The sequence below is a fragment of the Psittacula echo genome, assembly GCF_963264785.1.
Source record: "Psittacula echo genome assembly, chromosome: Z".
NCBI classification, from domain to species: domain Eukaryota; kingdom Metazoa; phylum Chordata; class Aves; order Psittaciformes; family Psittacidae; genus Psittacula; species Psittacula echo.
The window spans coordinates 90,944,666-91,016,499 of record NC_137742.1 but is presented as its reverse complement, the minus strand read 5'-3'; the positions used below and the strand labels follow the sequence as shown (position 1 = coordinate 91,016,499).

The window sequence follows — 71,834 nt, the reverse complement described above, 5'->3', positions numbered from 1 at the left end:
TGCAGAGCCAGCTCAGAAAGCAAAGCACTGTGCCAGCCCAGTGTGTTCTCAGTTCCAGGCTCTAGGGAGGGACAGAGTGCTCCCATGAATCAAGACATACTTGAGAGCACCAGCAATGCCTGGGCTGGATGTGCCAAACCTCCTGGGCTATGCATCCTGCCTGGCTCTGCCCACAACTTGCTGTTCCCAAATGGTGAGCAACACCCAGCTCAAAGACAGGCACCATCAAGGCCCAAATTAATTAATTCAGGGATTACTTACAAATTAATCACTGAGCAAAGTCCGAGCATTTCATGTCACAGGCTGCACTGGCCGCTTGCACAGGACAGGGTCTCGGTGTGCCCGCTGCCTTTGTTGGGCAAGCGCCGAGGCCAGCTGGAGCTTTGCCTAAGCAAGGTCTGGCTAAAACGGAGCTAAGTACAGACCTCAGGATTTGGTCTGCGGTGAAGCTGCTCTGCAGAGGAAAAACAAACAAACAACAACTCTGCTCTGGAGGCTTCCCCTAATTTTGTAAAATGCTTTGAGGCTTGCGAGCTGCTCTGTGTAATCAATAACACCATTAACAAAAAGGTGGTTGAATGGCACCTACCTCTGATTAAAATAAAGCCCTCGGTATATTGCAGCAAACAGTCATGTAGCCATTTCCCTGATCAGAAGCAGGTCTTTCGTAGTGTCATATAATTCATGTTGAAATCACAGCAATAAGGCAGACTTCCTTGCAGCTGTTCAGAAGTCTTTGGAGGCTGTCTTATACTTCACCTTTTTAATGCTTTATGTATTACAGCTTTATTTTCACCTAAGGCTGTGATCCTAAGCTTCCTCACAGCCTTATCTACAACCCATATTTCAAAGCCTAATTTTCCTGCCTCCAAACGTAGAATAAAATAGCTTGCAAAAAAGGGCTTCAAGGAAGTTGCAAGTTCTGCGGTTTTACAGCCATTCGCCATTGGATCTGTATAGGCACTATTCCTCACGGAGCCAAAAACTTCCTGGAGAAGTACTGTAGCTAGAATATATTTCTTGACCTGGCGTATACTCTGTCCACCCCGGCTGGTGGAGAGATTATGAAATTTTAATTGGGCTGAGAGCAAGATATCACTATAATTGGAGCTCAAGTGCCTGCACGAGCCTGAGAGCTACGGCTTGCTGGAAATCCTTGACAGCCGCCAGCAGCCCCAGTGCCTGAACAGGCCTGTGCCCCTGCATGAGGACAATCCTCATCCTCCTCTACATGTGCTGCAGCCACTGGTCCCCTTCCAGAAATAAAAGGTTATACAAAGGAAGGATGCTCATGCCTGTCAAGGTTTCCATTGCCCTGCAGTGGCACAAGCAGCAGCACAAGGAGCCGTGACAATATCCCATCTCACCCCATTTCCGTTGGTTTGAGAAGCTGGAGGAATGCAAACGGTGGGGTTATTTATTATTCACATAGATGCTCAGCCTGTAGCGTGTCGCCTGGCTCCATGTAATCGCACAAATCACTCAGCTGAGTCAGTGATCTAACTGTAGACCCCACAGCTCAGGGACTCAAATGATCCCAGAAGGACCATGTTCAAACATTCATGCCCAGACGACACTCGCTCCCACGCATACTTTTTAAATCTTTGCCAGACATGATGAGAGATCATTCTGTGTAAGTCACATATAAAATAAGATCTCGGTTTTACCAGGAAGCCCACACTGAAGAATCTTCAGGAAAACAAGGCACCACTACAAAATAAGAGCCTGAATGCTTAGCGGAGATTGTCTTTATCTAAAGGTCAAAGCAAACCTCCCTTGCATAACACAATTTTTTTCCCTAGGTAAGTACAAAACCAAGCTTCAAGGTAGCCAATTGCTCCCCTTCCTAATAGCCATCTGCTAACAGAGCAGCAGCAGTGCTCCCTGCTCTGGCCACCCTCCTGCGAAGGGCTTATCACATTACTGCTCCTCTGGGAAACCCTGACTCCTGACACAAGTGCTATGAAGGCAGCTGTCGATGAAGCACTGTCACTTTACAGTGCAGCTCAGCAACACCATAAAAACTCAATGGGTGAATGGCCCCACGCCAGGGCAAGGAACCGGTTTTGCAAAGTGATTTTGTTGGCAATGATATTTGTTTATGTGAGGGACGTGAGACCAGGACCTCCCCAACTCTCTGCCCCCCTTCACATTGCTGTCTGGTCTGTGCTATTCGTGGGATGGGAGCTGCAATGGAAAGGCTCTGATGTTACTGATGAGCTGTTTGGGTCATTCGCTGTCCTAAGAAAAGCAGTATTTTTGAAAATACAACAATGAACCGAGGAGCAAAAGTGCAATTTAAAGTGGCTGTGTGGGCAGAGGCAGCCTAGGGGACACCTGCGCACACTTTCTGCTGCAAGCTGCTGTTTTGAAACCACTGGGTGAGTTCCTGCCCCCGACTAAAGGCAATGGCACAACTGGCATTTGCTTTGTTCAGGTCTCTGGAACCACTGTCACAGCATGCTCAGGGACTAAGGATTAAATTCAGTTTGGTTTATGTGCCTCATCTCCTTCAGTATCAGGATTGCTAAACAGAAAAAAAATAATATAAAAAATAATAGGCACTTGAAGGATGAACTGTTTGAGATGCAGCGTTCATTGAGGCAGAGCTGGGAACAGCATGAGTGACCCAAGAGAGGTAGTCTCATTAAGTGTTTGCCTCCTCCCCATATTCTCACATCTCCTTGGTCCACATGTCCCATCACATCCCAGCAGAGCTGCAAAGCTGCACCCCCCACTGCATGGCCAGCCCCCAGCCCACCTGCTTGGGAGCCACAAACAGAAAGCAAACCAAATAACCAACAAAAAAAAAAAGAACTTCCCAATTTTGTTGAGGTTTCATCTGAACGAAGCATTTTGCAAACCATTCAATTCAGTTAATGAAGCTTTCTTTTCTTACTTCATTGAGAAACAGAGCCTGCTTTATGATCTCATAATTGAAATCAAGTTGTGAGAGATTGGCTATATTCACCTTTTTCTCTTTTGTGAGAAAATTAATAAAAAATAATATTAAAACCCTCAGTCTGTATTGAGTGGGAAAGGAAGGAAACCTACTTTGTTACACTAAGCTATTTAGGTTTCTGCTTATACATTTTCCAGTCGTGCCACTCAGCAGGCATACTCCATGGATCTGAAGGCAGAATGAGGTGTCTGCCCCAGGAGCACAGTACATCATCTGGGAAGAAAGCTGCCTGAAAGCTGTGATCTTCAGCCAGTGCTCATCCCACAGTGATGAGGTGGACCAGGAATGGACCTGCTGAGGCAACCGGGGACCAAAGTCAAACAGTACCAACTCTCCAGTTAGCATAAATAATTGGTTTTCCAACAAGAATACCCCCATAGTGACTTTCCCATTGAGGAACTGTGTGCTACTAAGAAAATTAAAGGTTGAAGGTTCATTACTGGGACAAGTAGAGCACGAACTTTTGCAAAATGCCTCATTGATTAACATCATCTCTTGATCTAAAAGAGAAACTCTAAGGAGAGCTGCTAGGAAGTTAATTCCTACTGGGGTTAATTGCTATTAAGTATAATTATTATTGATTTTGGCTCATTATTTTCCTTTATTAAAAAAAAAAAAAAAAAAGGAAGGTGGAGGAAGGAAAGAGAAGACCACAGTTCACTGGGCTTTCCATTCATCTGGCCCCAGGTAAGGCTATTCACATTGCAAGGCAAAATAGAGTTGCACATACAGGTGCTATTAATACTTCCTTTCTAATTAAATTCCACAAGAAATTCTGCAGGATATTTCTGTCCCCATACTCATTCTAGTCCCATCATCTTTTGATTAACTATCCTCATGCACTAGGAATTAAGGTGTGACCTCTAACTTTTTTTGAGAGAGATGTGCTGTTTTTAATATAACAGCTCCATCTTTTCATTGTTCTTTGAGCAGGGTTGGGAGGAGAAATATAATTACACACAATGGGGGTATAATTCATACATTAAAAGTGACATTAAAATGATAGGTAGCAAAATATAACAATATAACAGCTTGTCTGTCACTCTTTTACGGATTGCTGGCACCCTCCAAGCCCATTACAAACACATCCCTGGAGGGAGCACAGCAGGAGGATATGAGCAAGATGAATGCAAGCAGAGACCTCATGGTGCTTGGTGCTGTGGGGCTCCCTCACCAGAGACATCCGAGTTAAAGTCCTGTTGACTCCCTGCTTCCTGCAAGCACCATGTCCACGAGCCACTGTCACAGCCCACACCACTGGCATCCGCGGGTCCTGCTCTCCCTGCAAGGAACCGCCCCAGCATTGCGGATTCCTGAAGCAGAGTCCCAGAGCTCCCATTAGGAGATAACATTATGCAGTTTGATGTATCTGGGGCATGGGAGGCCCTCCTACATAGCACACAGGAGATGAGCTCTGCTGCCCGTAACATCACCTCCTGCCCAGAAAAGTGAGCTGTCCCTGGCAGCGAGGAAGCCAGGCGCGCACCAGCAACGAGGCACAGCAAAGGGCTGCTTGCATGGAGCCAGGCTGCAGGTACCAGCCACCCACAAGCAGGGGATGTGCAGGCTCAGCTACGGATCTGCCATGGCCACACGCCTCACCTGGCAAGCCGTTTGGGCTTTGCCTGTTGGCGGAGGCTGCAGCCCAGTTTCACTTACACTGCTAGTACAGAGCTGCAGAGAAACTGATGCAAGCCCCGTACATGCAAATTTGGGGATTTTTTCTGTTTCGCTACAGGGTACTCCCTGACAGCATAACCTAAATGAAAAATGCTCTTTGGAACTGAACTAGGGCATCATCTGCTGAACAATGTCCTTCATCCTTCCCCTCTGCATGGCTGCTGGGCACCCCTCCAGGGTTCCACTCCAGCTCACAAGCAGACGGATTTGTGCATGGCTCCAGCCAGCCACTGCCCTGATGCAACCCATGTGGACTGAGGTGAATTAGAACACACCCACACGGGTGGGAGCTGTCTCCTGGGAAGGGAGGCACAGCCTCCTTGCAAGCCCAGCTGGCTCCAGAGGAAGATGCTGCCCATGGGCAGGCAAACCTGAGCTCAAACAGCTTCAGTATATACCTACCTCAAAGTGCAGACAGCTTTCTTCTGAGAGCAAGCTCTTTGGTCAATGACCACCATGCTTTATCTAGTATGAAAATCAAACCACCTTAAGAGTACACTTATATTTAAGTGTAACTGATGCCTTGGTTAATCCCCACTATCTGTAACCACTCCTTTTTTGATAAGCTTGCAACACTGGGGCCATGCTGCCTCGCTTGCTGGAGCTTCACAAGTTCCCAGTCTTCACATTCCTCAGACACAAACAGTAAACATTGCTTCTGACAGCAATTGGCTAACATTCAATTAATTATTTTTCAGGTTCAGTTTTGAGACCTGGAGGTCCTAATGGATTAAATACAAGTGTAAAAACATCAGTGGAAAATGCCTCGAGGGTTAGGGTTAAGGTTAGAGCTACTGGAAGAGTCCGAAAAGATGAAGCTCCAGGAAGGAAGGAAGGTGGAAACCCAGACAGATCCAGCCTGAAACTTTAACACAGCAGACAATAAATGTCCAGCAGCAGGAACTTCACCAGACTCACAACATTCTAGTTAAAATATGCAGATCATTCCCTTTGCCTGGAAAGTGAAATGTGTATGTTAGGATAGGCCTATTTTGGAAAGCAACAGCCCTTCCTGCTCCCCGCTACTTACACCCACAGGCCTCATTTAGACACCAGTTAAACAGGGAGGCGAGACCATCAAGGCTCCTGCTGCTGTTTCCTTGCCCTGTGTCACTCTGCAAATTTTACTGCAGGATTTTTGCCATGGTCCTATTTGTTTTCAGGAAAATGGACAAAGGGAGACCTCCATGCCTGAGGTGCAATCTTACCCCCTCCAAACCCCTCCCAGCCCCTGCCCCATGCCTTGAGCCCACCAATACAGCCTATTTCTCAGTGCATAGGAGCTGATTTCATCCCAGCTTTTTTCTTCTTCCCCTTTTCCTTCTTTCTTTTATTCCTTTTTCCCTTTTTAAACATATAAGATTTTACTCCACCCGTTAGCACTCCTCACCGCATACATGTAAGGAATTCACTGACACCATGTCGTGGTTTAAGCCCAGGCCATAAATCAGAACCACGAAGTCCACTCCCCCCCCCCACCTTTCTTCCCTCCGCTTCTGGAGGGACGGGGAGGAGAATCAAAAGAATGCAACTCCCACGGGTTGAGATAAGAACAGTTTAATAACTAAGGTATAACACAAATCACTACTGCTACCACTAATAGTAATAATGATAAAGGAAATAACAAGGAAAAGAATACAACCGCTCACCGACCGGTACCTCACCCCCACCCTGCAGCATTCTAGCCCTTCCGGGGACTCTCCGTTCTACCTCCTGGACATGACGTGCTGTGGTATGGAATACCTCTTTGGCTAGTTTGGGTCAGGTGTCCTGTCCCTGCTTCCTCCCGGCTTCTCCTCCTCCCTGGCAGAGCATGAGACTCACAAAGTCCTTGGTCAGTCTAAACATCGCTGTTATCAGCTCTGTTCCCAGGCCGAAAGTCAAAAACACAGTGCTGCAACAGCTACTAAGAAGGAGAAAAAAATGACTGCTGCTGCTGAACCCAGGACACACCAGAAGCAAGGTTTTGCTACGTTAATTACAGCAGCCCCAGTTCTTGTGGAGCTGCGTGGAGCAGCGCGCATGGTAGCAGCCCCTGTGGAAAACACCACCGACACTGCGTTGTGCTTTCTCAGGCTGCGGCACTGAAAGCAACCCGAAGGAGTTAGGTTTTCTTCATGTCTAAAATTAACTGGAAAAAACAGTACTTGCCATGGTGGCTACCTCAAGTAAAAGCACCGGATGCTTTTTGTGGCAGAAGTTTAAGCTGGTTTGATCTGTAATATCCACATTAAGGCAGCTGATTGTCACTCTGGTGCAATAGCCTGACCAAACAGCAGGACGGGAATGACTGCTCCAGCACCCATCCCTCCCTGGGACCCCTGTCCTCCTTTCACTCTTGACCTGCCCCAAAATGGGAACCAAATCTCTGTCCTCAAGTACTCTCAGTATTAAATAAAATCTCTTTTGATGTCACTGTAACTTTCAAGTCAGCTGGTAAATTGTGGTTATACAGTTTAGAGCAGTCACAGACATGCCATTTCAGGCAGCATAGACACAGGCACTAAAATGAATCTTTACCACACCACATTGTGATAAATGGACATCATGTTAATTTCTGGAAACCTTCAGAAGGGTAAATGTGAGTCTGAAAAATAATGCACTCCTGGAAAATGTAGGACAGTTGGGATTGAGGTTAAATTTTGTGATTTATACCCAGCTGTAGTTTTATGCAGTCTTTGAGTTACATTCTGTTTTCTGTGGGATGCTGGTTACTGAGGCCATCTCCCTTGTTGGCCAAAAAGGTAGAAGGAGGGTGGCACTTGTCTTGAACCCTTCTGGGAGTATTTGCTCTCTTTCCCTACACAGTCACACCCACAACTACCATTTCACACTCCTGAATCCTGCACAGCCTGAAGAAAGACCATTTAATGAGTAGTACCCATACTACATATAGACCATCAAAGTGCCATACCACCATCCAGTGCTGGTGCCCTGGAAGACCTATGCGATGGACAGTCTCGTACGATTGCACAGCATGGGAGTAACAAGCTCCTACACCCCAGCTGTAAGAAGCACTTCTACACTGTCACTGTTTCAGCCCAGTCGGTAAATCAGAACCATGCAGCCGCTCACTCACTCCCCACTTTCCTCTCCCTCTCCAGGCTCAATGGGCAGGAGAATCGAAAGCGTGTAAACCCCACGGGTTGAGATAAGAACAGTCCAATTACTAAAGTATAATACAAAACTACTACTAATAATAATGATAAGGGAAATAACAAGGGGAGAGAATACAAAACTAAAAGGGGAAGGAAAAAAAAACAAACACAAGTGATGCACAATACAATTGCTTACCACCTGCCGACTGATACCCAGCCCAACCTGAGCAGTGATCTGCGACTTCTGAGTGATTCCCCCCAGTTTATATACTGGGCATGATGACGTGCTGTGATATGGAATATCCCTTTGGCTAGTTCAGGTCAGGTGTCCTGTCCCTGCTCCTTCCCAGCTTTTTGTGCCACTCCTCATTGGCAGAGCATGAGAATGAAAAGTCTTTGGTCAGAGTAAGTATTATCGAGCAACAACTAAAAGATGGATGTTATCAGCATTGTTCTCAGGCTATAGTGAAGAACACAGCCCTGCACCAGCTACGAAGGAGAAAAATAACTGTTGCGCTGAACCCATACATTAAAGGCTAAATCTGTCTGTCTACCTAGTAATGATGCCAAGATTATCGTGACAGCACTCAGAAAAACAGGCAGCTGGGGAGTCCTTGGTAAACTAATTATATATAAAAACCAACCCTTTTATTAAACAAAATACTTATGCATTTAAGATATTTTTGAGCCTCATGCTTCCATTCTCCATGAAGTCTCTACCTGCATATGCACATTTTCACATTTTATTGTTAACATAAGATTTAAGGGCATATGTAACAGTTTAGGCAGTGTAACTGGAAAGCTCTCTATGGACCATGAGTTGTTAGCTGGAGCTTACAGCAGCTGAGCGCTGAGCCTTTGGAGTGAAAACCAGGGATTGGGTTTATCTGGGGTGGCTCGCAAGTGTTGGAGGGGAGCAGTGCTGCGAGAGCATCAGCCTCAAGGGGTCTGTGGTGATGAGGTGTCCTGAGCACCTAGAGTTGCTGGAGCATCACCATGATGGCTTGTCACCCCATAACTTTATTAAATAGCATCTTCACATTTGTTATTTTTGCACATCCTGACATCCTCAAATGGGTTGAGAGCCTGTTCAATGTATGTGGCAGAAAATAAAAGCTAGAAAAGAAGATATAATGCTCTCTTTTTCCAAGACAGCCCTGGATCAACCTCTACATTTATTCTTTCAGAGATTTTTAATACACCTTCCACTTGCAGTCACCAGCCAGCTCTCTGGCATGGTCAATCCATGCACTTCTGAGAGCAATTTCACTGCACAGATTTAAAGATTGCTTTTGCAAACAGGTCCAACAAGACCAATGTCTGATCTCCTCAGTAAGGCCAGGCAAAGCTCTTGCAAGCTATTGACAAGCACAAACATTGGGCTAAATACCTTACAAATGCAATTTAAATACATCAGGGTGTCTGTGCAAGAGGACAATGCTAGAGCACACAGAGTGCAAGAGATGGAGTTGGATGCAGCCCATAGGCTTTGTACTTACATGAAGCCGGGCTCCCTGCAGAGGGGACAGGATTCGTTTCACCTCTGTGCAGCTCTGAGAAGCTGGCTCTGATGGTGTTTGATGGTATTAACACCACCTGCAGACAAGGCTGGGTCCCCTCACTCCCCAGCAGTGGGGGCAATGACCAGCCTGTGAACAGGGAGCGGGTCCAGCCCCAGCCACACTCTCAGTTCAACTGCTGTCATTCCCTTCGGCAGGAGTGAGGTGAGACCTTTGAGAAGTATCTTGAAGAAGGTGAGGAGGGCCTCAGACATGGCCCCATCCCTGATGAGCAATGTGAGTGGGGACATCAGCAGCATGGTACAGTTGCTGAAAAGTCCAGAGGAGAACAGCAAAAACCATGAGCAGCTTAAAAACATGACCTGTAATGGTGTGACTATTTGTCTACAGGAGACAAGGCTTACGGAGGATACACTTACAATCTTCCCACACATAAAGAGGTTTGCAAAGGGGAGCGAACCAGTCCTGCTCCAGGTGCAGGACAAGGATGATGCACTCTTATAGCAGCAGGGGAGACTCAAGCCTGGCATTCAGGAAGAACTTTTCCATTAGAGGCACAGGAACAAGCCACCTCCAGAGATGCCCCAGCCCTTTTCTCTTTGTTTTTCCCTACCAGGTGAGGTAAGAAGCTAGCAACAGTCTAGATACACCTGGTCCTGTGTCACAGCAGGGAGACTGACTTAGCTGTTCCTGACATCTGCTCCAAACCCGAACTCCTGCGGTTATCTAGTCCTAAAGCTTCCCAAATCCTCTAATGTCAAATGTTATCAACAAAACTGTTTGAGTTTTAAGTGGATAATCCGCTCAGCCCTGTCAAGCAAAGTAGTGCATTTCAGAGAGTTACGGGCTGCTTGTTCAGGTGTTTATAAGACTGGCAGGTTCATGTGCTTTCTGAGTAAGCACGGTGATGGAGATAGCAGGGCAATGTGAGGGCATCGCCAGCAGCAAGCTCCTCAGCTCACCTCACATGGTTTACATTTCCCTGCAAAATTCGGGTGCTGTCCCAGGTAGCCAGAGCACCCCACTACCGCTGCCTGCCAGGGCCCAAGGCATCACAAAAGGAAGGGATCCTGAGGTGGCTGGGAGGTCACACGTGCTCACAGGTAACAGGCAAACATAACAAATATGGAACAGAGCTGATAAATCCTCTGTACAGACAGCACAGGTTTCCATTTTGCCTTTTCAAGCTCCAGTAGACTGCCTCTTACAGACAGTATAAATGAGTCTGAGTTTGGGGGAAGATCTCTGCAAATGAGCTCTGGGGAGACCTCATAGTCGCCTTCCAATACCTAAAGGGGGCCTACAAGAAATATGGAAAGGGACTTTTTGCAAGGGCATGTAGTGACAGGACATGGGGGAATGGCCTTAAGATCAAAGAGGGTAGATTTAGATTAGACATCAGGAAGAAGTTCCTCCCTGTGAGGGGGCTGAGGCGCTGGCACATGTTGCCCAGAGAAGCTATGGCTGCCCCATCCCTGGCAGTGTTCAAGGCCAGCTTGGATAGGGTGCTGGCAGTCCTGCTGCAGCAGAGGAGCACATGCTGCCCACCTGACCCAGTATTTCTTAATGGCACAGCATGTTGCTGCTGTTAGCAACCCAGCCCCTGGGCCAGCACAGCCATAGACCTATTGGGCACATCCTTCATCTTCTTCTAGCCACGACAGATCTGTTCTAAAAACACACTTCTTTACAGGTCTGTTTAGTGGTTCTGAGTAATTATTCCCTGTGATACTATTTTCCATAGTTTTAAGAGCCAGTTATTTATTTTACTGCCGTCCATCTACTAGATTTTCGTCTCCTCAGGAACACAAGTGCTAAGAAAGGAGATGGTGAGACACTCTGTGATTGTACATGAAGCACCGGCAATAAAAACTTGCAGCAAGTTTTCATTTTCTGCTTTCTTGAGCTAAGTTTCTGGAGAACTGACATCCATTTGTCAAAAGGCATTATTACGAAGCAATACATATGAGCACTGATATTGACTTACTGTCTCTGTGAAATTTCTTCTCATCTCTTTCCAACACAGACGAACACAAAGCTGGCACCATCTCCAGGGAGCAATTCAAATAAACTTTTAAGGTAGTACTGATGCCCAAAGCACCTCCTTCCAGGACTGGCAAGACTTCAATAAACTCTCTGGGAAGAGCTGTGCAAGTGCCACTGTGGAGAGCTGTGAGATGCGCTCCCCTCTGCTTTGGAGGGAATGATGCTCCAGGGGCCATCACATGATGTCTGGGCTGTGGTCACCCAGGGAATGAGTTGTTGCTTTCACCCAAATGCAGATCTCACAGAAAACAGCAAAACACCTATAGCAGCACAAAAGCATCCTCTAAATTAAAAAATTGAGCTGCAAAAGGGACATAGCATTTCCAGGGCCTGCAGCCAAAGGAGGTGATTATGCATCAGAGGCAGGGCCGTCTTGCAGCACACAGGTGGGCATTTCTCCCCTTTTTCTATCCAGCAAAACAACTCAGTGCTTTGGAACAGAAAGCCAAGAGTGGGGCAAAACTAAGCTTGCCATCTGCTCCAGGCAGGATAGGCTAATTCGGGTGTGTAATGCCCTGCGCCTCTGCAGTGCCCTTCGTGCTGGCAGTGGCAAGGAGCCAGCGCATCATGAGCCTGTGTTACGGAAATGGCAGCCTGTGAATGTAGGCAGTCTCCTGCCCCAGGGCAGGAAAAGTTTTGGCTGTCTTTTGCCCTTGTCATCTCTGCCTGTCATTATCACTCCTTGTGCTGGAATAAGGAGGTCAGCCAGACCCACACAATTAGATGAAATTGTATAAGGTTGACCTTGTACCCTGCCAGATTCTTTCAAGCACGGTCAGTCTTTATCAGTAGTAGCATAGAAAACACAGAAGAGATCTGCTTATAGCTGGGAGAATGAGACTGTTAAGACATTTTTCCCCTCACTCTCCACAAACTAAGATAGTTCCTCTGCCACTTGGGTGAACTTAGGTTATTCCCACTCATATCTGACAGCCCATGGTTTCCTCCTTCATCTTGACTTCTGCTATTTTCATTCTGTGATGTCTGTACTTTTGCACTATTGGGAGTGGATTGTGTGTGGATCACTAACTTTTGGACAGGTCAGCTATCTCAGCCTGCGCACCACTAGATGGATACTAATAAGAGGAAACGAATACATCAAAGAAAATTCTCTCTTTTTCTCCTCATATCCTTCTCCCTGGCACACTGCTTTCTTCTGCTCTTGTTGTTGCTGCCCTTTCTAGCTCTGCGTTTATGCTCTGATTTCTGCAGATGGTGCTGTACCAAGAAGAGGTGAAGATTCACTTTTTAGGTCTGTTGTAACTAAGCGAATGAGCCCACATGGAGCCTCCCCTTCAAAAAGGGAAGATCCAAAAGAAATAATGGATGCTGCAAACCACACACAAAATTCAAACAATTAGAGCTGTGGCTGTTCGGAGACAAGTGACAGTGCTGTGGGGAATGCATACACGTGGTGTGGAAGTGGATGTTTAAAGGAGGCCCCTAAATGCTGGAGCACATAGGGGCCTCCAGTCCAATTAAGCCATTTGAGAGCTGAACATGGCTGTAGCTAATATTTGGCCCAGATGGATCTAGGTAAGTATACAGTGTTTTTCTCTTCCTTGGTAGAAGATGGTGTGCAGGAGCCCTGTAAGAGCTGAGCAAACACCCTTCATTTTGAACAGTTTTAGGAGACCCCAGAGTGGAAGCCTGTCACTGTGGCTGCTTTACTAGTTTTTCTGAGGACATTGACCAAATATAAGGTTGATTCCTCTACAAAGCTGAAACTTCCCCACATGGCAAAGGTCTGCCAGGCCATTGAATATTTGGTGTGGCCCAGGGAACAGGGTGGCAAACCTGCTATTTTCCAGCGATGGAGTCAGTTTGTGCGATAGTTAAGGACACACAGAACACTGTCCTAATCCCTTTCTGCACTCCTGGCCTTTGCTTTTGAGGTTTTTGAGGGGTTGGTTGTTTTGTTGTTTTTTTTTTTTTTTCCCCCAGTTTAAGCATCAGCCATAAGAATAGTGGCACGGTACATGAAGTCCACCCAGTCCAACCCAAAGTGCTCATCCTGCCTTGGCTACATTATTAAGGCCTGGGCACAACAAGCAGTTGCTGGTGATACTGTGATCTGCAAAGGAGCCCTGAGATACAGCCCACATCAGAGACATCTTCCTAAGCTTGTGATTAGACACAGGGGAGAGAAGCAACCAGAAGTGCATGACAAATTAATGGCTTTGCAATTTGTCACTATAGCAATGGTGAGAGTTTGGGTATGCAGACCAGTCTGCTTGGTACAAGGTTCAAGGCACTCTGGGCAGCTGATGCATGCAACACGTTCTTGAAAGACACATACTTTGAGAAATAGCTTTCCATTCTGTTTTTAAAAATCATAAGCCATTATTAAACTAATTATTGTAATTAATTAAGCACAGTTTTTATTATCTTAGTAACATGTAAGGATAATTTGTAATATCCTAGCAACTTAACAGAGTGCAGAAACATCAAGTTTCACTGACCAGTTGCTTCCTAGACTCCTTTATCCACCAGATACTTGTTTAAAGCTGTTTTAATGGCCATACCTGCCTCTGCTAAGTAAATCAGAATGATCCTTCCATTAGTGCAACTTGGAGATAGCATCTCACTTGTAGTTTTCTTTTTTCAGATACATTAATAACTATAGCCAACATTAAATCCCAGCATCAAGGACTTGCCTCAGGTGTGGTTATTAACAAGCCAGCAGGAAGATCTGCCAGCTCCTGCAAGGATATCAGTGGGAGATGCACGTAGGGCTAGTCCTTATAGCCCTGTGGCCCTGGGGCAGCCATCACACACTGCAGCACAACCGCCCAGCAGCCCCAGGCTTTGCTGCATGCTCTCAGCTCATGTTTGGGTTTCCAAATGCACATTTTATCCAGTATTTCAAAGACTAAACATCAGTCACCTCTGACTTCGCTTGTTTTTAAAACCTTGTTCGATACTTGTGTGTGAGGCTGTATTTTCCCTGGTGGCTTGTACTGAGAAATTATGGTAGATTTAAATTTTTCCAGCACAATTGTTTTCCTGGATGTTGTCTGCTAGCTGAAAAGTAGTACATGGGGAAAAAGGCAACAACAAAAGCCCAGATCCTAAAGACACCAGGTCAGTAAACACCTTCCCACATGGCATGGTGGTCCCACCCGGCGTCCAGAAGCACACACCCGTCCACCCACAGCACATGCCTCAGCCCAGCCATCTTCTTCCAGTCATGATCTAACACTGCTGTTCACCTTGTGAAATTAGGATACCACAGTTTGCTAAAGTGATGCCCAGCTTTGTCATCAGCACTGGTGCAAAAGTGCACAGAAAAATTTTGGAGGTGGAAACATCAATCCCTCCTGCCTAAAGCAGAGAGGTCAATGGTGGTTTCCAAACACCTCTGGTGAGAGATAAGGCAGGCAGAGATGTGCAACCTGAAATGATTTTTGTGAGTGTGCCAAAGGAGACCTGATGAGGACTGGGCCTCAAATAAAGAACTGCCTCTGATTCTGCAGTATCTGCAGGAAGCACAGCCAGCCGCAGCCGTCACCGTGCCACCAGGACAGGCTGCTGGCCACCAGAGTCCCCCATTGCCCAGTCAGAGAGATGAGCCAAAACTGATGGAAACTCCCGCAGACCCCTCTGCCCCAAAGCAGCATGGAAACACTGATATATTCCTGTATGCCATGGAGGCCCCTCTAGGTGAGGGAAGGAACATTGAGGAGCAGGAATATTATCCCTGCCGCAAGAAGATGATGTCACCTGGAATTTGTCCCCAACCTACTGAACCATAGCTCACCATTGCTAGCAATTGGAGGAATTACATCTTGGGGCTGCCTATGGCATGTCCCCACATCCTGCCGAGTCCCTGTGGCAGCGCAGCCCTCCCGCTGGCCTGTGCTCGGCCACCCCCGCGTCTCTGATCTCTCTCCGTTTGCTAACATCCCCATTAGCTGGTAATGACTAACATTTAGAAAACATATTTCCTCCCACATGGTTCCAGAGGGGTTTGCAAACTGAGCGACAAGAGCTTGGCGCAGGGACTGCTCTGCTCTCTGGGGTGAGTGCTTCAGAAACTCCAGGGTGCACTGCAGCTCAGGAGAGACCCTACGCACGATCACTGCAGTGGGACGGTGGTGATGCCAGCAATGGCGTTGGCACTGGGGACAGATTCCCACATGCGGAACTGCCCCTGCAGGGGAGGTAGCCTCCAGACCAGGCACTGGCGGTCACTGGTGCCCCCTGGCAGCACTGCATCCCAGGGTGGTCGGTACCCAGTGGCTGCAGGCTGCCCAGGGACCACTGGCACCCACTGCCCCACATCTGCTGCAGGGACTGGGAAAGCCAGCGAGACCACAACTGCGACAAAGTTCTGCTACTTACCTAATTTTTCTAAATGTACAGCCATTAAGTGATTATTTCTAATTCCTTGCCACGGAGTCATTACGCATTCAGGTGGAGGGGAAAGTGAGCTCCACAGGAGGCTGACAGTAATTCTGCATTAGTTAAGCATTAGCTGACAGATGTACAAAGCAAAGCCATTACTCCTGTCAGTCGCCCTGCCCTGACTCCGGGCCCTATTGTGGAGCTCCTCCAACCACAGGCCCAGCATGCCACAGCAATGCAGGGACGAAAGCTTGGCAAGAGGGGGGGTCACTTGTAATTAGAGGTGAATTAAAGCCGGGGGGAGGATTTTGGCTAGAACACAGTTTGGCAAAGCGTTCCAATTGCATTTATTTATTTCAACGCTTTCCTGTTGAAAAAATGTAATTGCAGATACAAACCCCTCCGAATGCACAGGGGCCATTTACAGTGAGTATGCCACAAGTAATGCTTACGTAGACTTCCGGTTGCTAAATGTCAAACAAATCTGAATTTGTTTAAAAGTTGACCCTTTGCTAATGATACTGTAAAACCACAAGAACTCCCTAGAAAATTTGGCCTCCAAACAGCTTTAACTAAATCACTTACTACATACTAATCACTAAGTACTATTAATAGAAAAATAAATATATGAAGAGATCACTGGATACAGCCAGGATCCAGGACTGTGTAAAAGATCAATGCTGCTTTTCTGCAGAGTAAACTTTAAAAAACATTAAATATATAGAAAATCAATGCAAATTACAATTCCCTATGTTGTTGGGTGCAAATTCAAAGATACCTGGAGCAAACTACTAATTCTGTACCCCTCTATCATCAGTGTGTCTGAGCCCTGCACAAGCCTGGGCACTGCTCCCATCTCCAGAGGTAGTTAGGAAACACGCTCAGGGCTACCAAGAAGAAATTTCAAGTGCAGTATAAAATCAAACTGGTATCTTAGACAAGTCCTTCCTATTATATTCTATTTAATACAAAATTGTGTCTAGGAACCTAAATAGGCATGTTATAAAGTATTTAAAGGTACAAGATGACAAAAAACCCCACAGCCCTCTATTCTTGCTGTTTACTAGATGATACGCATGTTTTGCACAAGCAAGTGCAAAGATACAGTGGGAACATGACCCGCACTCCCTGAGTGTCAGTCTGCATGAGGTCTCCTGCAAACACAGAAAACAAGGTTTAGGAAGAATTAAAATTTACCACTCTTCCTAATCCTGATGGAGACCCAGCTGGATACTAATTTTCAAACACCTGAACAAGATCTGCTGATGTTTCAGTACAATTAATCCCTCACAGTACCACTTCTAGCTGGTTTTGTCCCCATTACTGACACTGCTGTGCCATTTCAGTACTTCACCTCTCTGTGGGTGGACAGTGTCAGCAGTGAAGATGTTTCTTCCACAGATGGCCATATGACACAGGGAAGTGAGGATGGCTGGTGCAGCACCATGAAAGGGTGGTACCCTGATGCCTGTGTGCACCCAACCTCCCAATCTCCACCAGGCTGCCTGTAGGGCTGCTTTGGGGATGCTCTGCCCAGAATCCAGCAGCTCAAGCTAAAACAAACCCTTTCTGTGAACTAAATTAATAGCAGAGAAGAATACAACAGTGAATTTTCAGAATTAGAAACCTCCTATTGTATCTCTTCAGTTTTAAGTTTAAATCTAATTAACAGATGGAAGACCCATAAACCCATCATTCCCTTTAGAATCTGCATGGAAGGGCGCTGAACAAAGCTCACACCTGCTGGACTTTCTAACAGTCCTGCCATGCTTCTTGACCAACACACAAAGCCTGTCTTACTGTCTCTCTCTCACACCTTTAACTACTTGGGCATCACCCACCTTTTAATAGCTGGCTTCAATATTTTATTGCCCTGTATTGCTTTCTGTTAAACCATCCTTTATCATTTCCCTCCTGCCTGCTAGATGCTCCCCCTTACTAAATTATTAAAGCATGTATTTAGATCACAGAAGCAAAGAAATTAGATTACATTGATCTACAGCAATTTGCTCCTACACCATTTCTTCACGAAACAACATCCCTGCCATGCTTCATTCACATCAGATCTCAGCACTGAACTCTCACCTCTGACACTTCTATCAGCTCAGAGCGTGGCTAGCCCGGGAGCCAGGGCGGGCACAGGGCAGGGCACCCTGTGTGGTGGGGATGCCCAAGGGATATCAAACTTGAGAAGAGATAATCCCCTTTCGTGCATTCTTTTTGTCTATGGCAGTGTTTTTCTTAAAGAAGAAACCAGACAGATTTTTAACTATTTTCCAGACTTTCCTGAAATCCCACAGTCTCCATCTAGCCTGGTGCGCTGCCACAGATGGCTGCAGTACCCTTCCAGGGTGTTGCCACAGGCCTGTGATGGTGGCAGCATAACAATGTCCCATGGCACTGCAGTGGGGACAGGCAGCTGTGAAAGGTGCTCTCGAATGCAAATGCGTCTGGAAGAGATTGTAAGGGAACTTCTATCTGGTTTTATCAATGGACAAAATATTCTTAACCCTGCCCTCCCACACCTGGCCCTTCTCCAATACCCTCCAGTTATCCCATCCTGCTGCGTCACTGTTTTGACACAATCATATAATTTCAAGCAGAAACCAGTAAAACAGCCAGAGAAGTGTCACCTGCAAGGTATCACAGATAAACACTCCCAGTACCAAAACCAGCCTGTGCCTCCAGGGACCTTGTGCCATCAGGAGTAGTTGAGGTGCTCTATCCCGTGAGGAAAGGCTGTGACTGGCAAGTACGCTGGGCCTCCCCTCTCTTTCCGCATTGGACAAGGGCCCTAATAGGCATTGAGGAGCCCAGTCCAGCCCAGCGCTGGCTCCCCAGTGGGGCATTGCTCTGCTGACTAGTTGCAGATGAGACACAACACAGGCAAAACCCACTTAGCTTGAAAAACTTGCCTCTGTGGGGAAATTCATATGGATCCAGCTCAGTGTATTCAAAGCAGAATAGCTATTTCTGACCATCTGAATCCATTATCAACCTTATTCCAAGCTCTAAAATTAGCTCAGGCTGAAAGCACAGATGAAGACTAACATTAGTCAGGTAACTTGGTTTGTGCCCAGGCACAGAGGAGGTGACTGCATGCCAGTGGGACAGAGGATTGTTTCTCACAGCGTAAAACTATTGAGTTTCCCAAGGCAGACACACCTAGTCTGCTAGCATGCGTTGCCCTGCTCTGCCTCAGCCAGCCTGCAGTACACCAGGAGCATAGGAAGGGCCTGCCTTTCAGGACCATGGTGCCAGGTCTTGGCTCTTTGCAAGGGGGATGCTGGATGAGTCAGTGTTCCAGCAGCCTCCATCACCCCTGGCTAGGCAACCTCCCCAGCCAGAGCCACACTCCCCGTGTGGAGAAAGGAGCAGGTATTTTTCTCCTAAGACTGCTCAGGTCCCCAGTCAGATATTAAAAGGGACCAATTTCATTATCAAAATTTGCAAGAATAATTGCACAGCTGTACAATCCCCTTGTTTGCAAAGAGCCCAGCACCATGTGGCTGTCCGCCCTGACTGCAGAGCTTGATAATGCTAATTCTGTTAACTTCTATACCGAAAGATGAAATGAAACTCTTCCCTTCAGAGTCTCACTTGAGGCTTGCAGGCAGAGTTTTCAAGTCCACTTTGCCACTTCAAGAAGGCAGGAGAGACCCTGATGTGCAAAAGGGGCTTTCCTAACTTGGGGAAGTTCAGAAAATAACCAGCTGTTTATGTGCTGTTGCAGTTATCTAATCTTTCAGTAGTATATTTGGGAGATTCTTAATAAAATAGCCAGCCTCTATTCACTATGTGTTATCATAATGTCCAGATGGGTGCAGTTCTTTCTGCACAGAAGATGCTGTGCTCCTGGACCCCCCTGCCAATCCCACTGCCCCTGAGCACTGGGATCACCCCTCTGGGGTAGGCTGGGGCTGTGGGCAGAGGGGGTAGTTTCTGATCTTGGGGCGCTTTTGTTTGCTTGTTGTTAAAACTCAGAGGTGGCAAAGAGTATTCCCCTTTCTAATCTGAATCCATTTCAATGTTTGAATGTAAATTTTCACCTTTTTAACCAATTTTTCACTTCACTACTTGTTCTCTTACAAACGCTCAGGTAGGAAGTAGAAAAAAGTAGCAGCAAGGAAATCCAGAAACAACTTTCCGCCCCTCTCCTCCCCAGTTCAGCTACAGAAGCTTTCAGTGACAGAACAGAGACAGCGCACGGATGCAGAGATAAGACCTTTGATTTTCCTCAGATAAAGAAACTTAGAATGACAACTCCAGTTTTAACCAAGTGAGGATTGGTATTGCTGGGCCTTCCTGTGCCTCTCACTGCTGAAGCAGGGGTGCAGGCTTGCCCGGGAGCTCAGCCCCCCGACACCCGAGATGCTCTTCTGTGCCCTCCCTGAAGGGCTGCGGCGCTGGCCAGGTCCAGCTCTCACCTGTCGCAACCCAACCCACCACGGTTGCTCAGATTGCTGCTTTCAAACACAGTGAAAGGGATGTGCGAGGTTCTCCTCTGGCTGGGGAGAGAAGTCCTCTGGTTTTATTTTCTGTTCTTTCCTAATCACCTGCCAGAACAGGCTGTGTGTGAATGGACACAGATGCTGTGGAACAGGGCACCAGCACACATCGGCCTCAGAGAACAGACGAGAATTTCCCGCATACTTTACTGACACAGCCATCCCGGCGCCTTAGTTTAACTTCTCTTCCTGCTCTTCCCTTCCCTCCTTTCCGTTTATGAAGATTTCCAAAAGCAAACGCAGGCCCGGTGCTGCAGGCCCCGTGTGTCTGCGCTTCCGCCCCGTCCCGGCCGGACACCCTCGTGCAGCCCTGCGGTGACCAAGGCAGGGCCTGAATCCTCGGGGCACGCCATGGGCCCCTCGGGAGGCTCCGCCCCCCCGCCGCGCACTCCCTGGTGAGCCGCTGCCCCCTGGCGGCCAGAGGCGGCAGGCGGAGGCCGCGCAGGTGAGGAGGGCTCTGAGGTAGGGGGGTGAACCCCGCAAATAGCGGCACCCTCCGCTCGGTCAGCGCCAGGGCTGGCACAAGCTGCGGGTGCCCCGTTCCGTGCACCCTCCCTCCTCGGGGCTCTGGGAGACAGCACCCACTCCAGGCGACCTGGGGCTCTCTGCAGGTGTCTCCTCCACCAGCCACAGCAGAGCAGCATCCCCGGGCTTGCTCTGGAGTAAAAGCCGAGCCCACGCTGTGCTGCTCCAGCCCGGGAGTGCCTATCGAAAACTTGAAATAACCCTCAAGATCCCCATTGTCCTAGCGAGTTGCATGCATCTCCCATCCATTTTAGAGTCATGGCTTTCCTGACCCTCACCACCCCTTCCCACAAAGCTGGAGAACTGGCACGAAGGTCCCGGCGAGCAGGTCAGTCAGAGGACACATAAACAGTTGCAGAGTACGGTGTAGAAAGGGCTGTTTTCCCATTCCCTCACAGTCCTTTTAGGGCTCAAGGCATGTGGCATCACTATGAAGGAAAGGCCCAGTACGGGAGAAAACAAAGGCACTGGAGGAACCATTCAGCAAGCTCCAGAGAGATGCTACAACTACAGTAGGAAATGCAGGGGCTGCAGATGAGGTGGTAGCTGTGGTTGCTAACCAATGGCAGGAGTAATTAATAATAATCACCACGGCTACTGCCAGGGTGTATGCCCACAGTCATTAGATTACCCACTCTGCCTTTTCATGCAGATGACTTCTCTAAAGCAATTAACTCCTTGCAGCTCTAAACTGTAGCAAAAGCATCAGAGAAACCAAAGTATTAACAGTGGTTTTGGCAAGTCCCTGCACGACAGATAAAAAAAAAAAAAAAAAAAAAAACAGAAAAAGAAAAAAGAAAGAAGCTGATGATTCAATGGGTAATCCCTGGGACCTGGAGCACATGACATCCTTGTCAGCAGGGACAAAAAGCCTCCTAGTTACTAGATGTCTTTCCTCTGCTGAGGTGCCTGGACACTCATATCACATCCAATCATCTTTTTGTGAGAAAAATCAATCTCTTAAAACTTAACAGCATGAGGCTTGTTTTCACAGCCATGGCTCTTTTTGTGGCCTCTAAATAGGCTCCCAAAGCATCTCCAAATCCTCCCTAAAACACGGACTTGAAACAGCCAACTCTAGTATTTTTTTCTCAGAAAAACAGCACCAGTGTGTATGTTCCCCCTTCTTTTAATGGAACCAAAAGAAAAACAAGTTGCACAAGAATTGTATTAACTTCTTTCATTGCCACACAGCACTGTCTTACAGCTGCAGCTCCAAAGCACCATCTCCCATCTGAAACACAACTTCCTTTCTTTGCACCCAGATGTGCAGCAAGAGCCAGCTCTTGCCTGTGGCTGTGTTTACTGATTGAGTCCACTTAGCCAACCCAGCCAGCCAGAAACAAAGTCTTTGTTATTTACTACCTTGCTGCTTCACTGCTTGAAAGTTCTACCAGAAAAACAAAAAAAAAAAAAAAGGTTTCTATCACTTAGAAGTACTCAATCTACAGCACACAGGCTGCGTGTGGCTTCACAAACCAACTCATCCTGCCCACAGCCTGCCTCTGGATCCGACCTTTCCACACAGTTGTCAGCAGCAGAAATTTCAGTGAGATTTAACCCAGGAGCCTAAACGCTTACAGCGAGAGATGAAGCGGATTGAAACCCCACAGCTTCCATGAAACACATTATCTACTGTTGCAATTTCAGTGTAACTCACAAGAGGCAGCAGATACATTTCCAAGAAGAGTTTCTACTTCCATTCACCCCATTTGCGTAATGCGTCTTGCTTCAACACATTTAATCAGTTTACACAAATCACACAATGTAGCACGCTTTCTCCAAAGTCAGAGAGGAGACCCAAGCAGACATTACTAAACTTCTCCACAGCTGTTTTGCACTAAACTGCATAGGAAATTGCTACTAAATAAAGCAGAGCAATATAGTAAAGCATTACTGCTACTAAATACAGCAATACAACGTTTCTGTTTGCTAGAAGCCTCATAAAACTTTATGGAGGTAGAACAAAGTATTCAGGAGCTAGGACATGTCTGAGTTGAAGGTGTGTGGTCCACCACAAGGTCTCTGAAACACCCATGTGCAGTATGGCACACTGACTTAAAAGACTGTGTGTTGAATAAAACCCTGCCACTTCTGTAATTCAGTGACTACTTAATAAGGAGCAATGCATAATTTTATTTTTCCGTCAGGGTTTTACTATAGCATAACTAAAGGACTGCCTTCGGTAACCACCCAGGATGTCGTATATACTGTACACAGCCTTCTGCCTCTGACTTTTCACTGATGTTTGTCCCTAGTCACGGAGGTCAAGAGTCAGAGGATTTGGAGTTCCCATCACCAGCATACCAAACTGGGTACTCGAAGTAAAGAAATCCTTACACAAACAGGACTCAGTCACAGACACTTTTTACATGGTTTGCCTGAAGTTACACGGAAAAGCAGTGACCAGCAAGAAACTCCAGGAAAAGCATGATGGTTTTTGTGATCTCTCAGCTTCCTGGCTTAACACAGCCATAAAAGATTAGAGCCTGTTGCTGACTTTTATCTGTAAGGAGCCTTCCAACTTCCACAACACCCTCTGCCTTTATTACATGAGGCAGCTCTGATTTTAAAACACTCCAGATATTGAAATACATCCTGCACAAATAAGTGAACAATAATCGAACACAACAAAGGACTACGATAACTAAGGAATATGGCATAATCATCATATACATCAGGAATGGGATTGAACAGGAGACTCAGTTCAGCATCTTCTAAATATTTGATATGGCAGCTTTAGTGTTCTTAATGTAGGCCAAATACAGCTCTGAACACAGGTTACATACCTTATGTCAATCAGAACTCAACAGTTCTCAGTTACTGACATCTGGATCTAAGATTTACCCAGGAAATCAGGAATTATAATTGCAGTAGAAGCCAGGACGTTGCAGTAAGCATTTCTGAACTACTAGTTCTCACTGAAGGGATATTAAGAAGCTGCTAAGACATGAAAGTAGCTTAAGTACTGTCAAGCCAACATAATTTCATTCATAACAGAGCTGAGAATGGAAATTTTCTTCCCTCTACGCATTCCACTTACATCCCCAGCAGTGTTACACCCTATTAAACACTATAAAAGGATGATGAGGAAGAAATACCATAGAGGAAAACAGCCAATAAGATATATACTTTCACAAACATTGCCAGCAAGTTCACAACACACAAACGAGCATAACAGAAGGTAAGGTCTTCAGGCTCACACCATTTATTCAGTTCACAGACCAAAGAAAAGTAAGCACCACATAAATAACTCATTATCACAAGAGGAAACATCTTCATGCCTGGTACCCAAATTCATCTTTAGCAAAACTCCTTAAAACAGAAAAAGCAAACTAAAACCATATCAAAGTATTTGTGTATGCCCAACCGTAAGTGACTACAAAAAAAAAAAAAAACAAACCCAAAACCAGTTTGAGAAAGAATACAGAATCAGGAAATGCTTCAAAAACTGTATCTAAAAACATCAAAATACTTAATAAGCTTCCATCACCATGCACTCAGACACTAAAACAACAGCACTCATCACTGAGCAACTAACAAGCCAACCAATATTTGTATTTTTCAACACCTCTGTTGCAAAGACCAAAGTTTACTGCCACCATGCCATGGCAGGGTACATAACCCCCAGCACCCTACCCACTCTGCATTTGGAGAACACTACAAATCACCTTCATAAACCAATAGCTTTTCTTTCTCAGTCCCACAGGTCATGTGAGTGCTTGAGGGAGATGGAGCAGATGGCTTTTCCCACAGCCTGCCCAGGATTCATGCCATGCCTGGGCACCAAAAGGCATGGAAACAGCTAAACCCACTGCATCCAGGTTTCACACACAGCCTTTTAACAATATGCACAAGCAAAATTTAAGACTACTTTTGTAGTTTGTAGGTTACCTCAGATAAATGGACATGAAGCAGCTCTTACCTGCACGGCCCTCCTCCTGACACACACACTTCTTCCCACCCCTGGCACAGGGCTCACCTGCCCATGGATAGCTGGCATCTGGTGAAGCAACAGGATAAAAGAAAACACTGGCAAAGGGAGTGGTGTGCTTTTCTCCCTGGTCTGCTGTGGGTACGGAGCACTTCAGGCTCATTTTGCCCATGGAAATAAAAGGCAAAGTGAGGGCAGTGTTTCCTCCCCCTTGGTTGAGCTGCAGCAGCAGTAGGGCTCTTCGTGGAACTCTGATCTCCTCAGGCAGGAGAGCAGCTTCAGATGCCTCTTTGCCCTTCACAATCTGTGTTCAGCTCTCAGGTTTCCCCTCAGCAGCTCTGCCCAGCAAGCTGAGCACAGCATCCTGCCCCTTTTCCACCTCTGCTGTCTCGGGTACATGGCGCTAGGGAAAGTACCATGCTGAAACACAGCTATGATGTTAGTACACTTTCAAAAGAAGTTGTGTGACCCAGAACACTCATTTTAAATGAGGATGCCATTTCCTCTTGCCTTGGTTACTCAAACTTTGCCAGACCACTGCAGAATGACTACAGCTAAGCAACATTTTCATTTACTTCATATACAGCGTTTAAGTTCAAAGCAGATCAGAATAGCACTGATGTTTGTCTGAAAAACACTTTAAATTCAATTTTTCTGTCAGAAAAGTAAATCCAGCTGAAGACGTAAGAGCCCAAGATGAAAACTACGGAGCCTTTAAAATATACCACCACATGAGCCTTGAGGACGTCTAAATCAACAGCAGTATTGATGGTATGAACATTCAACAATTCAGCTCTCTGGGCCATATGTGAGCCTTAGCTACAGATGAAAGTTATCTTTCCTTTTTCTACTTGATCACCGGAGCAGGATTCTGGTTAAAATCTCATCTGATATGTTTTCTTCTTTGTAAAACACGATGTAGGCCTTGAGTGAGTACTGCACAACTAAGCAGTTTGGAAAATAAACAGCAGATTGATCAAAGAATGCACTGAGAGTGATTTTGTGTCCACAAGATGCCTCCCGCAGACCTCTGATGCTGGCCACACTTCCTATTTATTCCCATCCTCTGGTATAAAATGAAGTTTTCAAGACCAGGAAAGAGACAGCAAAGCCTCAGCCTTACCCTGTTCCATGCAGCCCTGCCCTCCACACACACGTGGTTGCTCTGAGGAGAACACACCTCCAAAAGCTCACAGGTGACTGAAAAATAAGCAGTGAAAGCAGCTAAGTGTGAATTCAATCTCTCTCTTTCACTATTCATAACCCATGGCCCGGCTCCATTTGCACTGGAGCACTCACACTCCCGCCCCTGTGGAGACAACTTCCCTAGGGGCAGGCAGTCCCTGGAACACTGCTTCAGGTCAGTGACAGCCAGACCGACTGCCCTGCATGTGCCTCAACCACAGTGGCACTTCTGCCATGAGGGAATCCATGTTACCTGCTTTAAAATGCAGTAGGGCTTCAGTGTTTACCTGGTCAAAGTTCAGTTTGCCTTTCTTCCCCCTGTATGGTGCCGCACATCACCATGACTCTGTTCTTGTACACTCCCCAGTACTGTGGATGTTTGCTAAGGACCATTGGCCTTCTTAATGAACTTAAAATTGAGCATACCTTACCCAAACACCTCACTGAAGGAGAAATGAGTATTTTTATTTGTCTGTAATCATCTTAAGGCCACTTCCAAGAGTCTGCAAATAGCAGGTCAATGAAAGGAGTATCTAAACTACTCTAAGCTGCTCAGAAGTTTCCTCAGGAAAATAAACCCAGAGCTCATAGTTCAATTAGTTGGCAACATTCTACAGGGCTTGGGTTTGGATTTTTGGGCTTAGGTGTGGGGTTTTTTTCTGTATTTAAATGAAAGAAACTTCGAACATTATTTCCTTTGTGCACATGCATGATGAGTTTAGAACTTTGAGGTTTATTTTTCTCTAATTTCACATCAGTAAGGTTACTAACTTAAACCTAATTCTCTTGAAAAGTAAACATCCACAGAAATGTCCCACTTGCATCCAAACACAGGTGTTGTTTTTCGCCTTGGTTAGCTCCCCTACATTTCCTTTTTACACATGAAATTAGAGGCTCAAGCAGACTCCTAAAATGGCAACTAACATCCCTTTTTCTTCTACATGACTCATTTCTGTTCTTCACAGCACAGGTACATACCTCTTTCACTCTTCATTCCCTTAGGATATTTAGTTTTAGCACCTTTCCCATAACATGCAGGGATTAGGGATTATGTGTACAAGTGCCAGCTCTCCACCCCTGGCTGGAGTCCACTGCGGGACCAACCAGGACCTGACCAATGCCCATGTGTGCCAGAGCAGTGCTGCAGCTTCCCAGTCCCTGCCTTTGAAGAGAGATATTTTATACCATGACAGGTAACTCTTTAGCAAAGTTCATCTCAAAACCTCAACCTCAAGTGTTAAAAAAAGAAAAACCCTTAAATTATACAAGTTATTACATTTAGTCCCTTTGGGGGAAGTGGGGAATGATTTTGTGATTAAGGACCTACAGTGGGGCTCAAGAGAATTAGTTCAATTCCAGGCTCTGAAACGAGCTTCCAGATTCCGCTGGGGAAGCCTAAGCCTATGCAATCTCCTATCTCACATGGACAGCAGCAGGATAATTTATGAGTGCGAGCAGCTCTCAGAGGTTGTAGTATCAACAGCCAAGTAAGTGCAAAGGTAGGCTGCAATCATTTTGAGGACTAGTTAACTATCCAGAGAAGGCACTACCATTAGACTATTACTTACAACAGAAGTCACTTAGAAAACAGGTATTAGAGGGAGTCTTGGAAAACAGCAAATTCTATTACTTATTCTTGGGCTGACAGCTACCTCCTAATGGTTTTACCTAATACATTAATGAAAATTAATGAATGAATGAACGAATAAGCTGCAAGTTAAAAATAAGTTGGCAGGTCTTGCAGAAAGACATTACTTTGTTCTAAAGCACAGCACTATATTCCACATTTTTCACTACAGGGAAAATTTGCTCTATTTAATTCTATAGCTGGTATTGTTTCTTGGCAAAATTGACTTTATGAATTGATTTAATTCATAAAATGAACAAATTAAACAATGAAAACTTATCTGATGAGATGAGTTATGATAAAGTCAAAAAAGCACTGTTAGAAAAACATAATACTGAAGTCACTGTGTAACCCTCTAGACAGCAAAGTGCTTCACTACATAATCCACCATGAAAGCATTAGCTTGTCTTGCAAAAAGAACAAAAAGATTTAATTTCTCTGATATACTGATAAGCACACATTAGAATTTGTTATTCACTACCAACAGAAATTTTCTCCTGCAGTTATGAAAGTAGCTGTCATACACTCCAGAAATATCTGAAATAAAAACTACTTCCCATTTTTAAAGATACCACAACCATTTTAAAATTTTACTCGTTTCTGAAAAAGTACAGTGAGTGTTATGGCTGCAATACCTACGATGTATTTAATGCATCACAGAAGTTACTTTCAGTCATTTAATGTGTGCTTCATATACATCTAAACCACTTTCCATATCAAAGTAATTGCCTTTCAGAATGTGGAAAAATCCAGTTTTTGATCAACATTCATGTTCAATCTATAAACAATAATTTAACCTTCATAGTAAGTATTTTTGCAGAGTGTCTACCATTAATTTTGCATGTATTAAAACCAAGAATAGTTGATATTTCAGTAGAAGGGTTGTTAAGTATATTTTTTAAATCTAATTGATTGGTTTGTATGTAACTACATATTAAAGTGGTTCTTCACATTAATTTGATTGACTGCTTTTCAAACTACAATTATTTCAAGATTTTCCTTAACTTTTCCACTATTATAACTTTAAATTATAATGAAAGTGAAAACAGTTGAAAACATAAACCAATCCCAAGCAAATTCAATATTCAAGAGATCAATATAAAACTGGTTCAAAGGTGTCAGTTATTACGTGAACAAGTAACACCAACACTTCTGGTTGAGGCTAAAGCCAATCTGTTCACTTTTCTGTCTCTAAAGGTGAAAGCAAAAATAACCAATGCCCTTTCATGAATTCAGAGATATCCCATCCCTCCCATTCAACATGCACCAAAAGCCAGGTCTGACCAGACCTGCCCATTCTAACTTGAATAGCCAGATGTAGATTCAACCACAAGTGAAATTGGTGACAACTGCATAAACCAGGTAACTTTATTTTGTGACTGTTTAGCAGCATCTAATTTAAAATTACAAAGGTGCAGCACTGACACACATCAACATTTGTTTTAATAGAAAAGCCTTCTTAAATTTTTCAGAAGTTCTCATAGGACTGAAACAGAAGGTGCAATGCTCGTGTGGTTACAGGACTTTCACTATTGCCAGTGTCAGCAGTGTCTTCTTAGGTTTCCCACTGGTGCTGTACACATGAAAAGCTGCAACAAAATACAACAAACACTACAAGATAGTTGTAATTTCTCTATGTGGTGACCCTCCCCACATCTGCTTGTATCTAAAAATCAATTCACCTCTTCCATCAGTGAAAGGTTAATTGCCATCTCAATACTTCATTTTATGTATAATCAAACTTAATGATTTGCTATAAACTTTTGATTGTTTAATATCCTCAAAGGTAAGCTAACACCTAAGTTCTCACTTCAGTGCCAAAACAAAAAAAAAAAAAAAAAAAAGCAGGCAGCTCTGACAGGCTCTGTAGCTAGATTATCATTAGCATTAGCTGTACGAGGTATCAGTCACTATGGGGCTAATTCTCTTTTAACTTTGTGGAGAAAGTTGTTTCCAGTGTTGCACTTTCCTTTCTCCATGCCTTATGTCTACAAAACCAAAGACAAACCTACAAAAGAGTTGGTTAGCCCTCCTACAGGCCAGAAGGTACAGAAGATATCTCCCTCCCAAGGTCTGCATCTTCTCCAGCTGTCTTAGAAATCTGGCCTTCTTTGTCTCTCCATGTAAAAAAATACTTGAATCTGGAAGTATGCATTATTATTTTTATTTTACATCTACAGCAGTATCTAATATTTTTTCTACCTATTTTAAGTCTTAAATATTCCAATTATAATTTACATTATTGATTTTCTACCCTGAATAACATTTCATTTTGCTTGATAACAACAGTAACAACCACACAGGCATCTATGTGCTAAGTACCCTCCTTATTATGGAAAAGCCAAAGAAACCTACTGGACTTGTACATTTTAGAAACTCATATTTAATTATCCCAATATAGGAAGAGGATCTTCAGGCTGAGTCTGGCTTAAAGACAGCCAGCCATCGTTTTCATTATTTAAATGAAATAAAGTTTCCAGCTAGAATAGATGTATTGTTGTCAGCATCATGAAGGTTTTAACTAGAAATTAGAGTTATTAAAGCAAGCAGCTACAGAGCTTTGTCACTGTCACCTGGCAGTGGTGAAAGGAGAGGTGTCCCTTCAAGCAGTGGCCATTTTGCAGGTTGATATCAAAAACATCCCAGAAGTCCAAATCCTTTAGCAGGTGCTGAAAGAAGAGGTGGAAGATTATCTTTGCATCTGACAGTCCTGTTTGGAAATGGTGTTTGGTTTTTTATTGCAATTGGTTTAAAACAAACAGTGAAATCTGCTTTTGTTTGCACAGGACAGTCTTAACTGTGAGGGTCTGAAAACACCAGGCTTGAAAAATGCCAGTTACCCATCTGAAAGCTGGTACAGAAATGGGAACTGTGGACAAAGTAGTGACACCACCCACCAACAGCTACAAATGCCTTAGTCCTTACCATTCCTAGTGCCCTACTTCAAAAGATGTACAACCACTGAGCTACAAGTATAACCTTCCTGTCCACGTTTAACAACAGAGCATACTGGCCTGCAGTGTCACTAATCTTAGCATGAGCACACTATAAAGTAAAACTTTTCCTGATATTAATGTTAGCTGCACACACAAGTTAAATCACAAACTGACAAATGAATTACAATTTGTATGGAAAGTTAAAGCCAGATTTTGAGCTATTTTTTCATGACAAGCATATTACATGTCATCTGAGTTTGGTTCTAAGCAAGGACTTAATCCATGACCATAATGTAGGTCACTAGTTTTCATACACTTTGTGCCTAGTATTCATTCCAAGAAATCAGACCCAGGACTAACATCAATAGCTGTCAAGAGTGTACATGTGGTTTCTTTTTACACTGTCATTTAATAAAAGAAAATAATCCAATTAAGCAGCGTCACAATATTTTTTGCTGACTTCCCCATTTTAATCATTAAAGCAGTATTTAATTTATACTAAAGCACCATACTCTAATACTATGCATCCAAGAATATTGATGTTTAAAGCCTGAACCGCCCTCGCCGTTTCTGCTGTCCTTTTGGTTTTCAATGAGCTTTAGTAACTCAAAAGAAATGCAACCAACTTGGTAACTAAAAAAGAAAGCTTTGTAGAATGAGGAAAGTTCACAATGGGAGGAAAAAAGCCTTTCTAAAATAGCCAGGTGTTCACCTCAACCCATACCAACTTCAAACAGATGCAAGGACAGTAGCTGAATCTGATTTCAGACTAAGGACATGAAAGATGAGCTTTATATTCTTACACTTTCATAATGTTAGAATGAATTCTTTTTTAGATAAAGAATAGTACACTCCCCTGCTCTCTCATTCTTTCACATAAAGTTTGCTCTGAAAATAGCATGGCTGAGTTAAGTCTTTCAAGTATCATTTGATCACTCCCAAATATTTGCAAGTTTGGATTCTTCCACATCCCAGCCCCTACTTGATCGTAGTTCATGTAGTATCTGCTAGGTTTTGTTCTACTTCTATGAGTAAATGTAGTGTGAGAAGTGATCAAGTCAATCATGGAAACACAATTAATTACTTTGAAATACAAAACTGAAGTAGTATTGTAAGAAGAGTTCCTGACGGTCTACCACCCAAATGAAGGTTTAACCTGAGGAAGGGATGACTGGCTTAAGAAAGCAATCCTGCTTGGCAGCAGCAGAGGTGGAGGTTTACTTAAAGTATGGGTGGCAACACTTATGCATGAGCTTGCATCCTCACATTGACTTCAACTTCAGTTGAAGGATCAGTTTGTTCAACAAGACTTAGTCTAAATGAACAAAAGCAGTAAGCCATTCTTCAAAAGATAAAGAGCATAAGTAGAAGCCTGCAAGAATTTCACTATCCCCTTATCACAAGCGGATCCAAGAATTTTCCATAGAGTAGCTCAAAATGGCACAGATATTCTAAGTCTGTAAGTTATATATGTGGCTGGGTTTGTTGTTGGGTTTTTGTGTGCATGTGTGTGTTGTGTGTTTATGGGCTGTTTTTTGGTTGTTTTTTTTTTTTCTTTTCTTTTTAGAAATGTTCTGGATTTTATAATTTAGATAAAATAAGTTTATACGCCATTATATTAAACCAGGAGTTGCATCCCACTTAATGGACTGATGGATATCACTAACTTAAATTCATTTACGTGTGCAGTATTACTAAAACTTAAATACTCAAAGGCATTAACAGATGATGAAATACTCATTTTGCAACCACAACTTGTGAGAGAGCAATTGCCTGTTAGAGGACTTGTGTATACATCCTTGTAACAGATCTAGTTCTGTGAGGAACATAAGCATCCTACTTCATGATGCACATGACTATTAATACACACACTGGCATTTTATACATGAACTTTTCATCTCTATTGCCTATTTACAGATTATTTATGTGGAATGTATCAAGCTTATTTTTATCAGATTCAAAAGATGCTTGAAGTTGTATTTCAGTTGGAAAAAATATTAATACTTCAATATTGTCTTTTCTGCTGTTCGCATTGTCACTTACTGAGCTCAACTCCACCCAATCCAAGTATTTCCTCACAAGTAACAGAAACATCTAATGCCCAGAGACACACTGTAATCTCTCAGCTGCCATGCTAGGCAGTCATCTACCAGATCATCTGCATTGTGTGAAACCCAAGTACACTCCTGTTGCTCATGCTCAGCAAATGTATTCCCAAAAGCTTTAACTAGAAGAGCCAGAGCATCCTCCACAGGCATGCTATGAGGCACCACAAAGATGAAATAGCTGGCTTTAACAAGCTTGTATTTTCATCTACTTCACACATTCACAAAAAGGTAGAAAAATATAGCTGTTAAGTCCATGCAATATAACTGAGGGAAATTTTTAAAGCCTTCAGTTCAATATTTATATAGCCCTCCTGTAGATGCAGAGGTTAATTTTGATTTAGCACCAGTACATAAACTTCATTTGAAATATAAATGAAAAGCTGTAATTTCTCCTTCCCACTGTAAAAACTTTACTGGCCATTCATAACCTAAAGCTATAACTGAAAAAGACTCCCAATTCTATACAAAGACTTTCACAAACATCTACAGCTGAAATAAAATTATTAGAACAGATATTCCCCCCCCCCTTAATTTCAGCATATATTTTACCTAACTAGAGAATAGGGCAGATACTTTCCCTCCAGGAGAAGCTGCCTTTTTACTATTGTGCTCTTGATACAAGATGCAAAATTCATGAATTTACAATAAAAAGTTCTGAAACAAATGCAGATAAAAACTTTAAGAATAATTGTGATCCATTTACATAGAATCAACTCAAGACATGGAAATTTTAATTAAGCAATTTCTATATAACTATCATTAATTATTGTATATGGCAATTTGTTCCATGCATTTTATGTCATTTAAGCAGCAATCCAGGACAAATATTTAATCACTCCATATAATTATAATTATTACAAATTCAGTGAACTATTTCAAAGTTGTCTCATTTTAACTAGGTCAAATCTTTTACCCAGAAGTACAATGAATCAGCATTTAAAATTTTAGTGGGTTAAAAGAAATTTAAACTGCAATTCTGAATGGGGACTGTTTTAGATGACATCTGTCAAACAAGCACAACTTTCTTTTGATAGCAGAGTGAAACATGATTACAGTGCACAATGGAAATGCTAAATTAGGCTGTTCTAGAATACAAAACCATTATTAGCTTCTTGGAGTGCATGTGTGAGATCTAACTTATGTAGGGTATATTATTTCCACTACGACACCAGGTTCTTGTAACCAGTTGCCTATAAATCTAGCATATTGCCCTGGAGAAAAAGAGAAGTTGGCTATATGCAAATAAAAATCTGTCATTGTTTCCTACTGCTGTGCTCTTGCCATCTTGTATATGCCAAAAGAAAAGGAGCAAGTCCAGTGTTATGAGGTGTAAAAAAACCCACAAAACAGTGTGCTCATTGATCAGATACACTTTCTACATCAGGAAGTAACTGTGATCTCTGTTTAAACCACACGGAGAAAAAAGCAGTTAGCAATTCTTGCCTCATCACATTTTAGTGCCAGATTTGAGTGACATACTCTAATTATTGAAATCATTTCTATTTAGCATTTGATTCTCCATCAACATCCTCATATGCTGGGAAATACTTGACTGAAAACAATATGAACTATTACACTGACATTAGTGCAGTTTTGTTAGTAGCCTGTTTCTTGAAAAAACACTGAAGATAGAGGGCACAAAAGTTAACAGTAGTGATCCATATGTTCTCAGGGTAAATGCTACACATTATCCTTTAAGGATTTTACAGATATCTTGATTTTAGTCTTTTAGACTTGTAAGATCACATTTCTTACTGATAGCAACATGAAGAGGTGAAAGTCACAAACTCCATTTGCTTCACCAACAAGAAAGCTTGCTAACACTGATCCTGAAACTACAAACAGGAAAGTAGACAGTCAAGGAAGAACTGTTTTTTTCATATCCTGTATTACACATACTTATATTTTAAACAGTTCTAACAGTGTTTCATTTACATATTAAAGCAACACACTTGGGCTGGAACAAGTGAAAACAAATTGTTTTGTCAGCTTCGATTATTTTTAATTGCTTAAAAAAAAATAGAAGTCAATTTACAACTTCCTCTGATAATCCCACATGATATTTGCATTTCAGGCATATTAATCAACACAGCTGCAGCAGCTCTAGCTCCTCCTATTTTGCTTCTGAGTCTCTCTACTACTGACCAAACATTTAAATAGATCACTAAACTATGATAGTGTCAGAGAATTTCCAACTGATAATTCCAACTGTACTGCTATATTTCTGCAACACTCCATGACCTGAAACAGAAAAATCTCTGTGGTAGTCCCAATCATATTTGAGTATCAGAAGGGGGTATGTCAAATACAGAGGTCAGTGAGGAGGAAGGGAATTAAACATTGCATTTAATACAAAGAAAGGCAACTGTCTCAGCTTAAAATAATTCCGTTGATTCTGTTGTTAGAAGGTGTGTGAAGGCAGAACAGATCATCTACATTTCCTATAAGTTTCAAATGAATTAAATACATAGGGAATCGATATCAGTAACAAATTTGGTACAACACACTTTGCTTCGGGGAGGAGGAAAGAAACAAAAGTTGAAATATCAAAGCAGCAATAAGGAAGTCAAAGGAGCTATAGTTTAGATTTCCAGTTTTCTAGATAGTCCTTTAACAAGAAAAAAAAATTCTGTGTATTTGGGTGGTTAAGACCTGCGTATTCAAGTTGATCCAGCTCGCCTCCAGAGGATAAGCAGCAATATAATGGAAACTAGCTCTTCCAGGATTAAACACTTGTGACAGACATTTGTCTTCTGTTTAACAGAATGTTACTTTAATAATTCATTTTTCCTAAGTGTTCTCCTAGTACTAAGAACTAAAGAATAGACCAAAAGTTCTGTGCATTTTACAGTCCTTTTTATATAGCCAACTTCAATTTTTCCTTCTGTTGGCAACTGTGAATCTTTCACATTAGAAAGATATTTGACATGCATCAAAACCCGCAGAGATTACTCAGGCAACAATAGTATCTGAAACTACTTTTAGTATGCCTATATTAAGAGACCATAAAATATAACCAAATGCTGCAAGATGGTCTTTAAAGCAGAAAAGAATTAAGATCAGACTTGAGTCATTCTTCTTTTTAAAGAACTTAGACAGTCCCTTGTGGCTGTCATACTCCAAAGACTGAGAGATATATAAGAAATTTTAGGACTAACTGTAAGTACGAAGGAGATCCAGAAACATTAAATAGGCACGATCTTCAGATATTATCTACATACTTGTCGGTCACATTTCTGAACTGGGTTACACTTACCCATGTAATTATCATTTCTGTAATAGAATTAGCTGAAAAAATCTCAATAGAAACCTACTTCTGCTCCTTGCTGATGGCAACAATGACAGTCAGAAGGTCTCATTCTTTCTGCATCTGTTGGTAAAACTGCAAGTAGAGCTTCTCTCTACAATCATCCCTAGAGCAGTCACCTGCAACCAAGTGAAAAATCAATTAAGCAACAGCACAGACTGCAAAACTATATTAGAACATCACCAAGTCTTCACTACTTTACCATGTAACAATACTGTCAAAAATGATAAAAATAGTTCTTTGAAGCTAGGTTGTTTTTTTCCCCCCTCCCTTTTCTTTTTCCCTGAGGAAATCTGTTACAGACAAACAAGACATAAGAAACATAATTAAACTCAGCTTCAGACTTCTCAGAATTAATCTGAGAACAGTCAATTCATCTATTTCAACCTACAGAGAATTATTTTTGTCCTATTCTCTCCTGAATTTTCTTCTCCTTTGATGCTGGAACTCAAATCTCACTCCAACGAAAGACAGTGAGAGACTAGCAAAAGTCACCAGACTGTTTTTGGGGTTTTCTTTTACTAAAGCAGATGCTATTGCTCACTGACTTGCCTGTGCAAAAGACCAGGTAGTTATTCAATCAATATCCCTCTTGTACCTTCTTGGAAGAACTCATGCTGAGCACAGGTAAATTCATAAGTTATCCTGCAATTCAGTTACATTTATTCCTCACACACCATTCCCACATGCTACTACATTTACACCATTCATTAGCTTCTCTAGAAGTAATGGGATAAACAACTTCTTCAGGTAGTAACAGAAAAACTTTCATGAATAATCTTCTCCACCCTGAAGGGAAGTATCTATGTATTTTTTGCCACTGAGTTCTACCAGGGATTAAATTTATAACTCACATTCCTACACTCTTTCCATTACCTATATTCATTATAATTATTTCATATATTCATTATAGTCTTTCATTATATAGTTAGGTAGTATTGTGCTCAACACAGTGATATTCCTGTCAAGCTGTGCATCTCATTTTTAAATTACTCTAGTAGTTCATTAAAAAAGCCTCACTTAACTTCCTACAAGAGCTACTATAATAAAGGTTCTTAAAAGACTACATAGCCTAACCCCATTTCAACATTTTTATAAACTGCATGAATAACAAATTAATAACATGAAATTTACTTAACCATAGCTTGACTGAGTTAGATAATGTTTAAACTCTCAAGAGCTTTTTTTCAAGCTTATTTTTAGAAGTTTAAACTATAAAATCCAAAAGTTAGAAAATAATTTCCAGGTAATCAAGTATGCACTCAGCATCACATACTAATAGCATTTATGCTAGTAGCATCTAGCTAGATTTAGCTTCTAGTGGAAAGTAAGTTTCTCTGACCACTAATAAAAAGAAAGATTATTTAAGGAGAGATGTAACTAGTCACAGAATCCTCAAAAATTTCAGGATGACTCTTCAGGATGACATCCACTCTTTTTGCCACAGACAAACTCTGTAGCCAAGCACCTGTAACAGATAACACTTTGGAATTCAAACTAAAAAAACACAGTCTAGAATTTGGTAGGCTTCAAGGCATGAGATACTTCTTAGATATTCTATTTATTCACGACCAGATTAATATTAAAATGAATGTATATTCCTGCTATAGCATTAAAAATATTTTCCTGTTTAATAGCTAGAATGTTTAAAGCTTTAGAATAATTTCTATTTATGCTTCTGAAAGTTTCTTACCTATTCAGTTGTCAAAATCCTTTGAATAATCATATGAGAAAGAATGACTTTTATAACATGATCCTCAATGATTTATATGGAAGGAGGTAAGAATATAAGGTTTCATATATACAAACGTAAAATTACACACATAAGAATATAAGGTTACATCAGAAAAATCTTTTAAAATCTAGAATAATACAAAGTGTTAAACAATAATGAAATAAGCCCATTCAATAGATGTTCATACTATATTTGTTTTTTTAAAGTGTCATTGTATCAGATAAGAGAGATGTACTATTTCTCCTTCCCCACTCTTTCATTAACAAACTCTGGAGAGATGCTAAAAGGTCATGTTTCCTTGTTCAGGTTTGCCTAATTGAATGAACACCTTATGATTCACCATACAGCAGCTCAGTCAGATCCTCCCAACATTGGTGAAAGGAAGGCAAAAGAAATACTCTGGCATCACAACAGTCATTGCAAAAATATGCAACCACAGGGGGACATCCTTAGACAAGATTTCTGCTTACACAAGATCCTTCTAAAGCTTTTGCTTCATCCATTTTTTCCTTAAGTTTACAGTAGAAAGGGCCTTCATTATGCATCAGCAACTGCCAGTATCTGAAGTGAATTATGTTAATATTTCATTTATTTGCTTCCCATAATAAGATGCATCACTTGTACATCACTTACACACACTAAATTAAGCATGTTCTTCCATTACAGTACTGAAAATAGACTTTACTGAAAAGCTACATCCTGAACTGTCCATATGAACTTGCTTTAAGATGAGCTCATACATCCTTGCTTACTTTGTCCTGTACCAAGAGATGTCTTTCATGAGTACAGCTTTGTCAAAAAAAAACCAAAACCAAAAACCAAAAACAAAAAAACAGGGTGGTTTTTGTTGTTTGTCTGTTTGTTTTCACCCTCTTTTTATACTTCTGTTGCAGTGGTTAAGTATGCTCCAAAACAGAGCTAGGATATGTTGTGCTCTATTTGTACTAATTGGAATTCCTAGAGATCCTATGGCCTAAGACAAGACATACAGAGGAAGATTATCTAATGTATTAATGTAAACAAACATACGATAGCCCTAGGGGCGTATGTTTTGTTTGGTTTCTAAAGGTACATCTAATCTAACTGACCACAAATAATTAAAAACAAAGAATCCATTTAAATTCTGTATTTCGTCCAGGAACATTGTGGTTTTCCTCAAAAGATGATTAGCCAAAAGCCCCAAGAGAAATTATCTCCCACTTCCCTGATGTAACTGCAATACCACAGAGAGTAAGGAGAGTTTACTTAGCAGAGAGATTGTCATGTTATTTCAGAACATGCTCTTTTGGAAGCAGTTATGGGGTGGAGCAATGTGAGAAACAAAAAAAAAAAAGAAAGAAAGAAAGAAAGAATGAAAGTATCAGCAGACTTCTCTGGTTGTGGTTTGTCCATGTAAAGCATGTAAATACTATCTTTGCACCACTGAATGCAAGTTAGGATAATACTCTTCAAATGTGGAAGGTAGTTACTACAATAAACAGATTTATAAAAATATATGGAGTAATAAATGTAAAGACTGAATTTTTAACAGCCTTAAACATTAACACAGTATCTCTGAAGTAGCATGTTTCCTCAAGAGGGAGGAATTGTTTATAGAAAAATAAGCAGGAGAAGGGATTACATAGATGAAAACATTCAAGAGAAGGCTAGAAATGCAGTCAAACTAAGAAACAGGCAACCCATCCTAATTATCCGTTAGCAGATGCTGCTAACAGATGCTCCCACATTATGCTCAAAGTACAGCTGTGAGAACCAGAACCAGATACCAAAGATGCTAAACTCAGAGAGATGCATCCCTTGCACCTCAAAGAGATACTTGAGATATCATTCTAAGCTGACAAAGCATGTTTCTTCCAATCATCTCTGCATTGTGAAGCAAGCCAAATGTATACTAAGCCCTTTTGCTTAAGCTGTTAATTTTAAGGCTTCAGAGGCAGAAAAAGGTATCAAGGGTTATTAACAGATGCACTAAGCCTAAGAAACTGTTTATTCAACTTATAGTTGTAGTACAATGAGAGTTATATTGTCTTGTCTCATTTACCTTACCTAGTCTCCTGCCAAGAGAACTGTATGGAAGAGTAAAAGCTAACTGGGAAATTCCAGAGAAAATAAAAGCATTTTGAACTATCCAAGAAATTTTACATTACAAACACCACAGAAGTTATAATTACTGTTGGATTTTTCTTCCTGGTGTAAGTTCAGCTTTTAAGTGTCACAAATCATGAATGCTTGAATAAAAATCAGCTTTAAGACACCTGTATTTGTTCAGAACTAAACTGAGCAGCTAAAGGAAGACAGAAAAGATCAGCGGGAGATCTGCACATCAACAAACTCACAGAAGTATTAATAGCCTAGTACAAATTACAACTTTCTGATACTTTCAGGATACAAGAAGTCTCCAAAGGCTACGCACAGCACTGCATTTTTCAGAGTAACATTAACTTCATGGGGTGTGATTAATTCAAGGTTCTATCAACTGCAAGTAAGGAAGAAAATACATACTTCCCAGACTCCAGTTTTTCAATCCAGTGAAATATTCTGGTGCTAATATCTGCTATAGTCTTTAACAACAGCTAGAAAAAACACCCCTGAGGTGCTCAGCCTTCCGATGTGGCTGACAGAACTCCAACCAGCATTGGTGGGCATGTTGCTGCTGGTTTTTACACTGGCAAAACTAGCGTAAGCTACTTAGGCACAGCTATAATAAGCTGAACTCACAAATGCTTTTAAGAAAATATTATATTGTCATCTTGATTCAGTGGGCCATCACCAGAGAAAGAGTAATTTAAGACTTTCTAGAAGACACCATTTTTCTGCGATTACACTTAAAATTAATGAGATCAAAACGACTATAAATCATGTTTTCACGACTTCTCAAGTTTCCTTCAACAAAGTCTTTGTACACAAGTGATGTCTTGTCCACACCACACCCCTATCCCCGAGCACCGCAGTTCCCCGTGGCTGCTTCTGGAGGATGGCAGCACAGAACGCCTACTGCACCACAAAACACCAGTCCGACCTCCAGTATGGCTTCGCTGGAAACAGATGGCAGTGCAGAGACTCTTGATCCCTGGAGAACTCGCTATTCAAGTCACTCTAACTCAACTGCAGGAAAGCAGGTAGCAGAGCAGCTCGGCACCTTAGTATCCTGGCTGGGGCTGCAGGAGACAGGAATAGGAGCTACGGGATGATGACGGCTGATCTCTGCGCATCCAAAGGGACGCTTACAAACCCTCAGCCTTTAAGCACTACGTCGGGTGTCTGCACCCTCCAGGCGACAGCTGCCGCAAAGGCCGCATGACGCGCCACTGCTACTGACCCATCCCAAGGGCATCCCTCCAGCGCCGCACGAACGCCGCTGCAGGAAAAACCACTCGTAAACAAAGCCCAGGGCGGGAGGAGAGATACAGCCGGGCGGACACAGGCGTGCCTCGCACTCCTCCAACCGGATACAGCGAGCACACACGCGGAAGAAGGCGCCCCAGAGGGGCCAAAACGCCGCAACGCTGTGAACCTTCCCCCCCAACATTGTCAGAACCGTAAACCCCCGAGCTATGGCCTAGCTCTCCCCACAGCGGCGACAGCAGCTGAGCTCCACCCCACCCCACCCCGCCCCGCCCTCCAATGGCGGGAGCCACGCCCAGCACTCTCCATGACCAATGCGAGCCGCGCTTGCTCAGGGAAGGCGTGGCGAGTAGAAAGCTGGCCAGTAGCGGGGGGTGTTGTTGCGGGGGCGGGGTTTTTGGGCTTGTGCGACGGGCGGTTGCGGCGCGGTGGGGGTTACCGTTGCCTCCGCCTCTCCGCCATGAACTCGCTGGACCAGGCTGAGGGTGAGTGCGGCGGCACGGAGCGGGCCCGTAGCTACTGCTCAGCTGTGCTGGGAGCCTCCGGTTTCGCGCCTGCACGGTCCGAGCGCGCTGCCTCGTTTCTCCGGAGCGGGCCTCTCCGCGGCGCTGCCCTGCGGGGGACGAAGCGGCAGCGGGAGGCCTCGGCTGCCTCTGCACTGCGCTCCCGGGGCTGGCGCTGCTCCTCGGCCCAGACAGGCGAGCTGGGGCGGGGTCTGTGGGGCTGCATCCCGGGGCTCGGGGACGGGTTGCCGCTGCACTGTGGCCGCCCGCAGGGGAGGCCTATGCTGACGGACTCTGTGTGTGGGGTCCCGTGCCCTTTTTCAACGAGGTTTCTCGACTTTAGCGTGTTAAAATTCTCCTGTGCTGCGATAACTGTTTCTCCACTCACGGTCTTTACGTGAAATATAGCCGTTACAGCCTTGAGCCCCACTTAGCACACCAGGCATTTGCCAGGGCTCCTCTTGCGTTTGAAGAGCATGACCTCGAGTAGCCTGCAGTTGTCTGAGAACGTTGGTAGTTTGGGTTACAACTTCGTTGAAATTAGTTTACAGGACGTCAGAAACCTCAAAGGAGTTTTTAGTGTCCAAAAATAAGTGTGGTAGAAATTTTAGAAGCGCATCAGTGTCTTAGCCTTAGCAAGTTTTTCTGGCAGATACTAGAGGTAGACATGTTAACAAAAAATGATAGTCTGATGTTGTCATGGTTTTGCTGCTGTGTCTGTACAAGCTGTAGGGATCAAAGAAGTGTACCTTGCTAGTTACAGCTGCCAGGTGTCAAAGTGATAAAAGCAGAGAAGACTTTTAGAGCATATATAGACAAAAATAAGATGAAAATTTAAGTGCCTGTATTTTGAAAGTTTGGTGAATTTTGTTGGGTTTTTTTCCTGTGATTTTTTTTTTTTTTTTTTTTTTTTTTAATGCCGTCTACATTATACAAGCGCTTTCTGGAGAGCTTTGTTATCAATAGCTTGATTTTTATGCCCACAGGCTGCTGTGTCTCAAATAGCAGATTTTCAGTTGATGCCTCATATTCCCCCTCTCACTTCAGTGAGTGGTTGTAGGGGTTTGTGCTAGTCAGGGAACAGTTAATTAGCTTTAATTGCTGGCAGTGGCTTAGCTTTCCCAGAAGGGAGGTGGAGGACAGGCCATAACTACCGGGCTGTTGGCAGTAATTAAGACTAGTTAACTGTTCTGTGGCTGGAATCAAAATGCTGTAATCTTCCCTCCTGAATTCACCTGCGAACCACTTAGGAGTAAATTTACAATTTCGAAAACTGTGTTAGCTGAACCCAGGACATGATCATAAGAGAAATATTTCTTCTAATCTTATCCTTCAATTGCTTTATCATGGTAAATAATTTAGCAATATTTGCAAGTTGAAGGAAGTATTTCCAGAGTGATGCTAATGGAAATACTTTAGCTGAAAGTTAAACTCATGCTAAGAAAAACCTAACTGCAGGTAAAATTCTACCTTTGACTGGAGAGTTGTCAGATACTGACCTTGTTGAAGAGAAATCTAACATAGGCTTCAGGTGAAACAGCTCCTTGTAGAGAAACGTTAGATGGCTAAGATTTGTTGGTTTTTTTGTTGTTTTGTTTTGTTGTTTGGCTTTTCTTTTAACAAATTAGGAGTATACACTTGAAATGCTGCCTGGCATTTAACAGCAATTTCAATGGAAAGACCGTGGGAGAATGATGGCAATATGAAGAAAGATCTATTTAAAGGAAAAACCCCACAAAAGTATAAGATATAGTGTTTACTGTGGGTTTTGACATAGTGTGTGTATCATGGCATTATATCATGGCATTAAAAGTTTCTACGAAACAAAAGTCATCAAAGCCATGCTGCCACAGATAATCCCCTGAACAGCTAGCAAAGGGTAATTTTAATTATGATTATATAGATAATGGAACTTAATGGTTTCCTGATGGACGTAATACTCCAAACTGTGGTACTCTTTTTTTTTTTTTTTTTTTCCTCTCCTTCCCTGTGTGGAAGGGCTATTTAAGCTATTCTGAGTCTAATTCTTAGTATCTTTAAAGATGTCTAAAATACTCTGATTTCTCTACTATTTTCTTTTCTGTAAGTGGGAATGTTTCTTGCATTTGGTATAACTCCATCATTGTACTTTTCATCTAAAATGTTCGAAGCTACTTTGACTGTGCTTTTATTGCATGTGAATGACCATTGCATTGATTTTCTCTGAGTGTTTAAAAAGTGGATGTGCACAGGTGAAAAGTGAATTCCTTTTATGGTTTTCATTAAAATTTTACTAAATAAATGGGCATCTAATTATGCTTGATATATATCCTCCCCAGATCTCAAAGCTTTTGAAAGAAGACTTACCGAATATATTGCATGTTTGCAACCAGCTACAGGACGTTGGAGAAGTAAGTGTGATGTTCCAAGAAATAAATAGGATTCTCTCTTTAAAGCATTTTAGATTTACCAGTGTGTATCTTTGATTTATATTTGCCCAAACAAAAATCTGTGTTTAAACTCTTTTAAAAATTTCTGTGGCATACATTCAAACACTCTGCAACAAGATAATCATAAACAACAACCATCTCAAGATAACAAACTAATACTTTAGCCCAAGTTAGAAAAATAAAGTCAAGATTGAACTGGCTCAAGACTGAATTATTCTTGAAGTAGTTGGGACAGTAAGTTATTGTAGTTTTGCAGGTTTGTTGTTCTGGGGGGGTTTGTTGCTATTGTTTTGAAGATTCAGATTTCCCAGACAGTCACTGTAGTTACTTGAACTAAATATGATTGAGTGAAATAGTCCTTCTGTTCCTCTCTCTTCTGAAATGAAGGTGGAAAAGTTACAACAGTATGCCATAAGGGCAGAATATGTCCTCATCTCTGTTCTAACAGGAGTTTGAAGGCAGGGGCAAGGCAAGAAATCCACAGATAGGCTGCCAACTTCGGGATCAGTAGTCCAGGGTGAAAATAGATTGCCTTTTTTGTTGTGAGATTCTACCGAAGTTTCCGTCCTCAAAAAATGCATACATTTTTTTAGAACATATAAAATAGCATCTTTTTTTCCTGAGAGGCCAAGAGATTAATTTCAAATGAATGAACTGGAGGAATGACTATTTAAAAAGCAATACCGACAAAATATCCACCCCAAAACACAATGAACCAAACCCCAACACCCCCCTCAACCCCATTGTTTTGAAGCAGCTGGGAGGCAAGTAGATATTTCTAAGTAGGTCTGCCCAACTTGTGTGCACCTACTTTGGGAGTGCATTTGGCTTCCAGAATTGCTATTTACTGTCAGATATAATTAAAAAACAAAAGGAAAAAAAAATATTGGGAGCTTCTAAGCATATTTAAATGAAGTTTGCATAACTAGTATTGTTTTCACTAGCTAATTTTTTTACCTACTTTTTTCTAGTTTTTTCCTAGTTTTGTAATTCACGTAAAATAGAGATGTTTTACTTTCATTACAATGGGGGATTTAACTCTATGTTAACTTTTCCTCCTATTATCCTAGGAAAAAAAGTATTTATATAGAGAAGCAGCTGTATGCTTTGGACAGATTTTTTCCAACTTTTTTTTTTTTTGAAAGCATAACTTGTTAGGGTTATTTTTTAACTTTGTTTCTAATTTTGTAATATGCAGAAGGAATATGTAACTCAGTAGTAAATTACAGCAGTCTTATGAACCTAGAAGTAGTATTTCATGAATATCTGGGGTTTGTTTTCAGGTTCTTCCCAAAGACCACAAAGGCCAGTAACTCTGGCTCTTCAGGTTTTTTTGTGCTGCTTTTTGTTTTATTCCCCCTTCACCCCATAAAAGACTTTATTTGCATCAGAAGTTCAGGCTCCACAGGAAACACTCAGAACTGCCAGATGCCCAATGAAAGCTGCAAGGCTTCATGGCTGTACAATGCAATATGAGCTTTCTCTACCTTTATATTTGTACTGTTTTCTTTTTCCACCAACCCCTGCTCCCCAACCTTTGTAGTCTCTCAAAATAAGTCTAGTATCTTATGTTACTCTAATACGTATCTAGCATTATCCATTTACAGTGAATTGATTATTCTTCCTAAGCTATTCTGGATATGTACAGGTTTTTATTAATTTTCATGTGCTAATGCTATCATGCTTTCTGACTCCTGTTTGAATTTTGTGTTTATGTTTTTTCTCTGTGTTGGCTTTCTTGCTTGTAATTGTGTTGATTGTGGTGGGGAGTATAACACAACTCAGATATGCCATTGAAACTGCTGTTGCTAATGCCTCAGGCTGTTCTGATGTAAAAGAGCTAATGGGATAGATGCTTTAATTCATCTCTGCAATGTAGTGGTGATTCATTTCCATTGCCCAGACTGCATAAGCTCAAAGAGCATACTGAAAATTTGGTACAGCTCTTACTCCAGTCTTCCAACTCATATTTTTGCTAATGGTGTTATTTTAGAAACTTTTGTTTCTCCAAAGCATTTGGATGTCTTTACTTCAGAGAATTTATATTTTGGTACCTACTTGTCCTGTCTGCGAAACTGGTACAGAATCTTTATGGTTTCACATAATCAAAGTTTCTTTGCCTGTTTTATTTCTACCTTCCAACTAGAAGCTTTTTGCCCCCCAGAAGTGGGAGAAGAAAGAAATGTGTAAGAGCTGTTGATGAAAAAGAAATACTTGTAGATAGGAGGTATACTATTTATGACTCTTGTTCATTTCTTTTTCAGTGATTCTGATAGTGGTGTCAGTCTGCACAGCGACTGGTGCCTGGAACTGGTTAATAGACCCAGAGACACAAAAGGTAAGAATCAGGCTAATCCCAAATGTAGTGTGTGGCAATCAAGTATAATATTGAAAACTGAAAGGCTACAGGTGGTTCTCCCATGAAACTGGGAGATAATTTTCAGGTAAGCTCTTGAGCTCTCCAGAATTGTTCTGGAATATGTCCTGGGACAATAATGCTTACCAGTATGTGCATCTTGAATGCTTATGTAAAGAATGGTTCACAAGTACTCAGAAATGGCTAGGAGCGGTATTTTTGTTTGTTTTTTTTTTTTTTTTTGTTTTGTTTGTTTTTTTTTTTAATTAAGTGAACTAGGCAGCAACTTTCTGTATGTGTTAGAAGCATGTAGTGGGACTAATTTGATTTCTTTCCTAGGTGTCATTTTTCACATCACTTTGGAATCATCCATTTTTCACCATTAGTTGTATTACCCTAATAGGCTTATTCTTTGCTGGAATACATAAAAGAGTGGTGGCACCATCAATGTATCCTTCAATTGTGTTTTTCAGATTAAAGGTGTTGCAGTTACTGCTGTTATTGAAACCTGTGCTAATACTGCTTTTTTGGTTTTTACTTGCTCTGTATACCAGTGTTAGCTGCTTTCCTTGACACAATCCACACAGTATAGCAGCCCGATGTCGAACTGTTTTGGCGGAATATAACATGTCCTGTGATGATGTAAGTGTTACTGCCTAAACCTTGTTTTTGAAAAAAAATGCAAATAATTGGAGAAGGCACACAGTTTTATTTTCTGAACAGCACTTGCCACAAAGGCATGCAGTGACAGGACAAGGGGGAGTGGCTTTAAGATGAAAGAGGGGAGATTTAGACTAGATGTTAGGAAGAAATTCTTTACTGTAAGGGTGGTGAGGACCTGGCACAGGTTGCCCAGAGAAGGTGTGGCTGCCCCATCCCTGGCAATGTTCAAGGCCAGGTCGGACAGGGCTTTGAGCAGCCTGGTCTAGTGGAAGGCCTCCCTGCCCATGGCAGGGAGGTGGAAATGGAGGAGCTTTAAGGTCCCTTCCAACCCAAACCATTCTGTGATTCTATGAATATACTTTAACAAATTCTGTGTATCTGCAAAACTGGAATGTAGAATAATTAGTATTGTTCTGTGTGTAATTCTAAACTTAGCCTGTGAAATTGAGCTTGTGCTCAACTTTCAGGGTCTAAACTTTTTTTTTTTCTGTCTTGCAGACTGGAAAACTAATTTTGAAACCTAGGCCTCATGTTCAATAAGGGCTGTCTTCCTTCAGTTTTTTCCACTGCCATGGAAACCAAAAATGACCTTTTTAAGGTAGTGTGACAACAAAAACCAAACGGGACTGGTTGTCACTGCCTGGGAGTGAAAGTCTTACACAGGTGACAGTGAAAGTGTGCAATATTACTTCTTGAATACTTATCCAAATTCTTTGTTATCATAATATCAGTGCTTTTGCTACTTCTGATTACCTCCTTTTCAGTATTAGTGTCACTTTTTTTACTTCAGCTAGAAGAGAACATACAGGTGAAGTATGTTAATCGGCTGTGAAGTTGAACTTGAAAATCAAACCTCATGTGTGTTGCGTGTCTTTGTAAGCTATTGTAAATAGCAGATGGATGCCAGTGTTCAGGAAGAGAAGTAATATGTGCTGTATGGATTTTTTTGTTCTCATGAACAGTATTGATAGGAACACTTATCATTCCCATGATGTTTTATTAGCACACTTACTCATTACAGCTGTCCTTGTCTTATGGTCATTCTTTTTGGAACTGGTTAAAGGCTTGCGGAAAGACTATCTGTTGTAGAGAAAACTGGTCTCACTGTTAAAAAACTGCAGCTGCATCAATGATCACATTTGTCAATCTCTGTATATAGTGCACCAGCCACTTCTGTTGTGATCATGTGTAGTTAATGGTGTGATCTGGTTCACAACACTGATCTTTTCAGATTTTAGTACTTTAAATATGCTTGTACCTTCCTGACTGTATTTGTACTGTATCTGAAGTCCACGTAACCATTCTGAGAGGATTTTTATGCAATGATAGTCCAATATGAAACTAGTATTGAAAAATGTATAACTTCAGATTTGGTGGAGAAAATAGAGTGCCACAATAAAATAACAAATTTTATTATTGAGTGTTAAAAGCAAGATGTGGATGTCATGTGCATAAAGTGCAACTTTTGAATAGCTAAATTGTAAAGAGTTTCAGGTTGTTCAAGGTGCCTTTTTAATGGTTTCAAACTCTTCTAATTGACTAAAACTGCAAAGCTGTTGCAACTTCAGTAATGCCTGCTACAAGCTAGACTGCCTTTTAAAGGCAGCCTATGGATGTAACCATGTCAGTTGAGACATTCAGAATTGTCTCTTGTAATTTTTCCCTTATGCCCATCTATTATTTTTAACTGCTGTATATTTTGTAGGTCAATGTGTATAAAATAAATTCTTTGTATAAACAGCTGGTATTTTTTGTACTGCGCAAATACTGATCTCGAATGCAGAAGAGCTTCGGGAGTTTATAGCTGAAGTCTGTAACTTTCATACTGGACCAACATTTCCTGTATTCAGTGTATGATATGCAGTGTACGATACTGACACCAGAAAGAAAGTCTTTCCAGTTTTCCACTGTCCAGGTCAATCCTGCCTCTCTAAGTGCTCTCGGAGGAAATGGTTTTTTCAGCATTTACCTTGTTCAGAGTTTTTGACCTGGGGAAGTGTGTGGAGTAGACATCAGGGCCCTGAACACATATGCGGATGCTCTTGATGGCTTGGCTTTGCGAACGAAGATTTGGGAAGGGCTTTACCCACGCTTACCTACAAGTGCAATGAGGACTAAAAGAGCAACGTGGGATAGGCAAATCTGGTTGGAAAAAAGGCTGCTTGGTCATTCAGAATGTTTCCGAACAAGACTGCCATCTCCTGGGTCAGTCTGGAGCGACCAATGTCCTGAACCGCCTGCATGCAGGGTTGGGTCTGTGGCTTCCAGTGCAGCTTATCACCTGCCATTTTGTCCCTTGCCTGTCTCTACAGGGCTTTGCAAGTGTGGGTAAAACCTTTGGGCCTGCACCGTGTATTTTTTAGGTGAGGCACAGTGTGCGTGGAACTTTCCACCCTTTACACCTGAGGTTTATCTGCCAGGGCCTAGCTAGCTTGGACGGTGACAAAGTCCTCATGTTGTAGGTTTGGTTAGAGCGTCTTTCTCTTAGATGGAAGGCCTTACAAGGCTAGATGAGCTCCATCTGCCCAGCTTTGAAGTTAGAGTTGTTTTTCTCCTAGGAGCATCACTATGTGTAGGCGGGATTCTGACTTAGAGGTGTTCAGTCATAAGCCCTCAGATGATAGCCTTGCGCCAGTGGCTCCTCAGCCAGGAGCACACACCAGGGTTCTGAACTGCGGTTCCTCTCGTACTGAGCAGGATTACTATTGCAACAACGCATCATCATCAGGGTGAAACTAACCTGTCTCATGACGGTTTAAACCCAGCTCATGTTCCCTATTAGTGGGTGAACAATCCAACGCTTGGTGAATTTTGCTTCACAATGATAGGAAGAGCCGACATCGAAGGATCAAAAAGTGATGTCGCTATGAACGCTTGGCTGCCACAAGCCAGTTATCCCTGTGGTAACGTTTCTGACACCTTCTGCTTAAAACCCCAAAAGCCAGAAGGATGCTCTTAGTGCCAGGGTTACAGGGCTGCTGTAGCGCTGTTCTGGCTGTGGCGCTTCCCCGGGCTCTGGCCGAGCCCTGTGCTGGGGGTACCCTCTGCCCGTGGCCTTATCTATAACCGGGCATCTCCTGGCTGTGGGCGGTCCTCCAGGCTGCGCCTGCGCGGGGCTGGGCTGCGTCTGCGCGGGGTCTGCACGTGGGTGCGCCGGCGCTGAGCCGCGTGGAGGACGTAGAGCCATGGGGAAGAGCCGGGAGAGGCGGTTCCGGCAGGTCGCCTTCTCTCCTACCGGCCTGGAGCAGCGCTGCGATGAGGAGGACGACCCGGACGAGGAGCCGGCCGCGGAGCTGCTGGAGAAGGTGCGGGCGAGTAATCGGGAGTGGCCGCCGGCAGGGCGGGTTCGGCACGACCCCGGCTTGGGACCGCGGCACCGGTCAGCGCAGCGCGGCCCGACCCGATGAGGCTTCGTGGCCGGTGGGAGCTGTGCTCCTCCGCCGCCGGTGGGGGGTGGGGATAGGTCTCAGGCTTTCCTGGCGGTGTAGAGGACCTGGACGCGGTGCGGCCTGTCTGCTCTCGTGCGCGGGAGGGAGCTGTGCGGCTCGTCCTCCACTGCCGCGTCGCTTCTGCGACGTTACGGCTGCGCCCGCAGCGGCTCAGCAGGGAGGGGCGGCGGCGGCCCCGTCCCCGGTTGGCCGGCAGCTGCTATCTCCGGGCTCGGCACCCCGACCGGGCTCTCGTTCTCGCTTTCCTGACTGGTAGAGGGAGGCTACTCTAAGCTCCTCATCCCAGGGGAGGCTTTGAAGGAGTTCTTGCAGTGCTTGGGTTCAGTCTGCCCGACTGGAGAGTGCTCCTATGGTAGCCAAGGCGATAAGTCCAAGATCCACAGGTGAGAAATAACTCACAGAAAATGCCGAAGAGATTGGGTTTGGCTACGTGTTGGCCACATTCCTGGTTTTGGTTTAAGTGCTACAGATAAAAGCTAGTTTAAACCTCGTTCTGCACATCTGACATTAGAATCTACGGTAAAAATCCATTTTCTTTTAAGGAACTAAATACCCTGTGTTCACTTCACCTAAAAGAACTCATTGAACAAATCACTGCTTAATTATTCCTCTGGACTAGCCTATTTAATCTTATAAATAAAAGAAGAAAGAGAGTAAAAAAATTACGTAAATGCACAGGTGAGGATGAGCGCAGACACCTTGGTGTCAGGCAGGTTGTGAGGTACCACTCTTTGCCAGTCTGCTTTTCAGCAGATGTGTGTCTTTTCTGTTGGGTTTTTGACAAGCTCCATGACCTCCCAGGACAGGCACTTCTGACATTCTTTTATTTTTATCGTTTATGATTCTTACATCTACATAAATCTCTTACAGGACAAGACAGTGTTGTCCTGTGAATGTAGAGAATGCTTGCTCCTTGACTTGGGGCAGATGTTTTTAGTCTAAAAGCTGTCATGTTTTATTTGTATTTTTTGATTCTTCAGTTTTTGTGTAAGGTGGCATATTTTGCCTGCTATATTTCCTTGATGGTACTTTTCCTCCATTTTTGTCCTTTTTCAGATTTTTTAAACATGATAATTGAAAGTAGCTATGAGGTCTCACCAGGGACAGCTAATGTCAAATCTGTGTCTGAACTGCAGCTCTCTTGTTAAACACCCAAAATAGGATTCGTCTGGTCCTACATACATAACCCAGGGAAAGATACATAAACTTCCATGGAAGTTAAAACCTCCTGATTCCATTCCGGAGCGGTAAAAGAGGAGCTGCAGTCCTCGGCCTGCAAATCAAAAGGCAGATCCGTCTTTTCACTCAGTAAAAACTTCCAGCTACCTTTTCGCTTGCCCCTAATCTGCCCTGTTTTTGTCTCCCCAGGTACAACATCCAAGTGCTGAAGTGAGAGAGTATGCCTGTGCCAGTATTTCCAAGCTGTTGCAGGAGCAGCAGGCAATCCCAGCCTTCCTGCAGAGAGACGTGGTCCGTTGTTTAGGACCATTGTTGATGGATTACAGTTTAGCTGTTCGAGAGACAGCTGCAGGTGCCCTCCGGTAAGCAGTTGCTAGTATTTGGTTAGAATGAGGTACTCCTGGCATGGAAAAGAGAGGGGTTTTCGTGTTAAAAGCTGTGAATGTGAATGTCAGCCTCCCTTGCTTTAACTCAATTTTGAGTAAATATACCTATATCAGTTGAAATCCCTGAGGGAGCAGCTTTTCTTGCTCCAGTAGGCTGTCATGAAATTTTAATGGCAGGAGCAGAGTTTAGATTAGTTATTACAATTTTATCTACTCCTATTGGAATGTTTTGCTTTTCATCCTTATGTTAAGAAAAAAATCGATAGTGGTATGAAGAAATATAGAGAGCTTGAATGCTGTTAATATGGCATTTTGTGTCTTGGTAACCCTGTATGGGTGTTGGATTAGTTAGCAAATGTACAGGGCTGTGTTTTAGAGAAACCTGTAAGTATTGAAAGCATAATTTTGAGCTGCTATTCTGCAGTCAAACCTGCAGCTTGCTTTATTTGTACAAAAATTTAATGCTAATACCTATTAACATTAATGTTGTATCTTACACTTGAGTAGAATCTGACAGAAGTCATGTGTTAGTGCAGATAATTTTTCTGGTTATGCTAAACAAGTAAGTGAAAGTAATTCTTTTCACTAACACCAAAGTTATTCTTTTATGCTAAAAAGGTAGAAAATTAAAGTCACTGATTAAGCAGATTGGCTTTAAAACGAAAAGTACCATAACCTTTAGAGAAGAATACTGAATGCATGGTGTTTTGTTTTTTTCTTTTTTTAATATTCCTGCAAAGTATAGTACCTTATCAAAGCATGTTTTGGGGATTTTTTGGGGGGTTAATTTTTTTTTTTTTCCAGAAATCTGAGTGCTTGTGGGGGATTTGAAGTCTGTGATGACATGGTGTCAAAAGATATCATGACACCCCTTGTTGCGCTTCTGAAAGAGGTGTGTTTATTTTTATTCCAACTTTAAAACTGATCTAGTCGTTGAGTTATCCCATTTTCAAAAGTAGTTGAATTTTTGAAGCTATTCTCACAATAGGATATTTGAGAGATCTTTTAAATGAATGTTTCAGTAGGTTCAACAGGACAAAAAGTATTCCAGAGATTTCAAACCACTTGATTTTGCCTCTTGACTTGCTACCTTGGGTCTGCGCTAAGGTTTGCTGTCCAGAATGATTTTTGCATAAGTGGTGGGGAGATTTTGGGTCTGGAATGTCAGTGAAGACAACACTTTTTTTGTCAGTGAAGATCCAGATCCGACATTTATGTCATAACGTTTTTCTAGTGAGGGTATTTTGGCAAGCAGCTTTGTCTACTGAAATCTTGGATTTTGCAGTTGGGTAGTTACTGCTGTTGTAGAATAATCTGTACTGAATACATATTGTTTGTTTTATCGAGGTGTTGCAGTGCAGGTTGGAAATTGCATTGAATTCTGTCACCTGCTGTCTGTGTACGAGCACCCTTGAGCAGTATCATTATTTTCTGTATGTTTCTTCTGCATTTTAGATTTTGAGTAATAGCATTATTGTAAAGCGCATCAGGATGTTAGCTGAATTAATTTTTGTGATTAGAAAGAACTGCTGAAAATTGCGTACAGTCTGTATTAGTAAGAAACAGCATTTCAGGTTCTAAAATTGCTAAGTCTTTATAAAAAAAACATTCTGAAGATTATTGAATGCAAAGCAAGTACTGACAGAGTCTTTCTACAACAGAAGAAAATTTACAAATGACTCAATTCCATTGTGGCTCAATTTTCATAGAGAATAGGAAACTAGTCTGGTTTTCTGGCAATAAACACTCAAGAGAGATCTCTCCATTCACTCTGCTGCTAATAGTTCAAGGTTTTGCTTCTTGGTTTGTTTGTTGCCCAGCCTTTGTTCTCTTGTTTGGTTGTAGTGCAGCACTGGATTGGATGCTAACCAGCTCTCTCCAGAGAAACGCATAGAGATGGACAAAAACTATATTGAAGACACAGCCAATGAGGCTGTTAATTTGCTGTGGAATATATGGTAAGTACTGTGTAAACACTGGCCTTTTGAAAGCGCTAAATTAAGTTGTTCCTAAAAAAGAGCAATGTAATGGAGGCAGAAATTAAATTACTGTCCTTGAAGAAGTATTCAGTTGCTGATTATGGTTTCTGACTGTATTGCTCCTATGCATGTCCTCCTTAATAAATGGCAAACCCTCATCTGATCTGAAATACAACTTTATCTTCTACTGTAAGTTACTTTTGTCGATGAAGGATTCTAGAAGTGCACAAAGTTAGTCATTAGTTTTAGGGGTGACATGCCCTCCCTTCCCTGTTGGTTATTCATCCCAAGTTCTGACACTGTTTTCTGATTGTGTTCTGTCAATCTCCAGTACAGTTTTTGGGTTTGTGGGGTCTTCCATGCAGTTCCTGTAGATCCTAATTATGATATGGGAGATACAGGAAATTAAATTCTAATTATTTGGCTCTAGTGCTCTGGGAATATGAGGAGGTTTTATACTGCTTACTCGCTCTGCAGGTCATCCCTAAAGTTAATATTAAATGTTTGGACAAACTATCCCTTAGCCTGAGACAGCGCTACAAATCTGGTTAGTTAAGTGAGAAAGAATGTGAATAGTTCACTTAGTAGTTTACATTGAAAACACCAAGTGAAGGAAGAGAAATGGCAACACTGTTACTACAGAAATGACTATAAGCATTGAAGTGCTACATACCAGTTCTGAAAGTTCTCCTTGAAATTTGTATTGTTTTTCCTTGTTTTGTAACAGCTTCATGTCATTATACTCTTTGGTCTGTACAGAATTTGACTGTACAGTATTGCAGTGCAGCTGCTGCTGTGTCTGTCTTTATGGTATGGATGCTGGCTTGAGGCCTTATTTGTACATTGTTTTTTTTTTTTGGGGGGGGGGATTGGAATCTAGAACAGTACAGAAACTGCTTGCTCAGCACCTTGCACAGAATACATGACCCTTTGTAACTGACTCAACAATGTTTTGTGTTCTTTTTTAATTGCTTTTGCAGACATAAGTGCTTTGGAACAGGAACTATAATCATTAAGTGTGCTATAAATCGCTTCTGTATTTTGAACTTTTTTGCAATGATCATGAACTGCTGACTTCGTTGCTGAGTTTGGTACCGATCAAATTTGGGCTGGCATTGATACAGAGACAATGTATTCAAAAGTAAATTTTTGAAGACCCTTGTAGCTAGTTAGGTCCCATGTATTTTTTAGTTTGGATTTGTCTTTTATTGATAATTAATTTAAAAATGGGAATAGCTATGAGAACTTGAAGCAACACAAATCCCAGTGTTAGATAATTAAAGTAAATGCCACGTTTAGCATTGATTTAGCATCCATTTCAGAATGTTAAAAGCAGTAATTTCCTGGAGTAAGTGAATATTGATATTGGAGGCAACAGCCTGCTCTGTTGTAAGTGCTTTTGTGGATGAAGCCTTCCATGGATGGAGAAAGCCCTGGGCTGGCCTGTAGCCCGCAGCTATAAGCTGCCTTTCACCTTCTGGCTGGCTCTGTCTGCAGGAAACTGTACTTGGGCTCCCAACTAAACTCCTGAATACTGTTCATGAGGAAGCAGATGGCAGAAGCCAACTTTCCTCAAAGGTGCCCAGGTTATTGCCGCTTTGCTTTCTCCATTTTCTATGGAGTTGATCATAACCGCGGTAATGAAGAATAGCTTTTGGACTCATGCATAATTCTTAGGTGGGTTTTTATAATGTGAGTATAGAAAGTACATGTTACTTAAAGCATTGTTACAGGATTTTCTTCATGGGAAAAGAGTTTTATTAATCTTTCTTATGTATTAGTGAATGCAGCAGTACCGCAGTACACATATTCAACAAGGAAGGATGTCTGGAGGCTGTGTTACGTTACATGAAAAAATTTTCCACAAATGTGGATCTGGCTATTTCAGCAGGTAAGTGGTAAAAGGATAAGGATTTAAAGATACTTTTTTTTTTTTTCTCTTCTACTATATGAATGTAGCACTGATGTCACATCCATTTTGTAATGTACCTGCGTTGGCATTACTTAAACTGTAGTTACTTAAATTTACACTGAATATAAGACTTTCTGAACAGCGCATCAGCAGGAAGTTGACAACTGTTGTGCTTGTTTTCAGTCCAGAGAAGAATGGCCTATTGGTATTTACTTGGGAGTGAAAAAAATTGTGGAAAGAAAGCTCTAGGTAGAGGCCGTGTTTTTAAATTTGTTTTCTGGTTTTGGTAGTGAATGGCTTAGTAGGTTTTTGTAGAGCAAAGGACATAGTCCATCTAAAAATACCTAAACAACTTCTATCACTTTCAATGTGGTTTTATTAGTATTATTGCTATTATAGTCTTATAGTGGTCTTACAGCTGCATGTGCTTGCACAGTTAGTCCCATGTCTAATGTGGTACTGCCCTCACCTGTTTTATGTACAGGTTTGCCATAGAATGTCTTTAATCTAAAATGCGGTTTGTGAAAGACAGTGTCATACCATTACAACATGATGCTGTATGAAGTCTTTTTTCCTGTCTCTCTGTTTCATTACTCCAGCTTGCCAGAAAATAGTGCTTTCTCATTAGGAGAGTGAAAGCTACTGTTGGCTTTGTTAATTATCTTTGTTGTTTGCTGCAGCAAACTGCTTGCAGGCAGTGACAGAAGATAATCCAGATCTTCTTTCTTCATTTAATGCTTCTTCACAACAAGTGTTGGAAACAGTGATGATGTGTCCGGAGAACACAATGAAGCACATCCTTCTGAGAACACTCACAGCAGGTACGATGCTTGCGGGCATTCACTGCTTTGTGATGGCAGCTAAAGGAGGGTGGGAAGGACAAAAGGATTAGTATTCTAAGCTATAGTCCACTGTTGGTTAAAGCCTGGATAGATGGTTCATGAGGTTATTTCTTTTGAGGTGGTGTTTTGTAGTGGCCAGGTATTTACAACCATTTTAAAAATTATCTTAAATGCTAGCTTCTGAATTCAGCATGATAATGCATTTTAACTGTTACTTTGTTTTTCAACAGTTAAATGAGTCAAAATAAGTAGTACAGGAATTGTTTTGATCTTAATAGGTGTGGATTTTTACCTAAAGTTTTCTGTCTTTCATTCTTCTTTCTACCTCAAATGCTCAACCATGGTGATTTTTGATACTGGAGTGTAATAAGTTAATTCTGAGAATCCTTAGAAAATGGTTATTTCATGTGGATTTATTATCATATCTAAAACGTGGCACCAGGGTGGCTCCACGTCAATACTCTGTGTATATTTACATGCTGAAATTTACTTAAGATTTGGGGCTAACATTGTTTTTAAAGGTAAGCATATGAAATGTTAAACAGAAAAAAAATACAAATCTTCAAAGAAAGGACTTGAAAATTCACACTGAAGTATAAGCACTGGGTATTGTGAGTAGTGGAGGCTGTGTCCTTAGAAAATACATGGATATTGCCGAGCTGGGAATTGAGTATTTTACTAATTTTTATATTTCAACTATCTTATGTTTAGGCATTGTCTGGAATATCAAGGGTACAATTCCACCAGGCAGCCTGGGAAGCATGATTAATGCAATCCTGAAGATTTTTTCAGAATCATTAGCAATAGATGCTGGCGAAACAGTTATTCGTATGAAAGAAGCTGAAAAAAACAGGTTAAAACTGGCTGTGGAGAGAGAAACAGAGGAAAACATGAGTGATGTTACAGAAAACTGTGTTTTGAGTGAAGATTATGACTTGGAAGAAATACCAAAAGGAAAAGTCAAAAAGGGAGAAAATGACATTTCTGATTTCCTTCCAGTAAGTGTGTCTGCATGGCTCTTGGATAGCTTAGTATGTTTGGCTGGGCATCTGACTGGTCTTGACTCAGTCTTAGCTAGAGCAAACTACCTGTGAGTGTTACTAATCCTAGCTCCCAAATAGCTTGACTACTGTAGCTAAAACTTCAAAGACAAGCATGGAGAATTCCAGCACAACTTGTTCCAGTGTGATCAAGTTGCACAGCACCTTAGGAAAGCATGTTTCCATTTGTTTCCTGTAGTGGAAGGTATATATTTGAGGCTTCTACCTGTAGCCACTGAAGGAAGTTCTGATTTCTGCATGTGGCAAGTGAGATGTCTATTGGTTGTAACCATTCGGTCATGAGTGGAGATGGCCCAAAGGTTAACAAATGCATTCACTATGGTGTACATGAAAAGAATAACAGAATTACATGTTTCTGTTCAGGATTTAGCTAATATTAGATAATCTTCTCTGTTACAGCTTTAGTGCAGGTGGCATTTCTTGATGGTAAAATTTGTTCTGAAGCGTTCAACAGAAAGATGATAGATAATGCCTCTTGGTTTTGCTGGTGGTTTTGTTTTGTCACATTTTCGTGTAGAGTGAGAAGAGGAAACAGCTGGATTAAATTTTTAGCTGTCAGTTTGGGTACTTTAAATTGCACTGAAATGTTGTTTTACAAAATTAAATTTGGTTCGTGTTTTTACCTTTCAGCCTGATCAACAGGAACTGAAAGAAGTGACAGCTTTACTGATGGCTCAGCAGACTGCTCTGGAAATCATTGTTAATATGTGCTGCAGTGAAGGTTTGTAGGAATCTCTTTCATTGCAAGTGTTGTAGTTCATTTTGTTTCTGGAATAGGTTGTGTTTAGTTTGCTGTTTGGTGATCTTAGCTTTTAAGGGCAAATGCACAGACTTACTGTCCCTGACACCCTCACTGGGGGCAGATCGGATTGTATGGGTTTTTCTCATGGAAATATTTTCTGTTGCTTACCTATTTCTTTAAAATGAAAACTACATTTAAAATAAAACTACATGTGCCATCTTTTAAGAGCAAACAAGAAAGCACTTGTGATGAACAGGTATTTCCAGAAAAGTATTACAGCATATTCTTTGTTCATTTAAAGTGTGGTCTGAGCGCTCATCTGATACAATATGGGTATGAATGTTACTGCAGGATGAGGGCATCAATATTTTTTTAAGCAGATAAATCTTGTCGTTTTGATATTATAAGTATCAAACTTCTTGTAGTATCAAAAAGATATCAAAAAGTATTAAAAAGATACTGTAAGTATCTTTTTAAGGAAGAGAGACATTGCATGCAGCTCTGGCAACAATGCAGATTTAGATCGTTCAGAGTACCACCTTTAAGAGCTTTTTTCCGAGGAGAAAGGCAAGCTGTTATTCCTGGGGGAGTAACAATTAGATATTCTGTATCTTCTATGAACTCTGATACTCTGTTTTATAGCTTTTCTCCAAATCCTCATGAAAACAAATAAGTGATTTCCAAAGTTTGTAAAAAAAAAAATAAAAGAACCACCAAACAGAACTGGCACCTCAAAAACCCCTCCAAAACCTGAAAACATTAATTGCTGCTACAGTTTGTAAGTCTGATGTAAAAGTAATTGCATAGGAGAGAATTTTCTGAGTAAATCATTCAGGTTCTAGTAAAATCCACAGTAATACGCAGATACTCCCAATGGTGATTTTTGTTTTCCTCTTACAGCATAAGGAATTTCTGCACCTAGTATATGAAACTTCTTTCATAACTGCATTTCTCATCTAATGAGCTGTAATTCATAAGCTCTTCCTTTTAATTGGAAAATATCTTGTGGGTAAACTGCATATTCTGCCATTCACTCAGTGTAATGTAAGGTTGATTGTGTTGTATTTCATCACAGTGCTTTACCCATTCATGGGCAGACAGAAACATAATCTGTAGAAATTAAGAGGAATCCAGAGGCAGCTGCTCATTTAATTTTCGAGTTATTTGAGGACTAAAATAGCTGTAGCCATTATGCTGAGTTTATAGAAACACTCAGCTTGCCACAGAATTGAGGGGAATAACCAGGCTGGCGAGAGATGTGTTCTACTGAGCTGTGGCCAGCGTTTGGAAGAAGCAGAGTGCCTGAGCAGGGACAGGAGAGGGAAGCCAGGAGACTCCAGGGTTGCTCTCCAGTCTGTAGCTGTAGGTTACCTGCACTAGTTAAGATGGGGTTGTCATTGGAGATGCTTCTGTATTTCCAAGAAAGTCACAAAAAAACTGGCCTTGACTGTGGGCTAATGTTCTAGAGAGCCCAGTTCCTTCTCTGCCCTGGTCACCCACTGTGAACATACGATGAGTGTTGTCTTTGTTGTTGCTGAATTCCGTGGTCAGTTCATATAGTTCTCATTTAGTTTTCAAAGAAAAGTTTTGCTTTGTTTTGAAAAGATGCAGATGGATTTTTTTTTTTTGGTAAGAGGCAAAAGACTGACTGAAAGAGGGACGTCTGCATTGCTTTCATGCTTGTTGCTGCTGTGTGTTGGTAAAGCATAAAAGGCAACTGTTTTCTCATGCAAAAGCTATTAGCTCTTTTACAGCATATTGTAACTGTAGAATTAATTGGTTATTTCCAGAAGCAAAAGAAGATGTCTGTGTGATCAAGTTGTTACAGCCTGATGAGTTACTTTGTGTTGGATAAACAACATTCATCACCTTCAAATACTTTAAGCTGCTGTGTGGTGCAGGTGAAATGCCTTCAGTTAGACTTTTCTTGCTTTAACTAAATGAATTTACCTTTTACCACTGAGAACATATACGGCTGTTACTGCAGTTACTACAGGACCTAGATATCATGTGCATCTATGTTGCTAGAAAAAGTCACTTTTGGGTGAATAGGATGTTTTTTCCGTAGTTAAATGTGCTGACCTATGTACATAGGCAGAGCTTTCACCTGTCAGTGAGGAGGATCTGTCCGACCTGTAGACTTGGGACTTGTGTAAACACCAGTGTCACACCAGTTAAAATGTAACCAAGTTTAAAACAACTTTAGATAAATCAGTGTAAACCCTATGCATGTAGATTTATTAATTTAAGTCTAAATGATGGACTTAGCTTGTGCTTGCCAAGCCATGTCTGGTTTTAGCCATGGACAGATTATTCACTTTTGCAGTAGCTGTGCCCATTGGTGACTGGCCTTAACTCTTCTCACTATGTCTGCCCTTGCAGATCTGTTAGTAGAATAAGTTACGTAAGTATAAACCTAGCTCAGGTTTATTTTACTTAAAATAGGTTGTCTGAAAGGGGTAACAGTGATGATCTGGCTTGCTTTGGCTTGTTTTGCTGTCATCATTTCCTTTTTCAAGTGGCCTTGCTGTGGAGACAGTAACATCTTCATCCCACTCAGTTACAGCTCAGTCAAAGGACATCTTTTTGGCTTCAGTATTGCCAGAGAAAACAGTTGCCTAAAACTTATTTCAGTTAGTAGACAAGTAAAGCTAAACTGGTGTATTTGCATGCTTGGATCTACCTCAAAAAGTTAAATGGTACAATCTGAGTTAAAGTCGTAGTAAATGTTTTATGGAATGTTTCTTCTATACCTTTTCTTTAAGTGCAGCACAATTAATACAAGAGAATGAAGTACTTCTGTATGAAGAACCTCTCATGTAAGCATGCTTGCTGCCTGAGTAAATATAAATATTTTTAAAAAATAAAACAATTTTAAGAAAAGTAGTATAATATTTAGAACTGTGGATAATGGAGTTGGTTTGCATGGACCTCAGCAAAGCCCAAGAGCTTAAAGACTCCTGACCAACAGGTGAAGACCCTAGCCAAGAGGTATAAGTGAGAAGTAGGATACCTATTGCAGGAGTGCTATTACAAGTGTGTTGTCTTTTCTCAGATCCCTCTGATGATGAATGGGAAGAACTCTCCAGCAGTGATGAAAGTGACTTTATGGAAAACTCGTACAATGATGGGAGTGGGCTGCTAATGTCACCTCTGTGCCTCTCTGATGAGGTTAAGTCAGCATTTATGAACAATCTCATTCCAAAGAAGGTATTGTCTTTCCTTTCCAACACATGGTACAGCCTTTCCCTTCTGCCTGATTTGTATCGCATGCTAGGCAAACAAATGATCAAAATCCATCTGTAGAAAAGGAGTATTTTTAAAAATCAGTGTAGCTTCACTTTTTTGGCCTAGGGGTGGAGCATTGATACATGAGCTGTCTTGACATAAATAATTTCTTCATGTAAGTGGGAATAGAGGGTTCATGTGTTTCAGAAATCTAGTGGTTTGTGTTTGGGAGTATTTTTGATTGTTTGGGGTTCTTTTTTTTTTTGGGGGGGGGTGGTGGTGTTTGTTTTGAGTTTGGCTTTTCTAGAATAGAAAATTGATTTGGGTGTCAAAAAGATCTTGCTAAAAGAAAGGAAACTTTCAGCAGAAGCATGACTGCCAGATTTCCATGTTAGCTTAAAGAGGTTGATGTTACATGAGCGGCAGCAGTCAGCACTGAATAAGTGCAAGTTCTTCCGCCTGTTTCATACATAGTGTCTGAAATACAATTTTTGACACTGACAAGAATTCAAATGCTCTTGTTTCAGAGTTTTGCTCAATCTTTGGAGTTGTAAAGATGAAGATCATCAGTTGCATCAGTTATTATGCTAGAATTCTGACCCAGGTCATCAGGGTGTGAGATAAAAACATTCAAGGCTTTTTGCAAGCAGTCTAAGTTTCATGGCTGGTGTTTTAGACTTGTGGTTATCTGAAAATTCTGTAGTGGAATCTGTACAAAGAAAGATTGAAATAAAAAGATTAGCAGAGACCTAGAAAATCACCTTTTACAGTTGGATGCTTAAAACAATCTGTGCCAAACCCAGTGTGTAATTGTACCATTTAAATGACTGAGGAAGATTCTGACAAGGTGAGACACTTGCTACCTGGGAAGCTTTGAAGTATTTAGTTTGAAGCATCTGTTTTACATTAAGCTAAAGCCTTATTGCTAAGCCTTTCTTTTTCCCCTCCCCCAGATTCTTGAAAAAACTGCTTTTCCGAACAGTGTTGCTCTAGACATCTGTATGCACAATCTATCCTGGAAACCATTAATTAAAAAGTAGGAATTTTATTGTTTCTCTTACTATTTTTCATGTATATTCAGTTGTCTTAGTACTCTCAGAAGGATTGTCTATCTCTGAGCTACTTGTAAGGTGTAAACAATGACAGATCTGATACATGATTTTGTACGAAGAGATACAAATCTTTCTGTAAAATGCATACCATATCACAGGCTTATTTAATTGAGGATGTTTCTTTGTATTTTGACATCTGTTCAAAGAGATCTGCTAAGTGCATGTTTTGTTTGTTTGTTTCAGACTCAATGCAGTGCAGTGTAGAGCTTTAACATGTCTTCAGAACATTTTGTTAGTGTCAGATGTGGATTGTCTTGGAGGAGCTTCACTTCAGTCCATTGCACAGCATCTCTCACAGCTAGTCTTTGCTAAAATGGGTAAGATGTTCAGTAAAGGGGGCTTGCTGACCCCCTGTAAGCTTACAGATATAAGGCAGCCATGTACATTGTGCTGTTTTAATGCCATTTTATTAGTAAGTTTATCCCTTCAGCATTTCAAAGTAAGCATACTGAATGTCGGAAGACTGCTGACAAAACAGTTCATCCTGATAAGATGTGTTTATCCAAATTGCATCCTGAGCAAGTAGGCTTCTAATGCAAGAATTTGCTCTACATCTGTTTGCATGCAGCAAGTTGCTGTTAGTGGATGAATTCTGCCTTCCTGTGAGGCCCAAACTGTTTGCTTGCTCATATTTGTGGTAATAGCAGGTTTTCGTCAATCAGACAAGCCATGAAGAGGATGGGTTGTTTTCTTCTTAAGTGTGCTAACTAGCCTAAATAGGCATGGGGGGGGGGGGAAAGGGAAACTAGCAGTCTTTCACCATTTTTTTTTTTTTCCAATCTGAAGAAATTATGGCAATGGAGGTTGTTGCAAAAATCTCTAGAATGTACATGCTTATGACAGTAGGAAATAGAGCAGCTGCCTTGTCTCCAGGATGTGCTTTATGCATATGATTGCAGAGCTTTACTGGAAATTTATTTGTAATAAGAAAATGTGCAAAGTTTTTATGACTAAATACTGAAGCTGCTCAACTTCCTGTTACAGTGGTGGCTTGAGTTCAGTGGAGAAGGCAATAAATTTAGTTTTCCTAAAAATACTATTTTCGAACATCAGATACATCCTGGTAAATACTAGCATACATCCACTGTGGTTCTTCCAAGGCATGTTATTTCATAGCGACACTGTGATGGTTTTCCTGTACATCATCTGGTATCTGTATTATTGGATAGTTTAGTGTATATAGTCCACTGTCAAGACAGTCTAGATGGTTGGCATTTCCTGCTGCCTCCTGTAATCTACATGAGATCAGCATCATTCCAATAATACTGTTGGACCATTTATGCTATGATCTTTGTTACTGGCACTAGAGAAGCTGAACTGAGATTCAAAAAAAAAAAAAAAGGCAAAAAAACCCCAAACCCTGGTTTAAAGCTGATGATCCAGTTCCCTGGCAGGCTGTTCCATGCAGGCTACTCTGATAACCTGTTTTTGTTCTAAGGTCAATGACGATGGCTCAATTCTAAAAATTGTCAGAAAACATTTTTCCTAAGACAGTTCTGTTGTAGTCTAGCATATGCACAGGTCTTACAAGCTTGAAAAGCTCAGTTTTCTCTCCTTCCTTCAGGTATCTTCATTTATAGCCACAAATAAAGTGTATGTAGTTTTGTTTTGTTGTAGCATATACTATGATACTGCATTAATGCCTAAAAGTCCATCTGCCTGCAAAACATGCTTCTTTTTTTTTTTTCTTTCAATGCCATTAAAAGCATGTGACCAGTCTATGGGAACATTATCACTGAGTGCATAGTGCTTGAAAAACTAAAATACAGGAAATGAAAATAAATATGAAGAAACATGCAAAGAAGTTCACCTGAAATATTTGTCTCATGCTAAAAGAGGGGGACTTCCAAGATTTCAGGGTCTGTTATGCTTCGCAATAGTCAGTTCTTAGATGAAACTGGAGAAGTGGCTACCTTAAGACAAAGGGTGCCAATAAATTAGTTTAATGGCTCAGGTGCCTTTTTGTTAGCATAATGTTTTTTTAATAGTTAAATGCTATATAATGGAAACTGCCAGATAGAGTTGATAACATACCAACATGTGGTTAGAAGAAATGCTGTGGTTTACAGGGTGAAAAAGAGGCATAAAGATCTAGTTGCATATATGGGAAGGGAGGAGATTTGCGTGAAGTCATCAAGAGGTTCTGCATCTAGAGTGGTCCAGAAAATAAGAACACACTGGGGGGAGAGAAAAAGCTTCAAGAAATGCAGAACATGTATTGAAGATGCTGGCTGGTATTAATGAATTTGTAGTTAAAAAAGAAATATGCAGTGTATGAGTCATACGTTTCTGAAAGGTTATTAAACCACCGGAAAACATGCCCTTTATATGAATTGGCAGGACTCCAGTGTTCTGTGTGCCTAAAAAGCCTGCTTAGGAAACAGAAGAAAGGCATTAAAATACACAGTCAGCTTCGGTAGCTTTCTTAGTTCTGTTATGATGGCTTCCATGTGATAACCAGTTTACAAACCTCTGTTCTGATGGCAGTGGTTTGTGCCATATGTTAGGTCACACAAGTGTCTTAACCAAGGATATACCTGAAAATGAGGACCAACTGTGATCTAACCTCCAGATGCAATTAATACTGAATTCAAACAAATCACAATGGTTGCAACCTACAAAGACGAGTCTGAAAATCTAGCTCTTCCTGTTTGCGGTACTACCTGCAGGGGTAATTAAGGAATTTGTATTTCTTTGCTTTTCATGTCCTTCATCTTACTGTTTAACTTTTGGCTCTGGGTTCAATTCTTTGACAGAACTCCCTACAGACACAGAATTCCTAGAAGCTATAACTAGCGCTTTGAGGGCTCTCTTACAAACAATGGCATCAAAGAACATCTCCCAGGTAAAGGCTTTCAAACTCAAATGCTCTGGTAGGCACAAAATCATGTGAGATTGTGCTGGAAAGTTTTTGAAACAAAAATATTTGAAGTTCTAAATTTCAGCAACTGTGAACACTGAAAGAACAGATTTAATAGCATTCACTCTTCATATTTCTTATAGACCTTACAGGAGTATTTTTTTTATGTATCTCTTCCTTAACATGTAAACAGATGAAAGGTATTTCAAAACCAAAATAGGAATGAGCCACAGGTGCCATCTTTAGAAGATGGACATAATGACAAGCATTTAGTAAATTAGCACCTAGGAAAGTAGATTCTTTATTTCCTGAGTCATCCAGTTGAATCTGGTTATCTTTCTAAAATCTTAGTTGGACATGAATTAATGAACTAAATATAGGAATGAAGCATAATAGTTTATTATACAAGACGTAATACTAGATGTTCTGTGGGTCCTTTCTGGCTGTAAACTGAAAAACGAGATTCTGTAATTTGTAATGAGTTGGAGAAATAGGTATCGAGCTAGGTAAATCTGTGAAAATCCCTTTAGGCTCAAAACTTCTTCCTTCAGCTTCATGACAGCCTTGGTTATGTTCTGAAAGAAACACCTTAAGAACTTGAAAGGGAGAGTTTAACTGTGTTCTTGCTAATCACATTTTCAGAATTCACGTTTTGATAATACAGGACTCTTTGCAAATGATCTAAATGTCATATTTGAAAATTTCCATGGAAATGTAAATGTGTCTGTCTTCTTTTTTTTTTTTTTCTTTTTTTCTTCCCCCCTACGCTCCCCTTGCTAAGCCGTGTATGACTCCTGAGCAACTATTGTCTTTATGTGAAGCCGGTATGGACAGCAGCAATGCCAGTGTTAAAGTGAATATAGTGAGCATCCTTGGAATTTCTGGCAGCATCTTGGCAAAAGGACAAGATACAGCTGAAACGCTAAAGGTAAAAAAGCAAAATAGGCATTGCAAGCCTAAACCAGTTTTGATGCTTTTTTCAATTTTCTTAAGCATTGCTGGAAAAACAAATTTTTCTTTCTTATTTCAGGTGATTGGGAAATTTCTTCTTGAGGTTGCTATGAAGGAGTCTTCTCTTGTGGTAGCAGGGGAAGCCTTGGATGCGCTTTTTGATGTATTTGCAGATGGTAAAGAAGCAGAAAAGGCGGCGGTAGAGATCAGGTTGCTTCCAGCACTGAAAGAATTTCAGCCAGTGTTCAAAATGAGGGTAAGCATCAAATGCAGCCAGCTCAGGGTCTCAACACAGTGTAGGTTGAAACTTTAAGCTGGAATGTATGGCTTTATGAGATGAATATAAAAAAAAAAAAAACCCGAACAACAACCCCACATAATTGAATTCCTGATATTCCTCTTTAGAAGAAAGCAAATACACTTATCTTGAAGTTCATGGAACCATCAAGGTAACAGCACAGCATCTGCGTTGCAACATCTGCATTACACCATCAGCATCACTGATGTCCAAATCACTGTATTGTTCTGAAACCCTTGTAAAAAAAACTCCTGCAGATGTCTCTGGAAGAGAACAGCTAAATTGGTGGGAGAGAAGTCCCTTCTGAAGTTACATGTTTTGGTTATAACTTGCTGTAGCTGCCAGTGGGCATTTTTGTTCTGATGACAGTTAATAGATCAAGTATTCTGTGTTTTCCTGAATCACAAGGCCAAAATTCTAAACTATAATTTTAAGTACATCCTTGTCTTAAGTAGACAATGACCTTTGATACGTTGTTTCTTTAATCAGATGAAGCCTAAGGAATGACTTTCATAATCTTAAAGCTAAGCACTGTACGCACAAAATACATAACTGACAGTGCTACAGTTGTTTGGTTAGTTAGGTGCAAGGCCTTTCATATAAAAAGCTACAGAAACTAAGTGTATTTTTCAGATTGTTGGCATGCTATTTCATAATGGTCTAGTTTTAAGCAGAGATGTATAATGTCAATTGACCTGCAGAAATAAGTGCTACCTATGCCTTTGCACATGTGAACATGTTGGAGTTCTCAAGAGGCATCTGTAGCATGTCTATAGAAGACCTATACAGAATTATCACAGTATGCTAGAGATTGGAAGGGACCTCAAAAGATCATCTAGTCCAGTCCTCCTGCCAGAGCAGGAACACCTAGATAAGGTTACACAGGAATGTGTCCAGGTGGGCCTTGAATGTCTCCAGAGAAGGAGACTCCACAACCCCCTGGGCAGCCTGTTCCAGTGTTCCATCACCCTCACTGAGAAGAAGTTTCTTCTCAAGTTTAAGTGGAACCTCTTGTGTTCCAGTTTGTACCCTTTACCCCTTGTCCTATCATTGTTTGCCACTGAGAAGAGCCTGGCTCCATCCTCGTGACACTCCCCCTTTATATATTTATATACACTAATAAGGTCACCCTCAGTCTCCTCTTCTCCAAACTATAGAGACCCAGCTCCCTCAGCCTTTCCTCATAAGGGAGATGCTCCACTCCCTTAATCATCTTAGTTGCCCTGCGCTGGACTCTCTCCAGCAGGTCCCTGTCCTTCTTGAACTGAGGGGCCCAGAACTGGACACAATATTCCAGATGCGGTCTCACCAGGGCAGAGTAGAGGGGAAGGAGGACCTCTCTCGACCTACTGACCAGCCCCCTTCTAATACACCCAGGATGCCATTGGCCTTCTTGGCCACAAGGGCACAGTGTTGGCTCATGGTCATCCTGCCATCCACTAGGACCCCCAGGTCCCTCTCCCCTACACTACTCTCTAACAGATCGTTCCCCAACCTATACTGGAACCTGGGGTTGTTCCTGCCCAGATGCAGGACTCTACACTTTCCCTTCTTATATTTCATCAAGTTTCTCCCTGCCCAACTCTCCAGCCTGTCCAGGTCTCGCTGGATGGCAGCACAGCCTTCTGGTGTGTCAGCCACTCCTCCCAGCTTAGTGTCATCAGCGAACTTGCTGATAGTACACTCAATTCCCTCACCTAAATCATTGATGAATATATTAAATAATACTGGTCCCAGTACTGACCCTTGAGGCACTCCACTAGATACAGGCTTCCAACTAGACTCCGCCCCATAGACTACAACTCTCTGGCTTCTCTCCTTCAGCCAGTTCACAGTCCACCTCACTACCTGATCATCCAGACCACACTTCCTCAGTTTAGCTATGAGGATGCTGTGGGAGACTGTGTCAAATGCTTTGCTGAAGTCAAGAAGGAATAAAACTGACCCCAGGACATCAAGGTAGACCACATCCACCACTCTGCCATCATCCATCCACCGTGTTATTTCCTCATAAAAGGCTATGAGGTTGGTCAAGCATGACTTCCCCTTGGTAAAGCCATGTTGACTGCCCCTCATAACCCTCTTATCCTTGATATGCCTTAAGATGGCACCAAGGATAAGGTGTTCCATCACTTTCCCAGGGATGGAGGTGAGGCTGACCGGTCTATAGTTACCCGAGTCCTCCTTCTTGCCCTTTTTGAAGACTGGAGTGACATTTGCTTTCCTCCAGTCCTCAGGCACCTCTCCCATTTCCCAAGACTTGGTAAAGATGATGGAGAGTGGTCTAGCAATGACTTCCGCCAGTTCCCTCAGCACCCGCGGGTGCATCCCATCTGGACCCATGGATTTTTGGATGTCCAGATTGCTCAACTGGTCTCTAACCCATTCCTCATCGACTAAGGCAAACTGCTCCAGTGACCTGACTTCATCTGAGGTCTCAGGAGTACAGGGCTCTTCAGGACTGCCTCCGGCAGAGTAGACAGAGACAAAGAAGGCATTCAGTAACTCTGCCATCTCTGTATCTTCTGTCACCAGGGCACCCATCCCATTCATCAGTGGGCCTACCTTGCCTCTGGTGTTAGTTTTATCAGATATGTATTTGAAAAAGCTCTTTCTGCTGTCCTTGACCCCTCTCGCCAGATTTAATTCTAAGGAGGCCTTAGCCATCCTAGCTGCCTTCCTACATCCTCTAGCAGCAGCCTTATATTCCTCCCAAGTGGCCAGCCCCTCCTTCCATGACCTGTAAACTCTCCTCTTCCACTTGAGCATACCCAGCAGTTCCTTATTTAGCCACGCAGGTCTCCTGGTCCTCTTCCTTGACTTCCTACGTGTCGGGATGCTCAGCTCTTGAGCTCGGAATAAGCAATCCTTGAATGCCAACCAACTGTCTTGGGCCCCTTTACCTTCAAGCAGCCTTGCCCATGGGATTTCCCCTAGCAATTGCTTGAAAATGCCAAAGTTTGCCCTGCTAAAGTCCGGGGTTGCAATTCTACTTGCTATTGTACTGGTCCTACCACACAAGATCCTGAATTCCACCATCTCATGGTCGCTGCAACCAAGGCAGCTCTCAACCTTTACTGCTTCGACCAGACCCTCCTTGTTAGTGAGGATGAGATCCAGCAGCGCTCCTCTCCTGGTTGGCTCATCCACCATTTGCATGAGGAAGTTATCATCCATACACTGGAGGAACCTCCTGGACTGTGGCTGGGTTGCTGAGTAGTCCTTCCAGCAAATATCAGGGAAGTTAAAATCCCCCACGACAACCAGGGCCTGTGACTCTGAGGCCGTAAACTTACTGTAAACTGTAAACTTTAGGTGATACAGTAGGAGAAACTTCTCCATTAATAAAGTGTGTATTTCTTGGTTTTGCAGATGCGAAAAGAAGGCAAAGGAAAATATAGTACAGATCAACTGTGTGTTCTTGACAATGTGAAGATGAACTTGAAAAGATTCATTGCATATCAGGAGACACTAGGGAAAAGTCCAACTTGAAACAATGAGGAACTTTAAGGTTTCCCTTATTGAATAACATTTTCCAAAAATAAAACTGTTTTGAACTTCTGAAATTTATCAAGCAGAGAAGTTTTCATGTTAATAGTGCAATTTTTTACATTTAGTATTTTTATGCTTCTGGCTTGATGCAACATGAAAGTTGCATCAGTGTAAAAAAACAGCGTACTTTGAGAGTTAAGTGTTGGCAGTGATGAGAACGTGCTCTTGCAGTCCTGAGGTCTGTACATAGCACCACTGTCCTTGTTTACAAATCCTTGTGTGTCCTGGTGGAAAACTATAATTCTGTGATTCTATGAAAAAGTAATTTAGAGAAATATTCTCAATTATGTGCCAGATCAAGAAAAAATTTAAAAGCTCAAAAGATACTTTTCAGGGAATCAAGCAATGGCAGGATGTTCTTATTTGCTATTTGCTCTCAACTGTTTCTAGAATTCCACAGGCAGTTGCAGCAAACTTCCCAAGATAAGTGTGTAGGTTACTGTCAGCACTTGGATCTGTTACTTCATGAGGTTTATCAACAACTGTTTCAGGTTCATTTATGATGAATTCAGTAGGATACCTTTCTGCTGTGGAAATTAGTGTAAGAGAATCCTACATTTATGCACGGCTTGCTGGTTTTACTTTTATGTTGATTGGTAGTTCTGAAAATCAAGTTTCCTGACTTCCTTCCTTCCTTGTAATTCTGCATCAGGATGAATTTGAATTCAGGGAAGTAAACCTAATAAAAAGGTCTTGATTTGGTTTTTTTTATTCTTATAATGAGGTATTATCTAATGTAACTTTATAATTGCTTGAAATTATAAATACTCAAATATTTGTAATAGAGATTTTTAAGCTGTAAAATACAGAAACTATTTTAAAAAAATGTCACTGATTCATGAAGTTTGTGTGTGTACTGCCATATATAAGAGCTTTGATGTTGTTTCTGTGAATGAGATCCTCTCATACAACATTTTTTAATGGGAAAAAATCCCACAACAAAACGAACACTTTTTGTTATGCTGATTTTTGAAATGTGAGAAATTTTCCCCCTCTTCTCTTAAGATGCTGTGTTAGCACAGCCATCTAGTTTTTGGAAAAATTTTGCCCATGATATTAGGCATGGAACTACAAAGACCAAATTTGCCTGGTTTGTTAGATTTCAGTCTCTTAGATTAGAAAGCAGGCTCAGGAACTGACTGGATAACTTGCAAACAACTGACTTTATGAAATCTTGACTATATGGTATTTTATCAAATGCAAGGGAAAGTGCAAAATAAGTTTAAGCTCCTGTGCTGCGTGGAAGTCCCATTACTGCTAGTACTTCACAGGAGTTGGATGAAATGCGTGATGTGATGTGATGCCTGCTAATCCAATGGATGAGTGAGAGTGGGATTGAGGGGGCTGAAGGACCACTGAGCCTGGCCTGGAGAAGTCCAGGAGAAGTGTGGAGCATGGAGCAGTTGAAAAGTTATCCTGGGATTTGACAGGAGCCGCAGTGAAAAGGGCTGGATTGTAACAGCTGAGGA

General features: G+C 41.8%; 1 protein-coding gene and 1 long non-coding RNA gene across 21 annotated transcripts; one reads left to right on the top strand and one right to left on the bottom strand.

The window, feature by feature from the left end:
* Positions 1–28,771: 28,771 nt before the first annotated feature.
* LOC308231923 lies at positions 28,772–41,075 on the bottom strand. 7 transcript variants are annotated; one of them, XR_013958756.1, is made up of 3 exons: positions 35,791–41,075; positions 29,445–30,101; positions 28,772–29,021 (listed from the first exon to the last, which is right to left on the bottom strand). It is a non-coding gene; the product is annotated as an uncharacterized lncRNA (long non-coding RNA). The 7 variants fall into 7 exon arrangements; XR_013958757.1 differs by having other exon boundaries at positions 28,772–29,573; positions 30,006–30,101; XR_013958758.1 differs by having other exon boundaries at positions 30,006–30,101.
* Positions 41,076–41,257: 182 nt separating this feature from the next.
* LOC308231343 (nuclear envelope phosphatase-regulatory subunit 1) lies at positions 41,258–71,344 on the top strand. 14 transcript variants are annotated; one of them, XM_080636613.1, is made up of 18 exons: positions 43,692–43,756; positions 46,060–46,133; positions 46,706–46,793; positions 47,313–47,477; positions 51,632–51,804; positions 52,633–52,720; positions 53,674–53,786; positions 55,589–55,698; positions 56,400–56,540; positions 57,273–57,559; positions 58,253–58,343; positions 61,420–61,574; positions 62,546–62,628; positions 62,888–63,021; positions 65,461–65,549; positions 66,346–66,492; positions 66,595–66,771; positions 70,186–71,344. In XM_080636613.1, exons 5-18 carry the CDS (start codon positions 51,758–51,760, stop codon positions 70,303–70,305), a joined length of 1,782 nt encoding a protein of 593 aa, XP_080492739.1. In that variant the 5' UTR covers positions 43,692–43,756; positions 46,060–46,133; positions 46,706–46,793; positions 47,313–47,477; positions 51,632–51,757; the 3' UTR covers positions 70,306–71,344. The 14 variants fall into 14 exon arrangements, 11 of the variants coding, with proteins under 11 accessions (XP_080492742.1, XP_080492741.1, XP_080492745.1 ...); XM_080636619.1 differs by having other exon boundaries at positions 43,685–43,756; positions 46,060–46,793; positions 56,472–56,540; XM_080636618.1 differs by lacking the exon at positions 70,186–71,344 and adding an exon at positions 66,921–68,989 and having other exon boundaries at positions 43,685–43,756; positions 46,060–46,793.
* The last annotated feature ends 490 nt before the right edge of the window (positions 71,345–71,834 follow it).

Excerpts from the sequence above, each read along its gene's own strand:
- LOC308231343 (XM_080636613.1), top strand. The coding sequence starts at position 51,758 with ATGGATTACAGTTTAGCTGTTCGAGAGACAGCTGCAGGTGCCCTCCG. Across the intron at positions 53,787-55,588 it reads AATTTGCTGTGGAATATATG|TGAATGCAGCAGTACCGCAG; the intron begins GTAAGTACTGTG and ends CTTATGTATTAG. Across the intron at positions 66,772-70,185 it reads AGCCAGTGTTCAAAATGAGG|ATGCGAAAAGAAGGCAAAGG; the intron begins GTAAGCATCAAA and ends TTGGTTTTGCAG.